General features: G+C 45.6%; 1 protein-coding gene across 3 annotated transcripts; it reads left to right on the top strand.

The window, feature by feature from the left end:
• Positions 1 to 12,622: 12,622 nt before the first annotated feature.
• SMAD4 (SMAD family member 4) lies at positions 12,623 to 31,287 on the top strand. 3 transcript variants are annotated; one of them, XM_073543876.1, is made up of 12 exons: positions 12,623 to 12,779; positions 15,462 to 15,751; positions 17,568 to 17,742; positions 18,952 to 18,981; positions 19,294 to 19,509; positions 21,593 to 21,712; positions 22,237 to 22,350; positions 23,854 to 23,904; positions 26,874 to 27,057; positions 28,579 to 28,747; positions 29,205 to 29,343; positions 29,689 to 31,287. In XM_073543876.1, the coding sequence occupies exons 2-12, from the start codon at positions 15,512 to 15,514 to the stop codon at positions 29,898 to 29,900; spliced, it is 1,650 nt and encodes a 549-aa protein (XP_073399977.1). In that variant the 5' UTR covers positions 12,623 to 12,779; positions 15,462 to 15,511; the 3' UTR covers positions 29,901 to 31,287. The 3 variants fall into 3 exon arrangements, with proteins under 3 accessions (XP_073399977.1, XP_073399975.1, XP_073399976.1); XM_073543874.1 differs by having other exon boundaries at positions 22,234 to 22,350; XM_073543875.1 differs by lacking the exon at positions 12,623 to 12,779 and adding an exon at positions 12,904 to 13,011 and having other exon boundaries at positions 22,234 to 22,350.
• Positions 31,288 to 72,089: the final 40,802 nt, after the last annotated feature.

Below are 72,089 nucleotides of genomic sequence, written 5' to 3'. Positions count from 1 at the left end.
AAATGGTTTATTGCACAAAAATGTACAATTGCTGGAAAAGTGCGTACGATATATTAAAAAGGCAGCACAGTAATGCTATGAGACAGATGTTTCACCTGGAATGAAAATAGAGTTTTCTCACTTGTGACAATCAGATTTTAAAGGGGTTGTACATGACAAATCAGGAGCTGGGTGAAGTAATACTATACTGCACCTCGCCTGCCGTCAACCACCTGGATGAAGCACAGGCCTCTACGTCATCCATTTAGAGCCAGCTGGCATGGAAGGCATCACTTCACAAGCTACTGGATCGCTACGACCTGTGTTGTCAGCAGTGTATCAATTGAAACATGCAATGGAGCACTGCTGGCGTCACCTGACCGCTGCAGCCAGTCACAGGGTGCATCAGTCCAGTGGCTGCTGTAATGGTGAAACAACATTTGTTTAACCCCTTCACCTCAGCTTTTTTCGGTTTTGCGTATTTTGCTCCCCTTCTTCCCAAAGCCATAACCTTTTTACTTTTCTGTCAATATGGCCACGTGAGGGCTTACTTTTTGTGGGACAAGTTGTACTTTTGACCGACACCATTGGTTTCACCATGTCGTTTACTAGAAAACGGGAAAAAAAAATCCAAGTGCGGTGAAATTGCAAAAAAGTGCAATCCCACTCTTGTTTTTTTGCTTGGCTTTTTTGCTAGGTTCACTAAATGCTAAAACTGACCGACCATTGTTATTCTCCAGGTCATTACGAGTTCATAGACACCAAACATGTCTAGGTTCTTTTTTATCTAAGTGGTGATAAAAATTCCAAACTTTGTTAAAAAAAAAAATTGCGCCATTTTCTGATACCCGTAGTGTCTCCATTTTTCGTGATGTTGGGTGAGGGCTTATTTTTTTGCAGGCTGAGCTGATGTTTTAATTGATACAATTTTGGTGCAGATACGATCTTTTGATTGCCTGTTACTGCATTTTAATGCAATGTCGAGGTGTCAAAAGAAATATAATTCTGGCGTTTTTACTTTTTTTTCTCGCTACACCATTTAGCGATCGGGTTAATCTTTTTTTTTTTTTTTTTTTTTATTGATCGGGCGATTCTGAACGTGGCGATACCAAATATGTGTATGTTTGTTTTGTTTTTTTTATTGTTTTATTTTGAATCGTGTGAAAGGGGGGTGATTTGAACTTTTATTTTTTCTTATTTTTTTAATATTTTTAAAAACATTTTTTTTTAAACTTTTGGCATGCTTCAATAGTCTCCATAGGAGACTAGAAGCTGCCATAACCTGATCGGATCTGCTACAGAGAGGTGATGATCAGATCTCCTCTATGTAGTAGAATCACTCACTTGCTGTGAGCGCCGACCACTGGGTGACACTCACAACAAGCTGGCACTGACAACCATAGAGGTCTCCAGGAAACCTCTGATTGTCATGCCAACCCACCAGTGACCCGCGATCACGTGATGAAGGTCACTGGTGGGCGTGTTTCCGGCCCGATGGACGGAAGCGCGAGTTAAATGCCGCTGTCAGTGTTTGACAGCGGCATTTAATGGGTTAATAGCCGCGGGTGGATCGCGATTCCATTTGCTCCTATTCCGTGCACATGTCAGCTGTACAAAACAGCTGATATGTCCCGGGAAAGATGTGGGCTCACCGCCAGAGCCTACATCAAAGGGAGGAAGTCCAACATCGGCGTAAATTTACACTGTCAGAAAGGGGTTAAAAGTTGATCAGAACTTTCTCATTTTTCCAACAAAATTTACAAAACCATTTTTTTTTAGGGACCAACTCACATTTGAAGTGACTTTGAGGGGTCTATATGACAAAAAATACCCAAATCGACGCCATTCTAAAAACTGCACCCCTCAAAGTTTATTAACCCTTTCGGTGCATAACAGGACTTAAAACGATACGGAAAGAAAAAAATTAACATTTTACTTTTTTTTCACAGAAATGTTACTTTAGCCCCATTTTTTTTTATTTTCAACAGGTTATCAGGAGAAAATGGACCCCAAAATTTGTTGTGCAATTTCACCTAAGTACGCCGATACTCCACATGTGGGGGAAAACTACTGTTTGGGCGCACGGCAGGGCTTGAAAGGGAAAGAGTATGATTTAACCTTTGGAGCGCAAAATTGGCTGGAGACGAGGGCGGACGCCATGTTGTGTTTGGAGAGCTCCTGATATGCCTAAACAATAGAAAGCCCCCAACAAATGACCCTTATTTTGGAGACTAGACACCTCAAGGAATTTATTTAGATGTGTGGTAAGCACCTTGAACCCCCAGGTACTTCACAAAATGTTATAATGTTAAGCCGTGAAAATAAAAAAAAAACAAAATTTTTCCTACAAAAATGTTGCTTTAGCCTTAAATTTTTTATTTTCACAAGGGTAACAGAAGAAAATGGACCCCAAATTTCGTTGTGTAATTTCTCTTGAGAACGCAGATACCCCATGAGTGGTGGGAAATTACTGTTTGGAGGCACTGCCACGCTCCAAAAGGAAGGAGTGATGATTTGGAACGCAGGCTTTGATTAAATAGTCTGCCCGCGCCATGAGTTTGGAGAGCACCTGATGTGCCTAAACAGAAGAGACCTCCCACAAGTGACACCATTTTGTAAACTAGAACCCTCAAGAAATTTATCTAGACATGTGGTCTACACCCTTGAACCCACAGGTGCTTCACAGAATTTTACAATGTTGAATCGTGAAAAAGAAAAAAATTGATTTTTCCCACAAAAATATTACTTTAGCCCCAAATTGTTTTATTTTCACAAGGGTGGCAGGAGAAAATAGACCCCAAAATTTGTTGTGCAATTTGTTCTGATTTACGCCGATACCCTGTATCTGGTAGGAAACTACCGTTTGGACACACTGCCGAGCTCTGAAAGGAAGGAGTGATGTTTTGGAATGCAGACTTTGATAGAATTGTTTGAGAGCGCCATGACCTTTGATGTGCCAAAACTGTAGAAACCCCCCACAAGTGACCCTATTTTTAAATCGATCTACTGTTTTCCTGGTATGTAAATTTTAGAATATGGTGGCATACATGAGTTGTGTGAAGTGCATCAAGTCGTACAGAAATTAATTTAGTATTCCATGGATGAGTGGTAGACTCTGAAACAGTCTTTTATACATAGACCAGGTTTGTCGGGGCAGGTGTTGCATTGATAAGTGGTGTCTTTGCGTATCCCCCTTTTGTAACACAGTTGCCACCTTTGCGACCTTCCTCTCTTTGCAGTTTGAGGGACCTAACCGGTGAAATGTTGCCCTGGTACGATACGAGCACCTTCAGTTCCGGAAGTACTGGGGTTAGCTGTTTCCTGACTGCCAAAGATTAGGGCCTTGATCATTACCTCCTGGAACTGTAGGTATGACCTACCGGTCTGGCCTGCACATCGTGATGGCACGTAAGCGTTATAAATTGCCATCTTTACAATGTGCACGGCCAGCTTCTTGTACCACACCTTAGCTTCTCACATGGCACTGTTCGGCTGGAGGTCTTGATCAGACAGATCAACTCCCCCAGTGTTCTTGTACCCCAGTGCACAGTGTGGTTTGGAGACCTGTGATTAGGTATCGCGTACAGTGCACGAGGCCTGATTTTTGCGGACAGTACCGCAGGCTGCGGTACCTTGCGCAGAGAGGGACTTAGAGTGGGAGCTGGTATAAAAGTTATCCATGTAGAGGTGATAACCTTGATCCAGCAGTGGGTGCACCAAATCCCACACAATTTTCCCACTCACTCCCAGGACAGGAGGACATTCAGGGGGTTAAATCCAGGTGTCCTTCCCTTCATAAACGCAAAACCTGTGGGTGTACCCTGAGGTACTCCTGCACTGCTTATACAGTTTAATTCTGTACCTGGCCCTCTTACTGGGCAGGTTTAGCTGGAATTTGAGCCTCTCCTTGAATTGTATTTGGGGGTTGTACACCTCATTAAACTTGATGCTGAAGTGATCAATGACCAGCCGAACTTTGAAAAGTTGGTCAAAGTTGGGGTCATCTCGGGGAGGACATCATGCATCATTGTAATGCAAAAAATTGTGGATGGGCTCAAAACGTGTCTGTGGCATAACCCTGCGGAACAGTGGAGTGTTATACAAATTGTCAACATTCTTTCCAATATCGCTGAAGTTCTGGCTTCGTCACTATCCCCATGTGAAGGACAAGACCCCCAAACTTCATCATTTCTACTGCATCTGCAGGGGTCCAATTAACAAATGATGAAGTGAGATTTTTGGGATAAAAATTGTTGTCTGGCCCACCATCAGATCTACAAAATTGTCAGACAAAATGGCTTTGAAAAGTCGAATTTTTTTGTGAGGCCGGTGGTGTCAAATTGGATTCCTTTTTGAGCCACAAAATCAGGAATCTGTGGATCATAGTTTTTGTGCGGTGAGGTCCATGGGGGGGTCACTAACGGTGGGTGGTGGGTCACATGCTGTCCTAAGGCATCTGCGTTGGGGGTCGTTATCGCTAGAGGAGGTGGAAAATAAAGGTGGGATCCTCTTCCTCATTGTCAGTGTCTGAAGCAAGGAACATGTATGCCTCCTCCCCCGAATACCATGATTGGGACCAGCGGGACATTTTATTTTTCACTTGGGTGGTGTGTGCACTAAATTTTATTTAGACTTTTGTGAGTGTCTGGTTTTGATTTTTTTAAATTAAATTTCGAATGGAAGAAAGGGAAAAAAAAATACTCAGGACAAAAAAAAGTTACAAAATGGACGACAGTAAAACATTAACTGTGTGACGTGGATTGTGATCATATTTTAGTAGAAAATACTGTAGTCTAGGCGCATTAGTGCAGTGTATGGTTACGGTGGGGTACACAGGCCCTAATCTAGCGCTAGAAACTAATCAAATTTATCTATTTTTTTTTTACTTTTTACTATCTGACTAATTCTGATTATATGTTAGTAAAAATAATGTAGTAGACACTGATTACTATGGCATATTTTTACTGTCCCTCCTCTAAAATAAAAAAAACAACTGGATGCCGATCACTGATCAGCTGCAGGACGGACGCACGGAGCGGCAAAAGAAAAAACTGCTATACAGGTGATACACCTCATCTACATACATAACAAAAACCGGAATTTGATCTCCTTGGCCTCTCATCTCATGTCCTTGTATATCTAATATATAAAGCTCAATGTGGGTGTGCACGTACGTATGTATGTATGTATGTCCGGGACTGGAATCCGCACCGTCGCAGCTACAGCCACAAAATTGTGCACAGTCACACGTCTGGACCCCGAGAGCGTCATAGGCTATGTTGTGAGGTGAAATTTTAACCCCGCGCGTTCAAATTCACCAAACAATTTTGACGATTATTCTTATCATTTCTATGGTGTTATCGTCCTTCTGTAAAGCTGGAAATAACACAATTTATTACCGTGCCAACACAGACCACCCTCTGACACAGACTGCAGGGGGAGCCCAGTATCACACAGGATAGGATTAGATACATAGCTCTGCAGTCAGTATCACACAGGATAGGATTAGACACATGGCTCAGCAGTCAGTATCACACAGAATAGTATTAGATACACAGCTCAGCAGTCAGTATCACACAGGATAGGATTAGATACACAGCTCAGCAGTCAGTATCACACAGGATAGGATTAGATACACAGCTCAGCAGTCAGTATCACACAGGATAGGATTAGACACATGGCTCAGAAGACAGTATCACACAGAATAGTGTTAGATACACAGCTCAGCAGTCAGTATCACACAGGATAGGATTAGATACACAGCTCAGCAGTCAGTATCACACAGGATAGGATTAGATACACAGCTCAGCAGTCAGTATCACACAGGATAGGATTAGATACACAGCTCAGCAGTCAGTATCACACAGGATAGGATTAGATACACGGCTCAGCAGTCAGTATCACACAGGATAGGATTAGATACACGGCTCAGCAGTCAGTATCACAGAATAGTATTAGATACACAGCTCAGCAGTCAGTATCACACAGAATAGGATTAGATACATGGCTCAGCAGTCAGTATCACACAGGATAGGATTAGATACACTGCTCAGCAGTCAGTATCACACAGGATAGGATTAGATACATAGCTCTGCAGTCAGTATCACACAGGATAGGATTAGATACATAGCTCTGCAGTCAGTATCACACAGGATAGGATTAGATACACGGCTCAGCACACAGTATCACACAGAATAGTATTAGATACACGGCTCAGCATACAGTATCACACAGGAGAGGATTAGATACACGCTCAGCAGACAGTATCACACAGGAGAGGATTAGATACACAGCTCAGCAGTCAGTATCACACAGGATAGGATTAGATACACGGCTCAGCAGTCAGTATCACACAGAATAGTATTAGATACACAGCTCAGCAGTCAGTATCACACAGAATAGGATTAGATACACGGCTCAGCAGTCAGTATCACACAGGATAGGATTAGATACACTGCTCAGCAGTCAGTATCACAGGATAGGATTAGATACATAGCTCTGCAGTCAGTATCACACAGGATAGGATTAGATACATATCTCTGCAGTCAGTATCACACAGGATAGGATTAGATACACGGCTCAGCACACAGTATCACACGGAATAGTATTAGATACACTGCTCAGCAGTCAGTATCACACAGGATAGGATTAGGTACACGGCTCAGCAGTCAGTATCACACAGGATAGGATTAGATACACTGCTCAGCAGTCAGTATCACACAGGATAGGATTAGATACATAGCTCTGCAGTCAGTATCACACAGGATAGGATTAGATACATATCTCTGCAGTCAGTATCACACAGGATAGGATTAGATACACGGCTCAGCACACAGTATCACACGGAATAGTATTAGATACACTGCTCAGCAGTCAGTATCACACAGGATAGGATTAGGTACACGGCTCAGCAGTCAGTATCACACAGGATAGGATTAGGTACACGGCTCAGCAGTCAGTATCACAGGATAGGATTAGGTACACTGCTCAGCAGTCAGTATCACAGAGAAGAGGATTAGATACACAGCTCAGCAGTCAGTATCACAGAGGAGAGGATTAGATACACAGCTCAGCAGTCAGTATCACAGAGGAGAGGATTAGATACACAGCTCAGCAGTCAGTATCACACAGGATAGGATTACATACACAGCTCAGCAGTCAGTATCACACAGGATAGGATTAGATACACACCTCAGCAGTCAGTAACACACAGGATAGGATTAGATACACGGCTCAGCAGTCAGTATCACAGGATAGGGTTAGATACACGGCTCAGCAGTCAATGTCACACAGGATAGGATTAGATACACGGCTCAGCAGTCAGTATCACACAGGATAGGATTAGATACATGGCTCAGCAGTCAGTATCACACAGGATAGGATTAGATACATATGTTGTTTATCAAAAGGCTCTTAAATGAGTTGAAAATAAAATACTATCAATACTTGGGTAATCATTTAGTTAATTTGTGTTGCAAATCTGTAGTGTTGAATATATGATGTGAAATGTTTTTATGTGCAATATATTCATTAGAATTTGTTATAACTAACCACAGTTACTATGCCCGGGCAACGCCGGGCTCTTCAGCTAGTACACGATATAAATGTCGCCATCTCTTCTTAGTAAATGCCTGATGAAGGGGCCTTCTGAGTCCTGAAAGCTTGCAAATATAATTTCTCTGGTTAGCCAATAAAGGTATCACTACTTGAATACTTCTCTCAATTTTTTTGGGGACATAAGTATTTACATCTATATAGTGTATGGAAACTTCTGGTTTCAACTGTATATATACTGCACCGGTCGGGAAGTCCTTCCCTTCTACGACGTATATATACTGCACCGGTCTGGAAGTCCTTCCCTTCTATGATGTATACCATTCTTTTCAGACTATAAGACGCACTTTTTCCTCCCAAAATGTGGAGGAAAATGGGGGGGGTGCATCTTATAGTCCGGAGTGTACCAGCTCTGGCTGTGATGGGGAGGTGGGGGAGCGGTTTCGGTGGAGCAGCGGGTCACAGAGGCAGGAGCCGGCGGCTGCGGTGAACTCCTGTGCCCACTGCTGAAGAGAAATGAATATTCACTGCATTCCACCCCCATGGGCATGGAGGGCAATGAATCATAGAATTGTAGAGTTGGAAGGGACCTCCTGGGCCATCTGGTCCAACCCCCTGCTCAAAGCAGGATTCCCTAAATCATCCCAGTCAGATGTCTGTCCAGCCTCTGAAGACTTCCATTGAAGGAGAACTCACCACTTCTCGTGGCAGCCTGTTCCACTCATTGATCACTCTAACTGTCAAAAAGTTTTTTCTAATATCTAATCTGTGTCTCCTCCCATTCAGTTTCATCCCATTGCTTCTAGTCTTTCCTTGTGCAAATGAGAATAAAGTTGATCCTTCTACAATGTGACAGCCCTTTAGATATTTGTAGACAGCTATTAAGTCTCCTCTCAGTCTTCTCTTTTGCAAACTAAACATTCCCAAATCCTGCAACCTTTCCTCATAAGACAGGGTTTGCAGACCGGTCACCATTCTGGTCGCTCTTTTCTGAACTTGCTCCAGTTTGTTGATGTCTTTTTTAAAATGTGGTGCCCAAAACTGGACACAAAATTCCAGATGTGGTCTGACCAAAGAGGAGTAGAGGGAAATAATGACTTCACGTGATCTAGACTGTATGCTTCTGTTAATACATCCTAGAATTGCATTTGCCTTTTTTGCTGCTGCATCACACTGTTGACTCATATTCAGTCTGTGATCTATTAGTATACCCAAGTATTTTTCACATGTGCTGTCACTTAGCCCTATTCCTCCCATTCTGTATATGCTTTTTTCATTTTTATTGCCCAGATGTAGTACTTTGCATTTCTCCCTGTTAAAAACCATTCTGTTAGTTGCTGCCCATTTCTCCAGTTTATTTAAATCTTTTTGAATCTTCTCTCTCTCTTCTCTAGTATTAGCTATCCCTCCTAGCTTTGTGTCATCAGCAAATTTAATCAGTTTACCCTCAATTCCTTCATCTAAATTGTTGATAAAGATGTTGAACAATACAGGGCCCAGGACAGAGCCCTGTGGTACCCCACTTGAAACATTCTTCCAACTGGATGTGCAGCCATTTACGACCACTCTTTGGGTCCGATCACTAAGCCAGTTATGAATCCACCTAACAGTTGCCTTGTCCATTCCATACTTAGTCATTTTTTCAATAAGGATTGAATGAGATACTTTGTCAAATGCTTTGCTGAAGTCAAGATATACTATATCTACAGCATTTCCTTGATCCACCCAATCAGTGATACCGTCAATATTCATTTCTTTTTGGCATCCTGGTATGATTGTCCCCCTCCCATTCCTGGTATGAGTGGCCCCATCCCGTTCCTGGTATTATTGGTCCCATCCTTATTCTGGTATGATCGTCCCAAACCCAGTCCGGGTATGCATGGCCCCATCAGAAAAGATTAAAAAAAACCCAAACCATTACACTTGCCTTCCTCCGCTCCCTCGCAGCGTCCTGCTCTGTTGCCAGCAGCTGTTTATTGCTTGTAAGCGGTGCATGGCAGTGATGTCATGTGCTGCTCACAAGCAGAGCACAGCTGCCGGAATACTCACCGGGACTGTTCATCGTAGAGAGCAGCGAGCATTCATTGTTCTTCAGAATCGCATCATACCAGAATAAGGATGGGGTCATGCATATTTGGACAAGATGGGGACCCTGCATACCAATAGAGATGAGGGGGCCATGCATACCAGGATAAGGATGAGGGAATGCATACCAGGATAGGGGATAATAAATAAAGAATTAATCACATTTTTTGCTTCAGTTTTTTTTCCCCTAATTTCCTCCTCTAAAACCTAGGTGGGTCTAAGGCTGTGTGGAATTCCTGCGGAAATTTCTAGGGGAATTCCGGAATTCCATTCCGCAGGAAATATGCAAGAAATCTGCATTTTAAATTCCCGCGGAAAAACTAGCGATTTGCAAGCGTAATTAGCTTGCAGAATGCTAGCGTTTTCCAAGCGATCTGGAGCATCGCTTGGAAAACTGGTTGATAGGTTGGTCACACTCGTCAAACATAGTGTTTGACCAGTGTGACCAATTGTTTACTATTGAGGCCGCCTATGCGGCATCAGTAGTAAAAAGATATACCGTAGTTTAAAATAATAAAAAAAAATTGTGTTTTTCTCACCTTCCAGCGTCCCTCGCAGCATTCCCGATAATCTCGATGCTCCCGGCAAGTCCCGTTCCCAGTGATGCCTTGCGACAATGACCTTTGATGATGTCACGGTCTCGTGAGACCGCTACAGTATAACGAGACCGCGACGTCATCAAAGGTCATTGTCGCAAGGCATCACTGGGAACGGGAGTTGGCGGAAGCATCGCTGAGGCCTGCTGACACTGCGAGGGACACCGGAAGGTGAGAATAACATGATTTTTCATTGTAATTCTTTTTTTTAACAGGGATATGGTACCCACAGCCCGGAGGACAGTCTCCTCTCCTCCACCCCCTGGGTACCATCTGCAAATGTTCTGCTTACTTTTCGCATGGTGGGCATAGCCACATGCAAAGCAAGCGGACCAATGCATTCCTATGTGTGCGTATTTTCCCGCGATTCCGCACAAAGAATGAACATGCTGCGTATTTTTCCGCAATGCAATTCCGCCGCGAAAAAATCCGCAGCATTAGCACAGCATGTGCGGAATGCCATAGGATCACATTGGATGCTTTTTTTTGCGTTTTTGTGGCAAAATTGCGCGTTTAAAAACTCTGCAAAAATGCAAAAAAAAACGCTACCTGTGAACTCAGCCTTATAGTCTGAAAAATACAGTATATACTGCATCGGTTGGGAAATCCTTCCTTTCTGTGATGTATAGGTACGTTGAATGATGTGAAGGGGTTAACAGAAAATGGAATAAGAATTACCGCAGGGTGAGGAGCATCGTTTCCTCAGCAGAGAGCGTCGGCCTCAGCACCGAATCTTCAAAGGTCAAATCGCAGAATTTCCATCAAATTGTCAAAGGCGGTGACGGTGAGACGGCAAAACGCCACGAAACCCCCGGGAGATCTACAAATACACAAGAGCAATAAGAAGGAAGTGCCACGATGGGGACGATCGGAGGGCAGAGCCCGACCGGCGCAGGTCAGGGTAGAAGCTGCTGAAGTGTCGCCCCTCAGCGCGCTCCCGGGGGTGGCGGGGGACACGGGGTAAGCAGGGGACACGGAGGTGGCGGGGGAAATGGAGGCGGCAGGGAACATGAGGGCGGCGGGGGAAACTGAGGCGGCGGGGAACATGAGGGCGGCGGGGGACACGGAGGTGGTGGGGGAAACTGAGGCGGCGGGGGAAACTGAGGCGGCGGGGGAAACTGAGGCGGCGGGGGAAACTGAGGCGGCGGGGGAAACTGAGGCGGCGGGGGACACTGAGGCGGCGGGGACACTGGGTCGGCGGGGGACACAGGCGGCGGGGGACACTGGGTCAGCGGGGGACACGGAGGCGGCGGGGGAAACTGAGGCAGCGGGGGACACGGAGGAGGCGGCTCCTCAGACGGGATTGTGGCTGGTGGTTAAAAAAGGAAAAAATCCAGCATGAAACAAAGGGACAATAAAGACATAAAAAGGGAAAAAGGAAAAACTCCTCACCCTGCTCATGGTGTGACGCCTCAGCATAAGAAAGGAGGTGCAGGGCAGCGCGGCGCTGGGTCTGGTGACGGGCGTCAACACCATTGCTGCAGGTTGTGCTTGATGTCTGTGTCGGGACAAACAGGAAATGGTGTGAGGGTTTTTTTTCTGGGCATAATGCAAATTTCAATCGTCTTTATTGAAATGCAATACGCTCAAGAGAGACAAAAACGCAATGGAAAACGCAACCCCTCCGGATGTGTGCACGCTGCGGATTCTGCTGCAGTGTACAGTACCGCAGTGGAATCCGCACAAAGAATTGACATGCTGCAGGTTTTTAAACCACAGCAAATCCGCGCGGGACATTCCGCACCGTCTGCACTGTGGTTTTCATTTTTCATTGATTTTAAGGCTATGTGCACACGTAGTTTTTTGGTGGTGCGGATTTTGTTGGAAAATCCGCAGGTAAATCCACAGGACAAAAGTCCAGCAGTTTATCTGCGGTTTCACACCTCATAATGATAAAGGTGTGTGCACACGCTGCAGTTTTTGCCCTGCAGAACCGCAGCAGTTCCGCTGACATGGTACAGTACAATGTAACCCTACGGGTTTTCAAAAACGCTGTGCTCACGCTGCAGTTTTTTCCGTGCGGTTTTGCTGCGGTTTACAAACTGCACCATGTCAATTGTTTGGGCGGATTCCGCAGCGGATTCACACCTTTAACATAGTAGAGGTGCGAAACCGCAGGCTAATCCGCAGGAAAACCGCAGGTCACTTTACCTGCGGATCCACGCGGAAAAAAACGCAGGTGAATCTGCAGCGTGTGCACATAGCCTAATCCGCAGGTCTGTTGACCTGCAGATTTACCTGCGGATTTTACAAAATCCGCACGGCCAACTCCGCACCCCATTCCGCAGCGTGTGCACACACCCAGTTCGCGCAGATTTTCCCACTCATCTCCCCGCAGGACACTCCCGTCAATCACTGCTCCGGTTACCATGGCGCACGCGTCGCCCCGCCCCTTTCGCCTAATCCACGCTTTTCTGTTTTCCTCTAGCCACGCCCCCTGCTTCCCGCTAGGTCCTGGCTCCTCCCACCCTTCTGCTCGGTGTCCCGGATGTAGCCGCTGCTGCGCACGCTCAGCCCGGGAGGGTTTGTTGTCTGCGGCCTCCGCAGCTAGGAGAGTCCCGGGAGGTGAGCGGGGATTCCGGCCTCTGTGTCCGTACTGGGGGCGGTTGTGGGAATCCGGGCTGGAGGGGTCCGTTGCGCCGCACCGCTGCAGGGGGTGACGCGGGCTGAGGGGAGGGGTCTGCGCTGGGCCTAAGCGGCCGGACCGAGCGACGGACGGAGAGCCGGGGGCACCGTCACATCGTGCGGACACTGAGCCATGAGCTCAGATCGGGGACCACCAACATCGTGTGATAAAGTAAAGCCGGAACTTTCTGCAGCCCCCGGGGGTCCGCGCAGGGGTCCGGCCGTCCCGGGGTCCGCGCAGGGGTCCGGCCGTCCCGGGCTCCTCGCAGGGGTCCGGCCGTCCCGGGGTCCGCGCAGGGGTCCGGCCGTCCCGGGGTCCGCGCAGGGGTCCACGCAGGGGTCCACGCAGGGGTCCGGCCGTCCCGGGGTCCTCGCAGGGGTCCGGCCGTCCCGGGGTCCGCGCAGGGGTCCACGCAGGGGTCCGGCCGTCCCGGGCTCCTCGCAGGGGTCCGGCCGTCCCGGGGTCCGCGCAGGGGTCCACGCAGGGGTCCGGCCGTCCCGGGCTCCTCGCAGGGGTCCGGCCGTCCCGGGCTCCTCGCAGGGGTCCGGCCGTCCCGGGGTCCGCGCAGGGGTCCAGCCGTCCCGGGGTCCGCGCAGGGGTCCACGCAGGGGTCCGGCCGTCCCGGGGTCCTCGCAGGGGTCCGGCCGTCCCGGGGTCCGCGCAGGGGTCCGGCCGTCCCGGGGTCCACGCAGGGGTCCGGCCGTCCCGGGCTCCACGCAGGGGTCCGGCCGTCCCGGGCTCCTCGCAGGGGTCCGGCCGTCCCGGGCTCCTCGCAGGGGTCCGGCCGTCCCGGGCTCCTCGCAGGGGTCCGGCCGTCCCGGGGTCCGCGCAGGGGTCCACGCAGGGGTCCGGCCGTCCCGGGCTCCTCGCAGGGGTCCGGCTGTCCGACATGGTCACACCCTGGTCTAAACTGAGCGCTCTCCTGGGGGGCTGGCACAGACCCATCTGCCTGTGCAACGTGGGAGGAGGTTTCTGAAATTGGTGGGATGTGTCCGGATTCAGAGCGGCGCTCACATGGGGGGGGAAGAAGGCCACTCGGACTGCGGAGGTGGCCGGTAACCTAGGAAACCAGCTGCCAACTATAGGTTTAAGTGACCCCCTGTTCTTGGGACCAGAGAGGATTTTTGGAAAGAGGGAAATGTCTAGGTTTTGTTTGTACAAACAATTTGCAAATTTAACCAAATAAGAACTTGAGACACCCCCCCATAATGACTGATAGGCGAGACTCCAGATGTCTGACATTTTAGGGTCAAACCTTTGGGACCCCCATGTCTTCCACCTCTCACTGTCCTGTAATAGGTGGCGCTATGGTTCCCGTCCACCTCCCCCTTGAAGAGGATGTTTGTCCTCGCTGATGTGCTCGGTTATTTCGACAGCTGAGCTGTGACGTCGGATCGATGGCAGATTCCTCTTCCCACAGGATTAGACCCATTAAGGTGTCAGGTTCTCTCCTGTACAATATGGCTGCGCATCTGTCCTCCTTCCGTACATTAGAGACCTCTAATGAGCCGTCTGTCGCCCCCCCCGCATCCCCCTTACGTGCCACTAGGGCCTGGCTGACGAAGGGTTAATATCCGCAGCGAGACATCAGTTCAGTCTCCTGTGCTGCTGTTCTTGGCCGGACAAAATCGAATTTTCCACGCGTGTTTGTTTATGGCTTGAACTGTTGGATGATGGGAGGGCACAAGTTGGGCACACGTGAGTGAGGGTCTGCCCTCCCGAGCCGGGTGCCTGCGGGTGAGGGTCTGCCCTCCCGAGCCGGGCGCCCGCGGTCTTGGGTCTGCACTCTGAAGCTGGGCACCTGCGGGCTTGGGTCTGCACTCTGAAGCAGGGTGCCCGCGGGAGAGGGTCTGCACTCTGAAGCTGGGCGCCCGCGGGCTTGGGTCTGCACTCTGAAGCTGGGCGCCCGCGGGCGAGGGTCTGCACTCTGAAGCTGGGCGCCTGCGGGCGAGAGTCTGCGCTCACTGTGTACCTTCATCTATAGCCATTGCTCGTCTTTAACCCTTTAAGCTCTGGCAATTTTTCATTTTTTTTTTTTAAATTTCATTTTTTTTCCTCCCATTAATTCAAGAGTCACAATGTCACCTTTCTGTGGACAGCAGCGCGAGCTCTTATTGTTATGCTGGATGACTTTAGTATTTTGATGGACCCCATTAATTTTACCATGTGATATCCTAGAAAATGGAAAGAAATTCCAAATGCAGTGAATTGGTGAAAAAAAAAAAAATCTAAATCCCGCCATTAGTTTTTTTGGGTTTTGCTTTTTTGCTGACGCCATTAATTAGTGCAAACAGCGCGTGCATCGCCTCATCCAGCGTCAGACTGTGCGGATCGTAGCAAAAAGCTGCTGAATGGACAAGGCAGGTGGACCGGCATGCTGGGGTGTACTTTCTTATCGCCACAGATGCTGGAAGATCAGGGGGTGATATGTTATACAGTATGTCCTTTTATTAGTAGGGCCAGGTCCAGGCGCTGCTCCTGGTGACGGCCGAGTACTTGGGTTCTCTGGATTGCGGGGTCCGCAGCGATCAGACACGTGACAGCGGGTTCATGGTAACTCTGGACACCCCCCGGTCTCCGTCTGTAGACTTCACTGACTTGTGATTTTCCGCTGTTTCCAGGCTCAGCAGCTGAAACCTTGAACTAAGACGCTTGATCTGCGGTGACAACAATGTCCATCACCAACACCCCCACCAGCAACGACGCCTGCCTGAGCATTGTCCACAGCCTGATGTGCCACCGCCAGGGAGGCGAGAGCGAGACTTTTGCCAAGCGAGCCATCGAGAGTTTAGTAAAGAAGCTGAAGGAGAAGAAGGATGAATTGGATTCTCTGATCACCGCCATCACCACCAACGGGGCCCATCCCAGCAAATGTGTCACCATCCAGAGGACCTTAGATGGACGGCTGCAGGTGGGCACTTGCTCTTTGCGTTAGGTGGGCTCTTTGTGTCTAGGAGGCTTTTGGTTTAGTGGGTAACAGCAAACTACATGGGCGCCTTCTGGGCTAAGTATCACCCGGAGGGTCCGGCACATTCACACCGTGACATTATAATGGGCTGTGAAACATGTTGCCAAGATGTCTGGAGTGTGTGATCCCTTCCCACTGCCGCCAGGTTTTTACTTTTTGCACTTTAATACTTTCCTCCCTTTCTACCAAGAGCCATGACTTTTTTTTCCCATCTACGTCGCCGTACAAGGACGGCTTTTTTGCAGGACAAGTTGTTGTATTGAGTTACACTATTGATTTCACCGTATATTGTAATGAAAACGTGGAGGAGGGCGGGGCACTGTCTTTGTATGGTAAAAATGGCGACACCATTTTTATTTTTTTTAGACAAAGTTCTTAATTTTTCTAATCACATATTACGGTATATACAGGTAGGTCCAGAAGTTTCATCATTTTAGCTTTTTATCACAACATATTCAAGTTCCAGTTCTATAGTTAATATGGGCTTAAAGGTGCCAAGACTCGGCTTTAATTTGAGAGGATTCACATCCTAATAAGAGGAAGGGTTTAGGACTTACAGCCTAAGTGTCTCTCTTTCAAGGGGCCAAAAGTAATTGGACAATTATCTCAAAGCTCTTTAATGGGCTGCATGGGCATTTCCCTTGTTACTCCATCATCAATAAAGCAGGTAAAAGGTCTGGAGCTGATTCCAGGTGTGGCATTTACAGTATGGAACCTGATGCTGTGAACCCACAACATGCGGTCACAGGAGCACTCAAAGGAAGAGAAACGGTCCATCATTAGGCTGGAGAAAAAGAAGAAATCCATCAGAGGGATATTAGAAATGTTAGTGGTGGTCAAATCAACAGTTTGATATATTCTGCAAAAAAAAACCTCAGAACGGTGAGTGAACCTGTGCAGGCGGCACCCCCGAGACTAAAAGCTGAATGCTGCCAGGGGTAGATAAAATTCATTTCCCCTTCCAGCGTTCAGATAAGTGCAGATGCCGGGCGGGCTAGTGACGCTATTAACCTGCAGATTAACCCTATATTTGCACCTTTAAATCCAAAATATTGGCCTGCAGAGCTGGAATCACGGAGATTCCGCCACTGTCCAAGTATTTTTGTACCTAACTGTATGAGATTAGGAAAATTCAGAACTTTCTAAAAAAAAAAACCTGTCACCATTTTCTGAGACCCATAACTTTTTTCCCACTGATGGAGGTTTCCGAGGTCCTGCCATTTTAGGTGGTGAGTTGATGTTTAGCATACGTTGGATCTTGTACTCCATCGTTTTTTATTGTATTTCCTGGAGGATCTTCGGCGACTAACAGCCTGTGACGCCGTAAAGTGTACGCAGCTTCTGCGCTGACTGTGGCCCGTACACGCCTTTAGTTGCAGACTTCTGTCCTGTGACGTCTGCGCTTTCTAGTAAAAGATCTTCGGCTCCTTCTGACAGCTCATTACTGTTCCTGACTCCAATAATTGATGACCCTTTATTATTTTCATTTTTTTGTATAGAAGAAACTGTGGCTCCTTTCACCCCCAAACAGCGCCACCCCTGTCTGCTGGCTGTGTCTGATATTGCAGTAATCAAGTGAATGCAGTGGAATTGTAATAAAAGATGCAGCCCATGGGTGGCGCTCTTTATGGGCAATAGTCATGTATTTCCTGACCATTGCGTCCGTGTGTGTGTGACCCACCCGAGATGTTCTATGTGGTTCACTGCGGTCTTGGTGACTTGCATTTCTGCCCTGAACGCCGTCCATGGTCTCTTACAGGTGGCCGGCAGGAAAGGTTTCCCCCACGTCATCTATGCCCGTCTATGGCGATGGCCGGATCTTCATAAGAATGAGCTGAAACATGTGAAATATTGTCAGTACGCATTTGATCTGAAGTGCGACAGTGTCTGTGTCAATCCCTATCACTACGAGCGCGTCGTGTCCCCCGGGATCGGTAAGAGACCTGAGCCTTGTCATCCGTCTAGAAGTAATGGCCAGCGGAGCCATAAGGAGCAGAACTGCAGGGGGCGCAGGGTGGTCTCTACAGGGGTACACACTATTGTATGTGCAGACACCACTTACAGTGGTACATGAGCAGGTAGCACTATCTGTGACTACGTTATTTGCAGGGATAGGCCGTAATGTCTCATATCATTTATAGGTAAAAAAGACTGATTGATAAGGATGTGCCTGTGTCATTTTACTTTACAGTGATAGGCAGTACTGTCTGTGCCTCTGTCGTTTACAAAGATAGGCAGTACTATCTGTGCCTGTGTAATTCCCATTACAGGGAATGAGGTACTATCTGTGCCTGTGTCATTTTACTTTACAGGGATAGGGAGGAAATATTATTTATAATGATAGTACCTATTCCCTGTGTCTCTGCCTGCATCCTTTTCATGAAGAAACCAGAAGGCAGCACTTTGTGAACGACAAGGAGCTCTGACTAATGGTTCACATGGCTAGGCAGTACAGTGCTACCTGTTCCTTGGTCATTTTCAGGCCTAGATAGGGAGGCAGCATTATATACAGTGATGGAGAAGGACTTGGTGCTATTTGTGCCATGACACTTTTCATGAAGAAACCAGCAGGCAGCACTATGTATGGAGATCTTCCTGTCTGTGACTAATTTACAGGGAGGGCCAGGAGGCAGTCATTTTGTATAAACCACATTATGTAGAGGTGATATCGATGAGCTGTGATTACCCCAAACCTTGGTTGGTGTCCATGTTGCTGGGGTACATACGTTAGGGGGGGGGGGGGAGAGGGGGGTCTTACAATATAGGTCTCTATGACCTCCATGCTTTTTACAATATACCAGATGGAGGATTTTTGGTAAGAAACTGTAGTAGAACTGTTTGTTAGAAACAAAACTCGTCCTATTTGGAGGAGACAGAATGCTGATTTGCATGATTCAAAGATCACCATACCTACTGTGAAGCATGGGGGTGGCAACATAATGCATTGGGGCTGTCTCTCTGCAAAAGGGATCAGGACGACCGGTCCGTGCACATGAAAGAATGAATGGGGCCATCTATCGCGAGACCCAGAGTCTCACCTCGGACCTCCAGATGAGGGCGCCGTCTCCTACACACACTTCTGTATAATTAGATTACTTGCATCTCTCCTTCATTATTACTGACACTGCTCCTTTTTCTTTCAGACTTGTCGGGGTTAACAATTCAGAGTACCGGTAAGTCTTTTCCTATGAGATGAGTCAGGCCGATGAAGGTGGGAGCTCAGCTCCGGCACATGATGCGGCCTCCTCCATATTGTCCGAGGCCTCTTCTGTGGGTCAGGAGTAGTTTGTATCTGTGCAATATTCCCGAAGGTCGAGGCCGCCTCTCAGCACGTCTCGGACAATTATAGATTCCCAGCTATGCGTCCTCCATCTTTCTTATAGCGAGGAGGAGGGAGCCGGTGACGTTATTTCCTTCAGTTACTGCGCGTTCCGGACGCTGTAATGATGGTTATGTGTAACGTCCGGCCTGTCATCTTGTCACAGCTCCATCTAGCTTACTGGTGAAGGACGAGTACGGCCATGACTACGTGGAAGCTCAGCAGAACATCTCCTCTGATGCACATTCACTACAGACCATCCAGCACCCGCCGAGCAACCGGTCGTCCAGCGAGAGCTACAGCAACTCTTCACTGCTGGCCTCCAGCGAGCCCAGCACCCCCAATGCCTCCAGCTTCTCCAGCATCCCCGTCCCATCCACAAGTAAGTGTCTGCAGCTTCTGAATCCTACCTCCCAGCACCCAGTCTGCAAGACTCTGTCACTCCAGCTCTTTTCCCTGCCCAGGGCAGCCGCCTCCTGCTTGGCTGAGAGCCTCTATGCCGTGTGACTGAAGTTAAGCAGAAGGCGGCGGGTCTGGGCAGGGAATTGAGTCGGAGTGACAGAGGCTTCAGATTTACACCCTAATTTGTATGTAAATGCAGTTTGTGACACTTTCTAAAGATTTTTTTTTTTTTTCAAATCGCCTATTATCTTTATTTAAAAAAAAAATCCCTCCATCTTTTCGTTTTCGCTTTGGTCACCGTCACATAATCGTCGATACTTTCTGTTCCGTAGAGTTCACTTCTCAGCCGTCTCATTTAACATCACAAGCTTGATTTACAATAACATGTACAAACGTCCTGATGAACCAGTATCACAAGGGCGAAACGCGTTGGTCGTAGTAAACTGATAGCTATGTGGGGTCTTTTTTGTATTATCCCTATATCTCCCTTCTCGGATGGGGAATTTGGTAGTAATTGGGGATCATTGGTACTTTTCCTTTCCCTTTTTTTTTCTTCCTACCTTTTGTAGGTTACATACCGTATTTTTCGCTTTATAAGATGCACCTGATTATAAGACGCACCCCCAAATTTGGTGACGAAAAAGCAAATTTTTTTTTTATGTTAAATGGAGGTGTGTCTTATAATGTCAGTGTCCGTCTTTCAAATCATATATATGTCCGTCATCCTGGTATCTATACATCCCCCATCCTGGTACATGGCCCCCTTGTGCTGGCACATAGCCCCCCCCACACACATCAAATCCTGGATATGTCCCCCTCCCGGTCACTATATGCCCCCTTGCTGATGCTGACACGCACATGGCCCCCCAGTCCCTATATTGCCCGCTGCTGGCATGCACGCGGCCCCCCCCCCCCCCGTCCCTATATTGCCCGCTGCTGGCATGCACACGCCCCCCCCCGTCACTCTATTCCCCCCTGTATAGGATACATCGTTGACCGAGATTATCCTCCTTCCGCCTTATCCTACTTTCCGCTCTACACAAAGCAGTGGTTACTGTCTGGGACCCTTTGGGCCACTTGCCTGGATATATATTTTTAAATATAATAAAGATTATCTTTTTTTTCATGGTTTATGTAAGACTGCCTGAGGCGGTGTCCATGGATCGGATTTGTTTCTCCGTCACGTCCCGCAGATGATCAATTTTAAAGAATTTGGAAACAAGTCATCACCTTGATCTTTGCCATGTTCCTCTATTCCTGCCCGGCCATTATTCTGGTGATGTCAGGGAATGCCGCTTCCATTGGTCTCTGATGTTAGGTGGCACATGTCAGATTCCCATGATGTCAGGACCCGAGGTTCCCTGCAGGACGTTGCCCCTTCACTTCTTTGTCTTTAGTGCATCCCCAGGTAATAGCCGCACATGCACCCAACCATCCACACAATGGAAAACCTGACTCTTCCGCTCTGGACGCCTCAAGGTATTGCTTTCAGGTCTCTTTCTGATGTTCATCTGACCATTGTAGGTGATTTGAAAACTTCAGCAATTTACTGCTTTGGTATCCCTTAGACCGTGGCACACAGAGACTCTGGCAGCAACACAACCAGAGATTGAGCTATCTAGCTGCCACATCACAGAGCGAATAGGGTCACATTGAGACTCCCAAGGTGCAGTGACCGTGACAAGCAAGTAGCCAAAAAATAAAAATGATTGCAACTTGTTTGTCATGGCAATTTAAACTGATATTGCGCTGCTTTGTCCCAGCTGCATAGTGTGATTTTTGGTTATCAGCTTTGTATTGGATGTGCAGCTTGTAATAAGCCGCCAATTCCTTTTACATGTTTTCTACCCCTTACATCTTCCCTCTCTACTTCAGTTCGTGTATGAGAGCCTGACGCCGGCTGTCATCTTTGACGACACCTGTCTCGGTAGACCCCTTTCCCGTCACTTTTCTTCTGAACGTTCTCTGTGTGTCGATCCTGGCTCATTACCGCCGTACAGGGCAAACATTGATGTGAGGAAGCTATGGGCAGTATTGACTCTAGATGTTCTCTCTCCACCCAGGTCAGCCTACTAGTCTATTGGCGGCATCGCATGGTGAAGGGTTGCTGCAGATCGCCTCCGTGCCACCTCAGGGGACGCAACAGAATGGTTTCAACGCCCAGCCGGCCACATATCATCACAGTAAGTGGCGGAAAAGTGTTGTACCCACTAGTGATGAGCACAAGTGCTCGGGTACGCACCGAGTATTGCGTGTGCTCAAGTGACATGTTCGAGTCCCCGCGGCTGCATGTTTCGCTGCTGTTAGCCACAAAACATGCATAGCCAGTGTTTCTCAGGCAATCCCCCACATGTTTTATGGCTATCTAACCAGCCATGGGGACTCGAACATGTGACTCGAGCACCCGCGATACTCGGTGCGTACCCGAGCACCCTAGACAAACTCTAGTCATGAGCACTTGCGCTCATCGCTAGTACCGATGTGATCATGTATAAAGCCCCACTGGATTCTGAAAACCGGCTGCGTCCATTGTGTAGCATTCATTGCCATCATCCACAATGGCTCCTTCTGCTTTTTACCACCCAGTATCTGGTGCCATAAACACTGCAGAGATCTCCTGTTAATGCGACCCATGTTATTCCATGACTGCTATCACCCTGCACTAGGGGGCGCCATCGTAACCAGATTTTGTGTGATGTTTTAGTAGACAGTACCACAACCTGGACTGGAAGTAGAACCGCACCTTACACCCCCAATATGTCTCACCACCAGAACGGACATCTTCAGCATCATCCACCCATGCCTCATCCTGGACATTACTGTAAGTTTTTTACCTTCCAATGTTCCTTTTCTCCCATGGTTTGGAGTCATACGCTTTTATTTATTTATTTATTTTTTTATGAGATTCACTCTTAATTTTGTCATTTCCAACCTCTGAGTCGATTTGCTGCCTACATAAGGCCCTCAGCCTCCTCGGTCTTGTGTTATGTTCACACATTGTCCTTGAGTTATATCATGGATTTTGCAGAATTTTCTTCAACTTGACTTTGCAAAAATAGTAATATGGGTGCTACAATGTGTGAATGTAACCCTACAGCTCTGAAAATGGGGGCTCTGTACCTTGTCATTGAGAGTCTCAAAAGTCTATATAAAACACTGTATAGTTAGTTGGAAATCTGCATTAGAGATCTATCAGAAAATGACCCATGCCTTATTATTAGACTCAAACTTCCTGTTCTTCACAGTAGGCTTGCCAGTAGTCTCCTCACTAGCCAAGAATTCAGTGACAACACAGGATCCACCATTCACAATAGGTGGTGTCACAGCTCACCTCCTGTACAATGACTGATAGCACCACTGTAGATTACATAGGGTCCACCATTCACAATAGGTTATGTCACAGCTCACCTCCTCCCCCTCTTGTATAACAGGTGTTTGTTGCTCACCCATTGTACTGGGCCTTGGGTACAGATGATGCGAGGTCTAGTGAGAGCGAAAACCACGTTTGCATTGAGTTACTTGAATTGCACAATGAAGGAAAAGAGGATGGCATTCACGGTTACCAAAAGTAGAAATCTTTATTTACGGATAAAAATGCATAGGCTCGGGAGCAATGCAGAGAGTGCGGACAGTGGCCATTTTGCGCTCCTGCGTTTCAACGGGTCCTAAATTAGGACCCGTTGAAGCACAGGAATGCTTATGCATTTTTATCCGTGAATAAAGACTTCTACTTTTGGGAACCGTGAGTGCCATCCTCTTTTCCCTCATTGTGCAATTGGACTATGTGTATTTTCTTAGGATTGAGCACCCGTTCCTTGGGGTTTATATTTTGTGTTTGAGGGGTCTGTTTAGATTTCTCTAAGAGACTACGGTGGTGCAACGGTGCTGAATCTGTTTCTTTTCTCTTTGGACTTTGTTGAGTTATTTGAACCTAGGACAGGGGTGGGGAACCTCAGGCCCGCGGCCCTTTAATTTACATGAGGACGTACTTTGTGGGCACAGTTGGAAACAAGATTGTGCGGCCCCCGAAGGATAAATTTCCAAATGGAGGTTCCCCACCCCCTGAGTTAAAAGATAAAATGTGCTAATAGCAAAAAAAAAAATTCTAATTTGTTGACTAATGGTCGCCGCTATGTGCGGCCCCATTCCTCATACGGCCGCGGTCACCCGGACCCTGATCCGCAGGTTCCTTGCCTGCTGGTGGTTTCATCATTACCTACATTGTCATAAAAGGGAGATTCGCCACTCGCAAAATGTTTCTCAGCTGTCAATGCTTTTAAATAAAATCCTGGCTCCCTGACATGGATCCTGTTTTGTTCTGTAGGGCCTGTGCACAATGAGCTCGCGTTCCAGCCCCCGATCTCCAATCACCCAGGTATGTGGTTATGTGTTAGAATAAAACCAGATCTCCACTGTGTAATTATTGAGCCATATACAGTGGGTACAGAAAGTGTTCAGACCCCTTTACATTTTTCCCTCTGTTTCATTGCAGCCATTTGGTAAATTCAAAAAAGTTCATTTTTTTTTCTCATGTACACTCTGTACCCCATCTTGATGGAAAAAAGCAGAAATGTAGACATTTGCAAATTTATTAAAAAAGAAAAACTGAAATATCACATGTTCATAAGTATTCAGACCCTTTGCTCAGTGTTGAGTAGAAGCACCTTTTGAGCTAGTACAGCCATGAGTCTTCTTGGGAATGATACAACAAGTTTTTCACACCTGGATTTGGGGATCCTCTGCCATTCTTCCTTGCAGATCCTCTCCAGTTCTGTCAGGTTGGATGGTGAACGTTGGTGGACAGCCATTTTCAGGTCTCTCCAGAGATGCTCAATTGGGTTTAGGTCAGGGCTCTGGCTGGGCTGGTCAAGAATGGTCACAGAGTTGTTCTGAAGCCACTCCTTTGTTATTTTAGCTGTGTGCTCAGGGTCATTGTCTTGTTGGAAGGTGAACCTTCAGCCAAGTCTGAGGTCCAGAGCACTGTGGAAGAGGTTTTCATCTAGGATATCTCTGTACTTGGCCACATTCATGTTTCCTTCAATTTCAACCAGTCGTTCTGTCCCTGCAGCTGAAAAAACACCACCATAGCATGATGCTGCCACCATGTTTCACTGTTGGGATTGTATTGGGCAGGTGATGAGCAGTGCCTGGTTTTCGCCACACATACAGCTTAGAATTTTCACCAAAAAAATCTATCTTCGTCTCATCAGACCAGAGAATCTTATTTCTCATAGTCTGGGAGTCCTTCATATGTTTTTTAGCAAACTCTATGCTGGCTTTCATATGTCTGGCACTGAGGAGAGGCTTCCTTCGGGCCACTCTACCATAAAGGCCCGACTGGTGGAGGGCTGCAGTGATAGTTGACTTTATGGAACTTTCTCCCATCTCCCTACTGCATCTGTGGTGCTCAGCCGCAGTGATCTTGGGGTTCTTCTTTACCTCACTCACCAAGGCTCTTCTCCCACGATTGCTCAGTTTGGCTGGACGGTCAGGTCTAGGAAGACTTCTGGTGGTCCAAAACTTCTTCCATTTAAGGATTATGGAGGCCACTGTGCTCTTAGAATCCCTGAATACTGCAGAAAATCTTTTGTAACCTTGGCCATATCTGTGCCTTGCCACAATTCTGTCTCTGAGCTCCTTGGCCAATTCCTTTGACCTCATGATACTCATTTGGTCTGACATGCACTGTGAGCTGTGAGGTCTTATATAGACAGGTGTGTGCCTTTACAAATCAAGTCCTAATAGTTTAATTAAACACAGCTGGATTCCAATTAAGGAGTAGAACCATCTCAAGGAGGATCACAAGGAAATGGACAGCATGTGACTTAAGGCCCTGTCTCAATAAGCGATCTCGGTAGCGAGATCGCTGCTGAGTCACAACTTTTGTGACGTAACAGCGATCTCACCAGCGAGATCGCTGTGTGTGACAGCGATCAGCGAGCGCCCCCCCTGCCGGTATCGCTGATCGCTGGAAGAAATCTCTGGACATTTCTTTGGTCGCTGGTCTCCCGCTGGCCATCATGCATCGCTGCGTGTGACAGGCAGGACACCAGCGATCAGGTGTAAAAAATAATAAAAAAAATAAAAAATATAGTTATTCTCACCTTCCGATGTCCCGCGCAGTCTTCTGGCCTCTCTCCACGCTCCGGTCCCAGTAATCCTTTGCACGAATGACCGCGAGACTTTGTTATCCCTCGAGATCGTGACATCTCGCGGTCATTCGTGCAAAGGATCACTGGGACCGGAGCGTGGAGAGAGGCAGGATGGCTGAACGGGATGTCGGAAGGTGAGAATAACTATATTTTTAATTTTGATTCTATTTTTTACAGGGATGGCCAGCGATGCCGGGCGCTCGGCATCGCTGTGCTGATCGCTGGTGAAGCTGTCTGTGTGATAGCTCACCAGCGATCACATAGCGACTTACTAGCGATCCTGACACCTTGATATCGGTGTCGGGATCGCTGGTAAGTCGCTTAGTGTGACGGGGCCTTTACATATGAGTGTCTGAGCAAAGGGTCTGAATCCTTATGACCATATGATATTTCAGTTTTTCTTTTTTAATAAATTTGCAAAAATTTCTACATTTCTGTTTTTTCAGTCAAGATGGGGTGCAGAGTGTACATTAAAGAGAAAAAAATGGACTTTTTTGAGTTTACCAAATGGCTGCAATGAAACAGTGAAAAATTTAAAGGGGTCTGAATACTTTCTGTACCCTCTGTATTATAGGGAATTTACACAGATATTGTCAGTCCTATAAGGATCAATCACATGAGCCTCAAATAATGCCAACAAGTGATTAGTGATCAGTTCATATAGACATCGGACCCCCAGCAGGCATGTGAATACATGTAAAGGTGGGCTGACTGTCGTTCAGTGGAGGATAATACCATATGTAACAAACAAGCAATAAACACTTTGTTGGCACAAAGATTAAGTCACTTGAATCTCGGTAAGAAGAGGTAGCGTTTTGCCGCTATAATTGTGGCTTCATCAGGGGTGAGAGTATAACTTGGCTTGTCTTAGCCTATAAATAGGGAAATAATTACCCAAGATTTGTTGCAGTTGCAAGTAGTGAAGATGGGAGTCTCGCATGTCTAACTTTTTGCTTTTTACATGATTTTAATTTTTCCGTTTTTGGCTTCTCTGTTTGTTCTTTAATAAAGATTTAACAATACTTGGTGAATCCCTGAATTCAGAAACTTCTTTTTCTCATTTGTGCTGTTCACTGCTCTGCCATAGGCTAATCCCAATATTTATGTGCATTTGAGTGGTGCCGTCTTTCATATTTTTGATGATTTTTTTGGAGGGGGCAGCTCTTGCAGTTTTCTGCTTTATCTCCCGCAGCTCCAGAGTATTGGTGCTCTATTGCTTATTTTGAAATGGACGTCCAGGTGGGAGAAACCTTCAAGGTCCCATCCAATTGCCCCATCGTCACAGTGGACGGCTATGTGGACCCCTCGGGGGGTGATCGCTTCTGCTTGGGGCAACTGTCCAATGTTCACAGGACAGAAGCCATCGAGAGAGCACGGTAAGTCTGTCTCATATGGGAATATATAAGATGGCGCTGGAGTATTTTACCTGCACGTTGGGACCACCTTGCTCCATTATTTTATTTTTTTTCCTCTCCCCTGTTTCAACTTATTTTAGTCCCTTCCCCACATCCACCATAGACGTGCGGCAGATGTCAGCTGCACATGTATGGAGTGGGCTTATAAGCTCGGCCCACTCCTCACAGGATGGATGCTGGCTGTGTTAAACAGCCTGCACCTGCCTCTACCAGCAGCAACCAGAGCTAGTTTCAGTCGCTGCCAGTCTGACAGTGGCATGTACATGGTGCAATCCAAATGGGGGATCTGTGAGGGGCAGCTACCCCAACGATGGGATTATGGGGTGCCGATTCAATTGCCTTGACACCTGGGGCCTACAGAAGGGCCCTGTCGTTCCCATCTCTGTACTCCTATGTAGTCCAGTCTATGACCGGGCTTCTTAGGAGATAATTACTCTCACTATATACAGCAATACTGGGCTGCTGCAGCATGTAGGACAAGATATTAAACTAACAATAATAAAAAAATACAGTTTTTAAACATATAAAAAAAAGGTTGAATCAACCCCTCTTTTCAAATACAAAAATAGAGAAATGAAAAAATAAACCTATTTGGTATTGTGATGTCTGTAAAAGCAAAATCTAAAATTATTTCTCAATTTATATTAGTCAGAAGATATTTGGACTCTTGAGTAAAATTCCTTTCTCGCTCATTTTATTTTGGGGGGGGGGGGGGGGGGAGACACGAAAATCCAATAGGGGTACGCTTCTGCCACCCGGAGGCTGACACTAAGAATTACAGCTATAAGAAAAGTCGTCTCCTGTTCAGCAGGATGCATCCAAGTATGGACACTCAAGCTAATCAGTTAGTGAGAAAATCACAATAAATTTACTAATACACCCAAAAAGGCAACAAAACAGGGGTGCTGTGTCCACCTACTGCAAAGACAAAGGTGCACGGAAGAGACCCACTGTAAGGAGAGTACTGAAGAGGTAAGAAAAGGCAGAAGAAAACTGGGACAAGCACCGTGGAGTAAAGACCCAGGAGCTTGTGCAGGATGCAGGGAGAAGATCCACTCGCCTGTCCTGAAGAAACCCGGTCCATTCATGGTCCATATCCATAAGAGGTGATCTTTGGCTCTGTCAATCCTACATGCAACATGACGGGCTCTGGGAGCAAGGCGGGCAGGAGAAAAAGGGCAAAGACCACCCGCACCAGTGCATTAGTGCTGTGCAGACGAGAGGATCCAGACTGACCCCTGGCGGCACCAGTGTACACCCATGGTCCCCTGTGTTCCCCAATGAAGCACCTGAGAAAATCTATTTTAAATTATAGAATATAAAATTGGACAACGCCCCAAAAAGAAAAACTGTAATGCCAGAATTGCTGTTTTTTAGTCAAAGCTTAGTGGGAAGTCGGAATGAAAGTTTCTGAGACCCCCACTGTTCTGCCGCGTTTATGACGTTGCTTCTTTACCCCTCGTTCCCTCTCTTTCCTCCCAGGTTGCACATAGGGAAAGGCGTCCAGCTGGAGTGTAAAGGAGAAGGCGATGTCTGGGTGCGATGCCTCAGCGACCACGCCGTGTTCGTGCAGAGCTACTACCTGGACAGAGAGGCAGGACGAGCACCCGGGGACGCCGTGCACAAGATCTACCCCAGTGCTTACATTAAGGTACTGACCACCAGCCTTTAAGGAGTTAAGTAAATCCTCCCTGCTGTGGAGTAATATCCCTCACCGGTCATGCCCATTACACTGCTCGGCGCGTTCACACATCAGACATTCACCGTCCGAACTCTCCAGCCTCATCTGTGCCTACACGGATGTTTAGGGTCTCGGAGACCTGTGACCAGTTTGCCCGTACTCGACTGAGAGTGTCGATTGTGTGAAATCGGTCTTGGGTCTAATTCATACACTTGGATGAAAATGGCATTGTTCAATTTACCTTGGAAAAAAAAAAAAAAGAAGAAAAATGGCAAAAATAAAGACATTGATAATTGAGATAATGGTTTTCATAGCTCAGCAAAAAAATGTTCTGGCCTCTGTGCAAAAATCTCCTAATCCTCTAGATGTGACCCAAACACTTAATGGTCACTAACGACGGCCGCACTTTTCTGTCTTCTTGCCCAAGGTGTTTGATTTACGCCAATGCCACAGACAAATGCAGCAGCAGGCGGCCACGGCGCAGGCGGCAGCTGCAGCTCAAGCGGCAGCTGTGGCGGGGAATATTCCTGGTCCGGGGTCCGTGGGCGGCATCGCACCAGCGATCAGTAAGTGTCAGCGCCCAGCACTGCTTGTAACAGTTCATGATGTGTGAACTTTTTTTTTTTTTTATTTTTTTCACTTTTTTTTTTTACACTTTTACCCATTTTTTAGTTTTTATCCTTTTTTTATACTTTACCCTTTTTAAAAAAAACTTTACCTTTTTTTTTTACACTATTTGTTTTTACTTTTTTTTACACTTTTTTACACTTACTTTTTTTACTATTTTTTTTACCTTTTTTTTTTACACTTTAACACTTTTTTACCTTTTTTTTTCTTTTACTTTTTACACTTTTTTTTTTTTTTTTTTACACTATTTTGTATAATTTTTTTTTACTTGCGTTATTTTCTAGGCCTATCTGCTGCTGCCGGGATTGGAGTAGATGATCTGCGTAGACTTTGCATCCTGCGGATGAGCTTTGTGAAGGGCTGGGGTCCAGACTACCCTAGGCAGAGTATAAAGGAGACCCCCTGCTGGATTGAGATCCACCTCCACCGCGCCCTCCAGCTCCTGGACGAGGTCCTGCACACCATGCCCATCGCAGACCCGCAGCCACTGGACTGATGAGCAGGGGGACGCCGGATGACGGACTGAGCGCAGTCATTACTTGTAATCATGAATATATATAAATAGATCTATAAATATATGCACATAGCCTTTTCCCTGCTTAATCCACGTCAGTGTGGAAATCAACATTTATGGCTCCTTCCCCTCCTTTTTTTTTTTTTCCTTTTTTCTTTCTATATGTATTTTTTGCTGTGGAATCTACTCTAGTTTTGGGATCTGCAATGGAAGAGGTGATCAGTACCTAGCGGAGGACTGGACAGCAGGAGCAGCCTTCAGGCCAGGACTGGGAAAGTACTTTTTAACCCTTTAGGTGCTGGGCATCCGGAGCAGCAGGCACGCGCTGTCGGATGTCGAAGTCTGATTACAACGGTAACGGCGGACTGGATTCCCAGATGCGATCTGATTGATCTCTGCCCGGCTCCATGTAACTGTATGTTCTGGCTTCGCTACACTAAATGCTGCTCCTCTTTTTCAGGTAATGGCAGAAATGAAATAGGAAAATCATATTAGTAAAAGTTTTGCAAACACTTTTTTTTTTCCTATAGTTTTTGATCCCTGAGCGGTCATATACATTTAATAAACCGCGGAACATATGGATTTAAAGGGACAGTGACCCTTAGCTGCAGTTTACCTGTTATCAGCCACAGAGAGGTCGTCCCTGACCATACGTTCCCGTCTGATCACTACTGTATCTCGCATATATCCTGTCTCCCCCAGAACATTATGCATCTATAGGTGAATGTTTTCTCCCTTTTCTGCATTAGTGTTCCCGATCCTTTACGGTCTGTGTGAAATACAGATTTGGAAAGTAAAGGCCCCCTTTCATATATCCTCGCCACTATCCCAAATACACTACCGGACCGGTGTACATGGCCTTAGGGTGAGAAGGATTAATTACCCCCATTGTATTAATAGGATTCCTATTATTTAGAGGAGGAGACGTAACGGCCGCTCTGACTTTATTCTTTACCATCAGGACATTGCGCTCATTGTAAATTTCCCAAACTCACAATTCTTGACACTTTTTTTTTTTTTAATTTTGTAAATCCGCTTTGCTGGTTTTCCCGTGTCCCATTGTATATACTTTACCTTTCTTTTATAACCCGTACTTGTGTTGCACATGGACGTTCTCTTTCATGCTGGCGGCCTGGTGCAGGTCCTTGTATATATATATGAGATGGTCCTGATGGTGCGACGCTTTCATCACAGGGACACCAATGCTTTTTATCTAGATAGCTGCATCCGCCGCCGCCGTCATCAATGCCTTACCTGCTTATAATTTTTCTATCCGGCAGCTGGTTTAGTGTCTCCATTTGTTGTAAAGTAGAAAGTGACTTGTGTTCTAACAAATTACTAATTCTCAATAAACATCGGTTTATTACGAGCGGCTGACTTATCGACATGCCCACTACTTTATCATTGGTGGCAGACGGTTTTCATGGAAATCCTGGAAACCTGATCTGTTGGTGGTCCTTGAGGACTGGAGTTGGGGAACCCTGTCATAGGTGAGCGGAAGGAGCGCGTATTCTGGTGAAGACCATAAAGGGTTAATGAACTTGAATGTGGTTTTGAGCACTTTGAGGGGTGCAGTTTTTAGAATGGTGTCATTTTTGGATATTATAGGTTCTGAACTAAGTGCCAAAATTATAAACTTACAAGGTCAAAAAATTAAGTATTTTATCAAGGAACCTTATATACACATCATTTCAGATAAAAATTACCTTTTATTATGCCTATTAAACACAAGACGTTACCAAGCATAAAAAACCAACCGTGCTGGCTACCATAACCCTAAATGTGAACCCTGTTAACAAGCTCCTGCCTACCAGTGGAGGTTGGCACCCTACACGTAAACGAGATTGGCGCCCCTGCCCCTCGGCGGCTGACCCTAATGCTCCTATATATCCCTAAACTGGTGCAATGTGTGGTCACTCATTTAACCAAGAAAACGAGCATATAGAGGATGCCAATAAAAAGGGTATTATTGGGTAGGCAACAAGACAAGTGTGCAAAAGAAGGTGACAATAAAGTGACAAGTGCAAAAAACAAGTCCCTAACTATGCTGTTCCCTGTTACTGTATGCGTTCCTAACAGCGGAGGTTGGCACCCTACTAGTCAGCGGAATGGCGCCCCCACTCCACGGTGGCTGTCCCTTGGAATCCCTAATTATCACTAAATTGTGATCACAAGGGTAGGCAAATGATAAAGGCAACAAACAACAAAAAAAACCAATAGTTTGAATGGTATATATATATATATATATATATATATATAACAATGTTCTATGCTCCAAGCATGTTGATAACAGCAAGCGTACTTATGGTTAGTGGATGATCTGCTTTGCTGTGGATGGGGGGCAGAGATCCGCCCCTGATTTGTGGATGCGGGGCAGAGAGCCGCCCCTGCTTTGCTCTGGAGGGGGGCAGAGATCCGCCCCTGCTTTGCGGATGGGGGGCAGAGACCCGCCCCTGCTTTGCTGTGGATGGGGGGCAGAGACCCGCCCCTGCTTTGCTGTGGATGGGGGGCAGAGACCCGCCCCTGCTTTGCTGTGGATGGGGGGCAGAGACCCGCCCCTGCTTTGCTGTGGATGGGGGGCAGAGACCCGCCCCTGCTTTGCTGTGGATGGGGGGCAGAGACCCGCCCCTGCTTTGCTGTGGATGGGGGGCAGAGACCCGCCCCTGCTTTGCTGTGGATGGGGGGCAGAGACCCGCCCCTGCTTTGCTGTGGATGGGGGGCAGAGACCCGCCCCTGCTTTGCTGTGGATGGGGGGCAGAGACCCGCCCCTGCTTTGCTGTGGATGGGGGGCAGAGACCCGCCCCTGCTTTGCTGTGGATGGGGGGCAGAGACCCGCCCCTGCTTTGCTGTGGAGGGGGGCAGAGACCCGCCCCTGCTTTACTGTGGAGGTGGGCAGAGACCCGCCCCTGCTTTACTGTGAAGGGGGGGCAGAGGTCCGCCCCTGCTTTGCTGTGGAGGGGGGGCAGAGACTCACCCCTGCTTTGCTGTGAAGGGGGGCAGAGACCCACCCGCCCCCACTTCTGTCTCATCTGCTATAGTCGGATGATGGGGGACCATTTGGGGGCTTCAGCAGTGAATTCCTCTGAGTTCTTGGGACAAGATGATGAGGATTGTGCCCTCTGCCGCCTTTTGGTGCCATTCATCAGCCTCGGGCGCTGCTATATGGAGTGTAACGGCGGCTGCGGCTTTTACAGTTTGTGTAGAGAAGTGATATAAAAGTCGTAGAGTAAAAATCATATTTTGGGATAATGTAGATTTGCAGCTCTCCCTCTCCCACCCGTTTACTCCTCGGCAGCTCTAAGTGGGAAGATGAGTACAGAAGGGCAGCGAGCTAAATGATTTCTCTTTAAGGAGGCACTTTCATGGCGGTCGGCCCGCGTCCCGGTGTAATTCTGTACCAGGCTGACCCCGCACCTCTGAATCTTGCTTTTCCCTCCATTATAACGCACCGTTAATAATGCCGCCCTCCGCCGCCTCCCGCTATGTGAGCTGTAAACCTTTACATCGTCTCCGCTGATGCTGCTGAGAGGAAATCTTTATTTTCTAGTGGAACAGAACAGTCGGCCCGTCCATTCTATAGTAGATTATGTAGAGTAGAAGGTCATGTGACTTATGTGCCCACCACAGCAATGACTCCTAATAATGGGGGTGCGTCGTTCTCAGCTCAGGGCTTCACCACCGTGCACACACCTATTATGTCCCAATGGGGCGGCAACAGATAGGTCACTTCCCCTCTTCTTAGACGAGGACTTTTTTCATTTTTGCCCCTTTTTCTCAACTTTTGTTCCGAGACCCAGAACTTGATTTTTCATTCCACATTTCCATATGCGGCTTGTCTTGCGGGATGATTTTGTTGATACCATATTGAGGTACAGATAATATTTTGATTGCTTTTTATTAAATTTTTTTGGTGGTGAAAGGCGGCAACAAAAAAAAGGCCATTTTGGAATTTTGCTTTTTCTTCCTTGGTGTTATACATATGCTTAAAATAATGTATTATTTTGATCTATTTTTTTTCTTTTTGCACACATCCTGCTTTTTAGTTTTTTACATTTTTTTAATTTAACTTTAATGGGGAAAAGGGGGTGATTTTAAGTTATGTATTTTTTATATATTTTTTTTTTGCAATATCAGTTTAGGATTTAGCTTCATTAAATTTTACTTTTTGTTAATTGTTTAGAAAAGAAATAATGGGGGAGATTTTTTTTTCTTCCTGATTCCGATGAGATGTGCAAATTTTTTTGCTATTTTCTTAATCCAGAAAGAAATTGTGACGCCTGCTACAAATATTCGGAGATGGGCCTGGCTCGCATGGTGCAGGCTACCACATCCTACCACCATATCCTGCAATATAATAAAAATGTCAGTAACTTCGCCTACAGCTGCTTATTGAAGTCTATGGAGAGGAAGAAGAAAAGTAGAGTGACGCAACACAGTCTAAGCTGCTGCTTTCTTTTCTAGAAAGTGTTTATCTCACCACCAGTGCTGGATTCACAGCTACACTTGTTAATGTTTTATTTAAATTATCAACAAATTTTGCATAATTCATTACTGTCAGTGAATATAAAAGCCTTTTAAATCGATATGAGAAAAAAACATGCTTCTGTTCAAACCATTAATCTTGGTCAAGACAAGACGGACTGCCGTCTCATTGAGGGATCAGATTACAGCTTCCTATTGAGAGAGAAAAGGTTTGAGGAGGAAGAAGCAGCGGAGTGAAAGAGACTTAGTTCTGTTGCTTTCTAGTATGTATATAACTCCAGTACTGGATTTACAGCTACACTGCTCAGTACTGCTGAATAATTTCCTCCATACAGCTGCTTCTTAACGTCCTACATAGAGAAGACAGCAGGAATCCCTCAAGTCTTGGTGCTGTGTATCTGAGACCCACCCACTAGCTCAGAGTCAATTGAAAATTTGACATGGAGCCCAGAGAAAACTGGAGTGACAGGTTTCAAATCTACCGTAGCTCTTCAGCCTCATTTTCATATCAATTCACACACTGATTTCTCAGTATTGTAAGAAAGGACTGGCCATGTAATGGTTTTACTGAACTTGTCTTGGAAAGCTACATGTGCATGTAAACAGTTTTGGGGTGTGAAATCCTGCTGACGGATTCCCTTTAAGCTCTGTTTTCCGCCGTTAACCATTTAAATGGAATGACGCAATTTTTCGTTTTGTTTTTATACAATACTATGAAATTTTTTTCACCGTTTAAAAAAAATAAACCTGCGCACGTTTGGTATCTTTGTACACGGACTGATCTGGAGAATCATACTGTCAGATAATTTTCACCATACAATGGATTTCGTTAAAAAAGCTACCTGCCCCCACAATAATGGCAGATTGCCTTTTTTCACCATTTCATCCATCCGGTCTTCCAGCCTCATGTTATTATGACATATGAGCAGTCATTACAACAAATGATAACGCTGCTCCGCCGCCTTCATCAGCTTAATTTATGTCCGGAGCCCCCATCTATCATACCTAGGGTGACAAATAGCGCGGAGTGAGGAGGGCGCATCGATTATAATTTTTATTACCCAGGATCATCACTTCTCTTCTATGTATGAGTGTCCCTGATCAAGTAAACTAGGCAGCGGCAGCGATTTAACAGTGATGGTGGGGACACGGGGTGATGGTGGGGGGCACAGATACAAACTGGACTTGTAACATGGAATTTAGAAAATGGATATCAGCGTAGTCTTTCGTCGGAGAACTAAATGGTCAGTCTTGTAAAGCAAATATAAGAAACTTTGTAAAATATATAGATCTCCACTTATGAGCCACTTTTCCCCATCCCCCTCCGTCCATTTAGGCCTCGTTCACACGTACCGTTTTTTTTCACGGCGGTATTTTCCGTGCGTTTTTGCCGCGAAAACGCGAAAAATAAGCATCCCATGCATTCCTATGGGATTCCGCAATGCTGTGCTAATGCTGAATCGCTTCGTGGTAAAAAGCGCAGCATGCTCATTAATTTCGCGGAATCGCGCTGATCCCGCACCCATAGGAATTCATTGTTCTGCTTACTTCCCGCACGTGGCTGTGCACACCATGCGAAAAGTAAGCAGAACATTTGCGGATGGTACCCACGGTCCGGAGGAGAGGAGACTGTCCTACGGGCTTTGGGTACCATATCCCTGTAAAAAATAGAAATTAAAATAAAAAATATTGTTATTCTCACCTTCCGACGTCCCGTGCTGCCTTCCCACGCTCCTGGTCCCAGTAAGCCTTTGTGAGCGATGACGTCCGTTCTCGTGGGATCGCAAAGTCTCGCAGTCATTCGCGCGACGTCATCGCGAATAACCGCGAGACATCACGATCCCGCAAGTACGGACATCAACGCGGTAATTGTCGCAAAGGATTACTGGGACCGGGAGCGTGGAGAGAGGCGGGAAGGCTGCGCGGGACGTCGGAAGGTGAGAATAACAATATTTTTTATTTTATTTTTTACATTCTGTCTTTTAATATTGAGGCTGCATAGGCGGCCTCAATAGTAAAAAGTTAGTCACACTTGTAAACTCTATGTTTGACGAGTGTGACCAACCTGTCAATCAGTTCTCCAAGCGATGCTACAGATCGCTTGGAAAACGCTAGCATTCTGCAAGCTAAATACGCTTGCAAAATGCTAGTTTTTCCGCGGGAAAATCGCGGGAATTTAAAATGCGATTTTCCCGCGGAAAGGAATTCTGGAATTCTTGCGGTAATTTCTGTGAGAGTTCCGCTACGTGTGAACCCAGCCTTATTCTGAAAAACTCAAAATTCATCAAGAGCCAAATAAAACAAGATTGTCACATTACAGCTGCCTATTGAAATATATGAACAGAGAATTGAGAATGAGTAGCAAAGTGAGAAATAAGCACATACACACTCAGATCTCTTTTGCTTTCTAGTAAGTGTTTAACCCATACCAGAGCAGATTTCACAGTTACGCTGCTCAGTAAGGCTGTATAATGTCCTCACTGCTGCTTCTGAGCATGTGTTACATAGAGACAGGAGAGCAGGAATCCCTCCCTCATGTCTGTGTGTGCTGTATATTTGAAACAATGCCAAGGAGTCTCTACCCAGCACCTCAGAGGCAACTGAAGACTAGAGACGTGAAAAATGCAAAATACATTGTGTGAAGAGTATTGGAGCTGTAACAGGACACTGGCTCCGCAGGGGGCCCAGCCTGTTCTATCTCTGAGAATACACACCCCCACCAGCTAGCTAGTATCACCTATAAGAAGACCCCTGTAGATACCATGCGGTCTAAGGCTAGTTTCACATTTGCGTTTACGGCTGCAGCGTCGGGCTGCGCACGGCTGCCCCTAAGCCCTGCCACGCCTCCGCCGGTAGCTCCTCCTATGGACGCATGACGCTGCATGCGTCCTGCGTCCCCTATCTTTAGCAATGGGGACGCAGGCCGTGCGCAGGTATGCGTTTGGCGGCGCATGCATCCTTTTGACGCTGCGCCGACCAGCGCCAAACGCAACAGGTTGCAATTTGGTCACAAGGACGCATGCGCCGCCAAACGCATACCTGCCCACGGCCTGCGTCCCCAGTGCTAAAGATAAGGGACGCAGGATGCATGCAGCGTCATGCGTCCGTAGGCGGAGCTTAGCGGCGGCCGTAAACGCTAATGTGAAACCGGCCTAACTGCTGTGTTGAGTCAGCTATGAATTCATAAGGAGAATATGGACTTATCCTATGTTCTAGTCACACACCGGTTACTTTTTCGAGATCTCAGGAATGAACCGAACGCCTTCCAGGGTCTTGATATGTTCTAGCACCACAGACTGAGGGGATACGTAGAATAGCAAGTAGGAGCCAGGTAGCAAAGCTGTGCTTGGACTCACTGTGTAGCAGGGGCCTGTCCGGATCCGAGGAGATATGATCCATATTAGGTGTTGGAGTTTTTAGCTGCTAGAGGCAAGGGGAGAGCATTTAGGTTCAACCCAAAGGGCAGGAGGGTAGTGACCCAAAGGGGATAAAGGCTAGTGTAAGGCCATGTGGTCTCTCTTGCTCTGTTGTGCTTGCGGTTCACTTTGAAAGTGGGGGGGGGCATGACAAGTAACGTGCTGTGAAGGAACTAAAATAATAATCATTTTTATATAGCGCTAACATTCCGCAGCGCTTTACACTCATTGTCATCACTGTCCCCAACGGGGCTCACAATCTAAATTCCTTATCAGTATGTCTTTGGAATGTGGGAGGAAACCCACGCAAACACGGGGAGAACATACAAACTCCTTGCAGATGTCCTTGGTGGGATTCGAACCCAGGACTCCAAGGCTGCAGTGCTAACCACTGAGTCACCATACAGTGCGATCCATTGAGCCACCGTGCTGCCCCGAACTAGAAACCAGCTGGCAGCTCACACATGGTTGAACATCAAATCAGTAATTGACATGATTCATCTGCTTATATCTTTTGTCCTACCACTATTTGTATTTGCAAATGTGACCATTGTATATGTATAACCATTGTGTATATAGTGTATTGTCTAGTGTGCCCTAAAGGGTGCCGCCACACTAAACGATGCACCAGCGATCCCGACAACGATACGACCTGGTCAGAATCGCTGGTGTGTCGCTACATGATCGCTGGTGAGCTATCAAACAGGCAGATCTCACCAGCGATCAGGACCAGCGATGACGCTGGTATCCAATGTAAATATCGAGCCACTTAGTTACCCGCTGTGTACCTTAGATACCAGCGTTCTCGCGCGAGCACGCTGGTATCTAAGGTACACAGCGGGTAACTAAGCAACGCGCCCGCTTAGTTACCCGATATTTACATTGTATACCAGCTCCCAGCGTCTGCTTACAGCGCAGCGATGCGCGCTGGCCAGCAGGAGACCAACGATCAAAAAATGGCCCAGGACATTCCTGCACGATCAGCGATACCCGGCGGGGGGCCGTTCGCTGATGCGTGTCATACACAGCGAGATCGCTGTTGCGTCACAAAAACAGCAATCTCACTAGCGTTCTCGCTGTGTGTGACTGGGTCTTAAGGCAATAAAATATATAATTTAACCTTGGGCAACTCTTTTATCCTGATCCACGAATTCACACATCTGTACTCTCGGTTAAACTTTCCATGCTATCATGGCTGGTTTCCGGCCTGCTATAATCCCGTTGATGGAGAGAGATATCTACCGAAGAACTGGTGGCAGTCTACCAGGCTGGCAGCTGTCTGTTTCACTGGTACTAATGAAAGGGGCCTCTCAGCCTGTCAGGGTTGTGAGCGAGTGTGGTGCTACGTCAGTGACTGCGTGGACCATATCCTTTCACTTCTCGTGCCTCCCTGGTCACGTGTCAATATGGGATGTTTGTGTAAAACTGTACCAAGCTGACCCTGCGTGTCCACTGGGGGTGCAGAACGTCATCTTGGTGAAAGTGGTGAGACCGTATTAGGAGGAAGGAGGAACACTGCCAGAGCCCTGCAAAATGACCTCCAGCAGGCCACAAATGTGCGTGTGTCTGCACAAACGGTTAGAAACTGATTCCATGAGGATGGTCTGAGTGCCCGACGTCCACAGATGGGGGTTGTGCTCATAGCCCAACACTGCGGCCCTCCAAGGAAATGCCACCCCTCATCATTACTGACCCACTGCCAAACCGGTCATGCTGAAGGATGTTGCAGGCAGCAGATTGCTCTCCACGGCGTCTCCAGACTCTTGTCACGTCTGTCACGTGCTCAGTGTGAACCTGCTTTCATCTGTGAAGAACACAGGGCGCCAGCGGCGAATTTGCCAATCCTGGTGTTCTGTGACAAAAGCCAAGCGTCCTGCACAGTGCTGGTCTGTGAGCACAACCCCCATCTGTGGATGTCGGGCCCTCAGACCATCCTCATGGAGATAGTTTCTAACCGTTTGTGCAGACACATGCACATTTGTGGCCTGCTGGAGGTCATTTTGCAGGGCTCTGGCAGTGCTCCTCCTGTTCCTCCTTGCACAAAGGCTGAGGTAGCAGTGGTGCTGCTGGGTTGTTGCCCTCCTACGGCCCCCTCCACGTCTCCTGGTGTACTGGCCTGTTTCCTCGTAGCGTCTCCAGCCCCTGGACACTATGCTGAAAGACACAACAAACCTTGCCACAGCTCGCGTTGATGTGCCATCCTGGATGAGCTGCACTACCTGAGCCACTTGTGTGGGTTGTAGAGTCTGTCTCATGCTACCACGAGTGTGAAAGCACAACCAACATTGAAAAGTGACCAAAACATCAGCCAGAAAGCATTTTTTAATGAGATGTTGTCTGTGGTCCCCACCTGCAGAACCACTCCTTTACTGAGGGTGTCTTGGTAATTGCCAATAATTTCCATCTGTTGTCTATTCCGTTTGCACAACAGCATGTGAAAGTGATTGTCAATCAGTGTTGCTTCCTAATGGGACAGTTTGATTTCACAGAAGTTTGATTTACTTGGAGTTATATTCTGTTGTTTAAGGCCGGAGTCACACTGGCGAGGAATACGGGCGCGTGAGAGGCGCAAAAAACACGCATTACACACGGACAAATGATTTTCAATGGGGTCACTCGCACCAGGCGTTTTTTTCTCTTCCGTATCCTACGCTCCGTGCCAATCGCAGCATGCTGCGATTGTCAGCGTACTACGCCCGTAGTACGCCAATGCAAGTCAATGGGTGCGCAAAAAATACGGATTACACATGGAACACGTGTGACCTGCGAGCAATACGCAGGTCTTTAGGCTGGTGACAGGAAATGGGCCAATCCATCATCAGGAAGCGTAGACCTGCAAATGAGCTCAAAAACCGCTCCAGCCTTCCACGGAGTACAGCAGCAGCATGGCGTCCACATATATTAACGTTGAGATGCTCATTGTCCTGGTGCAGGAGCGTCCCGAAATATGGGACCCACGCGATGCAAATTATGCGAACCGGACAAGAAAGGAGGCGTCATGGAGGCGCATCTGTCGCCAGATGTACCATGAATTTGGGGACAGACCACGTGATGAGCAGCATAAAATTCGTAAGTGCAACCATAAAAACATCATTAACCTTAGCGTACGCTTCAAAATGATTCTACAATCAGCACCCCCCTTCCTGTGCATGTAATTTTATTAGCCTCATGAGGCCGTTACATTTGGATGTGACACGTGGCTTCACACAGCCATAATTAGGGGTTAGGCCACAAGCTCCTCATCCTCCTAGCCAATAAAATTATTAAGTGTGGCTAATGAGACCCTGTGTATCGGCCCAATTACATATGCCACCATGGGTAGAACGCACACCCCAGAAGGCCCCATGCCTAGACTACTGTTAGAAAATGTGACCTCTCAAATATGTGATTTTGACAATATTTCCTGTCACATTGCAATGGAAGATGTGATGAAACGCTGGCGAAGCATCCGGGACCAGTTCCGCCGGGAACGCCAGCAGCGGTCCAGGAGTGGGGATGCTGGCCATGTCAAGAGAAAATATATCTACTATGACCGGCTGAACTTCCTCGCCCCAATTCTGGATCTGAGACCATAAGTAGATACCTCACACCACATGACACAAATACATTACACAAATACTTTACAGGGCCAAAAATATTGATGTATTTTTGCCTCTGTTCTATTTCATAACAGAACTCAATCCAACCTTACGGATCGAGGAACGGCCTCAGAGGCAGAGCCCATTATAGATCCTGTAGGGGATGAGGTGGCTGGCCCATCTTCTCCCCCTACAAGAAGGATGGCTGAAGATGAGGCATCACAAGACCACACAATGGCTGCCCTACACACCACACCACCAGGACGGTCTGCTGCTGCCACCTCACCCATCCTGGAAGAGCCGGGCAACTTGAGCAGCAGCCCAACTGCCCAGATCAGGGCCTCCCCACAGGCTGCTGTAGTATCAGCGAACAAGAAGAAGGTGCCAGGTCACTCTTCAAGAGAGTAGGACCAATGTGGACACAGGGGTCCTAAATTATTTGTCCAGAGTAACAACAGATGATGGTGAGGAGGCCTATGCACGTAGCCTCACCCTTTATCTCCGTGCCCTTACCCGTGAGGTCAGGCTCCGTATTAGGGGATGTATTCAGATCCTGCTTGATGCAAGCACCCCCCCCAATACCCCATATGAGGTTTTTGAATTTCTGGAGAGGTGGCAGCTCTCACCACGAAATTTAATGCGCATGAGACCATCTACACAGATGCTTGCTCAAACAGGGTCTGAACGGCCCCTAATACGTGGGCCAACACCTCAACCCCTTCCTCCCCCTACCCAACCGTCTATACCGCAGCACCAAATGTCTTCCTCAAGCCAACCCCACCAATATGGCCACTTGTACCCACCCAGTGTTGGAGGCTGGTCCCAACCTGGTTGGGGACGATCTGGCTATCTTGGTGGGTATGAGCCACGGGCCTACCAGAGCCAACAAGAAGCCCCTCACCATCATCAGTACTCTGGCCAGTATCCCCAACAGTCCCAGGAGGCTGGATAATTCCAGCATCATGGGCACCAGTATGGCCCCACACAGGGCGATGTTGGCCACAATGTCCAGCAGCACCCACAGGCTGTTGATCCACGTTCCCCTTCCCCAACATATGAGGATTTATGATTTTGATGGTTGGAGATGTCCAGTCAGATGTAACTGGTGCTCCTAATCTAAATGTATAAACAGGTGTTCTCCTTCACCAACATTTAGAACATAATTTAACACTCACATTTTTAAATAATGTTTTCCAAACATATGAAACAATCCATCATGACAGGCAACGCTACCTCACGCCTTTCACACAGATATTACATGTGTGTAGAAAAGAGAATCTTTAAATGCGCTATACTGTTACCTGAAAGGATGAAAATACACTACTCACTTGCTAACGCCTAGGAAAGGCGTGCTTGCCTTAGTTAAGTAGTCACCTTTTTTGTTAGCAATGTCTAGGACAAAATTTCTAGGTGACAAGCATTCAGAATAACCCGCTCTCTCTATGTCTTAACAAGTGAGTTTTGTATTTTCATCCTTTCCAGTATAGCATGCTTAAATATTCTCTGTTCTACAGACAGGTAATATCTGTGTGAAAGATGTGAGGTAGCCTTGCCTGTCATGGTGGAATCATTCTATGATTGGATAACATTATGAGGAAATGTGAGTGTTATCTTGTTGCCTTTATTTTGGTGATGGAGCTCACCTTTTGTTGCCAAATCTAGTTTAACCCCTTAGCGACAGAGCCAGTTTGCAGCTTAATGACCAGGCCAATTTTTACAATTCTGACCACTGTCCCTTTATGAGGTTATAACTCTGGAACGCTTTAATGGATCCTGCTGATTCTGAGATTGTTTTTTCGTGACATATTGTACTTCATGTTAGTGGTAAAATTTCTTCGATAAGTCTTGTGTTTATTTATGAAAAAAACAGAAATATGGCAAAAAATGTTAAAATTTTGCAATTTTAAAACTTTAAATTTTTATGCCCTTAAATCAGAGAGATGTGTCACATAAATTTCTTAATAAATAACATTTCCCACATGTCTACTTTACATCAGCACAATTTTGGATGCAAATTTTTTTTTTGTTAGGAAGTTATAAGGGTTAAAAGTTGACCAGCGATTTCTCATTTTTACAACAAAATTTACAAAGCCATTTTTTTTAGGGACCACATAATATTTAAAGTCATTTTGAGGGGTGTACATGACAGAAAATACCCAAAAGTGGCACCATTCTAAAAACTAGACCCCTCAAGGTGCTCGAAACCACATTCAAGAAGTTTATTAACCCTTTAAGTGCTTCACAGGAACGAAAGCAATGTGGATGGAAAAAATTAACATTTAACTTTTTTTTGGAAAAAAATTACTTCAGAACCAATTTTTTTTATTTTCACAAGTGTTAAAAGAGAAAATCAACCACAAAATTTGTTGTACAATTTCTCCTGAATACGCCGATACCCCATATGTGGGGGTAAACCCCTTTTTCAGCACACGGCAGAGCTCGCAAGGGATGGAGCACCGTTTGACTTTTTCAACGCAGAATTGGCTGGAATTAAGATCGGATGCCATGTTGCGTTCGGAGAGCCCTTAATGTGCCTAAACAGTGGAAAACTCCAACAAGTGACCCCATTTTGGAAACTAGACCCATTAAGGAACTTATCTAGATGTGTGGTGAGCACTTTCAACCTTCAAGTGCTTCACAGAAGTTTATAACGTAGAGCCGTGAAAATAAATCCATTTTTTTTTCCACAAAAATGATCTTTTCATCCCCAAATTTTTATTTTTACAAGGGTAACAGGAGAAATCATACCCCCACAGTTATTATGCGATTTGTCCTGAGTACGCTGATACCCCATATGTGGGGAGGAACCACTGTTTGGGCGCATGGGAGAGCTTGGAAGGGAAGGAGTGCCATTTTGGAATGCAGACTTTGATGGAATGGTCTGCGGGCATCATGTTGCGTTTGCAGAGCCCCTGATGGGCCTAAACAGTGGAAACCCCCCACAAGTGACCCCATTTTGGAAATTAGACCCCCTAAGGAACTTATCTAGATGTGTGGTGAGCACTTTGAACCTTCAAGTGCTTCACAGAAGTTTATAACGTAGAGCCGTGAAAATAAGAAATCCATTTTTTTTCCACAAAAATGATCTTTTCGCGCCCAAATTTTTATTTTTACAAGGGTAACAGGAGAAATTATACCCCCACAGTTATTATGCAATTTGTCCTGAGTACACTGATACCCCATATGTGGGGGGGAACCACTGTTTGGGCGCATGGGAGAGCTCGGAAGGGAAGGAGTGCCATTTTGGAATGCAGACTTTGATGGAATGGTCTGCGGGCATCATGTTGCGTTTGCAGAGCCCCTGATGGGCCTAAACAGTGGAAACCCCCCACAAGTGACCCCATTTTGGAAATTAGACCCCCTAAGGAACTTATCTAGATGTGTGGTGAGCACTTTGAACCCCCAAGCGCGTCACAGAAGTTTATAAACGCAGAGCCGTGAAAATAAAAAGTCTTTTTTATTTCCACAAAAGTGATTTTTTAGACCCCAATTTTTAGACCCCCAAAGTTGGTAAATAGTGGAAACCCCTCAATTCTTGCTCCAACCCTAACCCCAACACACCCCTAACCCTAATCCCAACCCTAATCCCTAATCCTAACCCTAATCCTAGTTCGCCCTAACCCTAGCCCAACCCTAACCCTTAACCCTAGCCCAACCCTAACCCTTAACCCTAGCCCAACCCTAACCCTTAACCCTAGCCCAACCCTAACCCTAGCCCAACCCTAACCCTTAACCCTAACCCTAGCCTAACCCTAGCCTAACCCTAACCCTAGCCTAACCCTAACCCTAGCCTAACCCTAGCCTAACCCTAGCCTAACCCTAACCCTAGCCTAACCCTAGCCTAACCCTAGCCTAACCCTAGCCTAACCCTAACCCTAGCCTAACCCTAACCCTAACCCTAGCCTAACCCTAACCCTAGCCTAACCCTAGCCTAACCCTAACCCTAGCCTAACCCTAACCCTAACCCTTATGGAAAACTGAAAAAAAAAATATTTTTTTTATTTCATTATGTGTGCCAGAATAAGGGGGTGATAAAAGGGGGGGTTATGTACTATTTTTATTATTTTGATCACTATGATCGTTTATCATAGTGATCAAAATAATGAATGGAATCTGCCAGCCGGAGCCAGCAGATTCCCGGCGGGCGCACTGCGGGAGGGGACGGAGGACAAGGGAGAGGTACCGGGAGGGGACCGGGGGGATCGGGGACCCTATTTCTCTATCCTCTGATGTGCGATCACATCAGAGGAAAGAGAAATTAAATGTAAAATCGCGGCTTTTTTTTTTTTTTTTGCGGTCGCCGTTATAGGGTTAATAACGGCGATCGCAAAAGCGGGGGTCGGTAAAAACCGACCGATTCATGTTCTCTGGGGTCTCGGCTACCCCTGGCAGCCGAGACCCTGGAGAAAATCCGACACTGGGGGGCGCTATTCACTTAAATCACAGCGCCGTGAATTACCGCCCTTAATTACAGTACCCTTAATTACCGCCGTTAAAAGGCGTATCGGCGGTCGTTAAGGGGTTAATCTAGGCATGCAGCAATGTTGTTATTGCATAATGTTTGTGGCTGTTTTGTGCTGTAATGTTAATTTTACAACAAGTTAAAGAAGGCACAAAGGGTCATTTTGGCCATTGCCAAATTTGTGTTATGGCAAAATTATGTTTGCCTTTAAGCAAAACAAAAAAAAAAAAGGCAAAACTAAAAATTTGTCTACTCTAGTTAACGTCTCTGTGTGATTTCTCACAATCCCTCACAACATACTAACAGACACCAACCAATGCAATGAAACACTCACAGAATCATAAAGGCTTGAGTAATATATATTTAGACACAATTAAAGCAACAAATTATAACCTTAGATCCAGCATGCTCTTGCCAAGAAGTTGCCCCCTCAGGTGAGATAAAGTAATTAGTGAATATATCACGCACTTTGAGGCCAGAGAGCGGTCTACGTTGAGGGTTGCTAGGTGGTCTCACCCTGCGCACATTGTCCGGCCTACGCACAGCACCATCAGAGGAGGAACAATCATGTATCCTGGTGAAGTTATGAAGAACAACACAGGCTTTCACAACTTCATTCACATTTTGCTCACTCAGCTGAATGGCAGACTGGAGTACCCGCCATTTGGCACAAAGAATCCCAAAGGAACACTCCACCAGTCGCCGAGCACGTGATAGGCGCAAGTTAAAAATTCTGCGCCTGTGGTCAAGGTTGCGCCGGGGATATGGCCTCATGACATTGCGTGATAACTGAAAGGCCTCATCTGCCACAAGGACATAAGGGACTGATTGTTCGGGGGAGCCTGGTAGCTGGCGTGGTGGTGGGAGTTCCAACTGGTTGGTGCGAAGCCGCCGACCCATTATGGAAGTATTGAAGACTCTAGAGTCTCCCGTCCTTCCATAGGCCCCAATGTCAACAATTATAAACTTGTATTGAGGGTCTACCAGAGACAACAATACAACAGAAAAGTATTGTTTATAATTGAAGAATTGGGAGCCTGAGTTCGGCGGCTTACGCACCCCGATATGTTTGCCATCCAGGGCCCCAATACAATTTGGAAACTGGCAGTCCTCCTCAAAGTCCCTTGATATCCTTAACCAGTCTTCCATCCTGGGCTCGGGCATGACCACTTGATGGAGTCTTGTCCAGATTTCTGCACATGTAGACCTCACTATGCCTGAAATGGTTGACTTTCCTATGAGAAACTCATGGTGGAGGGCGGCATAAGACAGGCCAGTGGACAGGAAGCTGTAGAACAACAGAAATAGTAAAGTTTAGAATGGCTAAAGTAAAAAAAAATCAGTTACATGCCGACCAAACTTGGTAGGAAATGAGAGAGAAGAACACACACATATTTGGTGGCACAATGACTAAGTGATATGCAGGACATATTAGATGTAACATTCTGGTGTGTCAGGTGAAGCATATTTGGAGTAAGATGAGGGCATTAAACTTTGTCCAAGAAGGCCAAAAAACATAATTTAGCACACACATTAGGAACATAGAGAATGTGGTTGTGTAGTACATACCGTATTGTGAGTAGAAGTCGCTCCTCTGCAGATATGGCTTTGCGCATCATTGTGTCCTGAAAGGTTATCTCAGGGCGCACTGTCTCCAAGAGGCGATCAAATGTGGAAATGCTCATACGACAGTACTGGTAAAATTTCTCCGGATGCTCCCGCAGAGACGAATAGAGGCGGTGAAAATGACCTCTTGTGAGTCGTTGCCTCAAAAGTGGATGTACCCACATGCGTCTCCTCCTCCGCGGATCCACTGTCACAGGATATGGTTGCCCAAAGCGCCGTGACAAAAGCCAGGTAAAGAGAACCTGCTCAGTTGTATTGAATCTCAGACCCTCTGCCATGCTGCACAAAGAACACCAACACACCTCGTGAAAGCAAGGTGACAAATGGACAGAATGTAGGCAGCCACCTGTTTCTGATTGTATAAATAGGGTGCAGGCTAATGATTTAAATTGTTTGCAGGCCTCAAAACCGTTAAATGTCCATTCTGCAAGGCTGCGAGAAAATCTCGCCATACGGATTGCATACGGAGACACACATGCGCAAAATACGCGACCTCACCTTGCTTACGGATGACCTACGGACCACTATTTAGAGGTCATTCATCCGTATTACACATGTAAAATACGGAGCGTATTTTGCGCAGGTTAGTGTGACTCCAGCCTAAGTGTTCCCTTTATTTTTTTGAGCAGTGTATTATATAGAGTCATTACACACAGAGTGATCTATTTCACGTGTTTATTTCTGTTAATGTTGATGATTATGGCTTACAGCCAATGAAAACTCAAAAGTCATTATCTCAGGAAATTAGAATACTTTATAACACCAGCTTGAAAAAATGATTTTAAAATCTGAAATGTTGGCCTACTGAAATGTATGTTCAGTAAATGCAGTCAATACTTGGTCGGGGCTCCTTTGCCTCAATTACTGCATCAATGCGGCGTGACATGGAGGTGATCAGCCTGTGGCACTGCTGAGGGGTTATGGAAGCCCAGGTTGCTTTGATAGCAGCCTTCAGCTCGTCTGCATTGTTGGGTCTGGTGTCTCATCTTCCTCTTGACAATACTCCATAGATTCTCTATGGGGTTAAGGTCAGGTGAGTTTGCTGCCAATCGAGCACAGTGATACTTTTGTTTTTAAACCAGTTATTGGTACTTTTGGCAGTGTGGACAGGGGCCAAGTCCTGCTGGAGAATGACATTTCCATCTCCAAAAAGCTTGTCTGCAGAGGGAAACATGAAGTGCTCTAAAATTTTCTGGTAGACGGCTGCGCTGACTTTGGTCTTGATAAAACACAGTGGATCTACACCAGCAGATGACATGGCTCCTCTAACCATCACCGATTGTGAGGAGCACCTGTAACACTTCTATTTACAGTAGAGTCTAGTATCCACCATTCATAATATTTCATGTCACAGCTCACCTCCTCCTCCTCCTCTACAATGACTGATAACACCTCTATGTACAGTAGATAACACAGGATCCACCATGCCCAATAGGTGATGTCACAGCTCACCTCCTCCTCCTGTACAATCACTGATAACAAAAAAAATTTGGTTTGTGTCAACATTTTCTAAAATGCATCGCATTTTTATTTTTGTTGCTGCTGGAACTGATTACGGCTTGTTTTTTTTTTGCGTGAGATGATGGGGGTTTTTTTACACTATTTTTGGGGTACGTGCGACATTTTGATTGCTCTTTATTGCATTTTTGTTGAAGGATTTGCAGTGATCATGAAAACACCATTTCTCATGGTCTGATCCCCCATTTTAGTGGTCACTGTAGAAGATTATTTTTTATATTTTATTAGTTCAGACAATTAATGTAAAATTACGGGTCTCCACTGAATTCCTGCAAAAGATGAAAACTAGATGAGGATGGAGCGTACCCGGCTAATGATGGGGAAACACAGCCATTAGGATATTTACCCACTGACCAAGAATTCGGGGGGGTTCTCCAGTTTTCCAGGAGTCTCTTGGACATTCCATTCCAGCAGACTCCGGCAGGTTCTCATCCCCCAGAGTGACCAACATCAAATGTAGACAAAAATCATAAAACATTTTTATAGAATCAAAAAAAGCAAATGTAACATCCCCCACACTTTCCCTGAGTAAAGTATTATGAGGTTCTGCAGCAGCTGAGGTGCATTATGAGGTTCTGCAGCAGCTGAGGTGTGTGTTATGAAGTTCTCCAGCAGCTGAGGTGTATTATGAGGTTCTGCAGCAGCTGAGGTGTGTTATGAAGTTCTGCAGCAGCTGAGGTGTGTATTATGAAGTTCTGAAGCAACTGAGGTGTGTATTATGAGATTCTGCAACAGCTGAGGTGTGTGTTATGAAGGTCTGCAACAGCTGAGGTGTGTGTTATGAAGTTCTGCAGCAGCTGAGGTGTGTGTTATGAGGTTCTCCAGCAGCTGAGGTGTGTATTATGAGGTTCTGCAGCAGCTGAGGTGTGTATTATGAGATTCTGCAGCAGCTGAGGTGTGTATTATGAGATTCTGCAGCAGCTGAGGTATGTATTATGAGGTTCTGCAGCAGCTGAGGTGTGTATTATGAGATTCTGCAGCAGCTGAGGTGTGTATTATGAGATTCTGCAGCAGCTGAGGTGAGTGTTATGAGGTTCTCCAGCAGCTGAGGTGTGTATTATGAGGTTCTGCAGCAGCTGAGGTGTGTATTATGAGATTCTGCAGCAGCTGAGGTGTGTGTTATGAGGTTCTCCAGCAGCTGAGGTGTGTGTTATGAGGTTCTGCAGCAGCTGAGGTGTGTATTATGAGATTCTGCACCAGCTGAGGTGTGTGTTATGAGGTTCTCCAGCAGCTGAGGTGTGTGCTATGAGGTTCTGCAACAGCTGAGGTGTGTATTATGAAGTTCTGCAACAGCTGAGGTGTGTATTATGAAGTTCTGCAGCAGCTGAGGTGTGTATTATGAAGTTCTGAAGCAGCTGAGGTGTGTGTTATGAGGTAGTGCAGTGGCTAAGGTGCGTATAATGATGCTCTATTATTGTAATGCTCTACTTGATACCCCACAGTGAGCATTGTGGGCAGCTTTCCTGTCCTAGGTACTGCGATGTAATGTGATTGTATTCTCACAATTGTCCACCAGATGGCAGTCACGCAGCACGGATGATAATAACAGATTTTGCATTGAGTTAAATGTAGAAATTAGATTGAATGTAATTGAGATGCAGGTTCAGGGCTCGGCACATGCAAATCTTCAGTGAGCAAATGAGTTTGGACGCATTTAAGCTATAGAGATGCTACCAGTCTTTATTACAGCCTGAAGCACTTGGGAACATATTCAATTCACAAGGGAGAGAAGAATAAGATTTTAGTTGCACTGTTTGGCCGCCGTGTCAGCCCCGAAGCCTCAGCGAGGTTCCTATTTCATTTGAGCGGACGCTGCGATCAGTGCAGACACATGTTACACGGCCTGCGCTCTTATACGGGGTCAGGCAATCTTCTGTCAATTGTGCAGGAGACGGCGAGGTCAGGAATCAATCACATTGTGAGTAGGAAGCGATTATCCCTCCTCCACAATGCACAGTGTAATGGCGTCCAGCGGCTGCACGGCCAGAAAATACCAAACCACCGCCACATCGGTATAGATACGTGTCCAGATGGATATTACACATTGACTAATTTTTTTATTTAAAAAGCAAAAAATCATCTTAATGGCGACTTTAACACTAACATCATATAACAATCTACATATACGATTATATTCTCAGTTACATGCTGTATTCTACTCCAGAGCTGCACTCACTATCCTGCTGGTGCAGTCACTGTGTACATACATTACATTACTGATCCTGAGTTACATCCTGTATTATACTCCAGAGCTGCACTCACTATTCTGCTGGTGCAGTCACTCTGTACATACATTACATTACTGATCCTGAGTTACATCCTGTATTATACTCCAGAGCTACACTCACTATTCTGCTGGTGCAGTCACTCTGTACATACATTACATTACTGATCCTGAGTTACATCCTGTATTATACTACAGAGCTGCACTCACTATTCTGCTGGTGCAGTCACTCTGTACATACATTACATTACTTATCCTGAGTTACCTCATGTATTATACCTCAGAGCTGCACTCACTATTCTGCTGGTGCAGTCACTCTGTACATACATTACATTACTGATCCTGAGTTACATCCTGTATTATACTCCAGAGCTGCACTCACTATTCTGCTGGTGCAGTCACTGTGTACATACATTACATTACTGATCCTGAGTTACATCATGTATTATACTCCAGAGCTGCACTCACTATTCTGCTGGTGCAGTCACTGTGTACATACATTACATTACTGATCCTGAGTTACATCCTGTATTATACTCCAGAGCTGCACTCACTATTCTGCTGGTGCAGTCACTCTGTACATACATTACATTACTGATCCTGAGTTACATCCTGTATTATACCCCAGAGCTGCACTCACTATTCTGCTGGTGCAGTCACTCTGTGCATACATTACATTACTGATCCTGAGTTACATCCTGTATTATACCCCAGAGCTGCACTCACTATTCTGCTGGTGCAGTCACTGTGTACATACATTACTGATCCTGAGTTACATCCTGTATTATACTCCAGAGCTGCACTCACTATTCTGCTGGTGCAGTCACTCTGTACATACATTACATTACTGATCCTGAGTTACATCCTGTATTATACTCCAGAGCTGCACTCACTATTCTGCTGGTGCAGTCACTGTGTACATACATTACATTACTGATCCTGAGTTACATCCTGTATTATACTCCAGAGCTGCACTCACTATTCTGCTGGTGCAGTCACTGTGTACATACATTACATTACTGATCCTGAGTTACCTCCTGTATTATACCTCAGAGCTGCACTCACTATTCTGCTGGTGCAGTCACTCTGTACATACATTACATTACTGATCCTGAGTTACATCCTGTATTATACTCCAGAGCTACACTCACTATTCTGCTGGTGCAGTCACTCTGTACATACATTACATTACTGATCCTGAGTTACATCCTGTATTATACTCCAGAGCTGCACTCACTATTCTGCTGGTGCAGTCACTGTGTACATACATTACATTACTGATCCTGAGTTACATCCTGTATTATACTCCAGAGCTGCACTCACTATTCTGCTGGTGCAGTCACTCTGTACATACATTACATTACTGATCCTGAGTTACATCCTGTATTATACTCCAGAGCTGCACTCACTATTCTGCTGGTGCAGTCACTGTGTACATACATTACATTACTGATCCTGAGTTACATCCTGTATTATACTCCAGAGCTGCACTCACTATTCTGCTGGTGCAGTCACTCTGTACATACATTACATTACTGATCCTGAGTTACATCCTGTATTATACCCCAGAGCTGCACTCACTATTCTGCTGGTGCAGTCACTGTGTACATACATTACATTACTGATCCTGAGTTACATCCTGTATTATACCCCAGAGCTGCACTCACTATTCTGCTGGTGCAGTCACTGTGTACATACATTACATTACTGATCCTGAGTTACATCCTGTATTATACTCCAGAGCTGCACTCACTATTCTGCTGGTGCAGTCACTGTGTACATACATTACATTACTGATCCTGAGTTACATCCTGTATTATACTCCAGAGCTGCACTCACTATTCTGCTGGTGCAGTCACTCTGTACATACATTACATTACTGATCCTGAGTTACATCCTGTATTATACCCCAGAGCTGCACTCACTATTCTGCTGGTGCAGTCACTCTGTGCATACATTACATTACTGATCCTGAGTTACATCCTGTATTATACCCCAGAGCTGCACTCACTATTCAGCTGGTGCAGTCACTGTGTACATACATTACATTACTGATACTGAGTTACATCCTGTATTATACTCCAGAGCTGCACTCACTATTCTGCTGGTGCAGTCACTCTGTACATACATTACATTACTGATCCTGAGTTACATCCTGTATTATACTCCAGAGCTGCACTCACTATTCTGCTGGTGCAGTCACTGTGTACATACATTACATTACTGATCCTGAGTTACATCCTGTATTATACCCCAGAGCTGCACTCACTATTCTGCTGGTGCAGTCACTGTGTACATACATTACATTACTGATCCTGAGTTACAACCTGTATTATACTCCAGAGCTGCACTCACTATTCTGCTGGTGCAGTCACTCTGTACATACATTACATTACTGATCCTGAGTTACATCCTGTATTATACCCCAGAGCTGCACTCACTATTCTGCTGGTGCAGTCACTCTGTGCATACATTACATTACTGATCCTGAGTTACATCCTGTATTATACCCCAGAGCTGCACTCACTATTCTGCTGGTGCAGTCACTGTGTACATACATTACTGATCCTGAGTTACATCCTGTATTATACTCCAGAGCTGCACTCACTATTCTGCTGGTGCAGTCACTCTGTACATACATTACATTACTGATCCTGAGTTACCTCCTGTATTATACCTCAGAGCTGCACTCACTATTCTGCTGGTGCAGTCACTCTGTACATACATTACATTACTGATCCTGAGTTACATCCTGTATTATACTCCAGAGCTACACTCACTATTCTGCTGGTGCAGTCACTCTGTACATACATTACATTACTGATCCTGAGTTACATCCTGTATTATACTCCAGAGCTGCACTCACTATGCTGCTGGTGCAGTCACTGTGTACATACATTACATTACTGATCCTGAGTTACATCCTGTATTATACTCCAGAGCTGCACTCACTATTCTGCTGGTGCAGTCACTCTGTACATACATTACATTACTGATCCTGAGTTACATCCTGTATTATACTCCAGAGCTGCACTCACTATTCTGCTGGTGCAGTCACTGTGTACATACATTACATTACTGATCCTGAGTTACATCCTGTATTATACTCCAGAGCTGCACTCACTATTCTGCTGGTGCAGTCACTCTGTACATACATTACATTACTGATCCTGAGTTACATCCTGTATTATACCCCAGAGCTGCACTCACTATTCTGCTGGTGCAGTCACTCTGTGCATACATTACATTACTGATCCTGAGTTACATCCTGTATTATACCCCAGAGCTGCACTCACTATTCTGCTGGTGCAGTCACTGTGTACATACATTACATTACTGATCCTGAGTTACATCCTGTATTATACTCCAGAGCTGCACTCACTATTCTGCTGGTGCAGTCACTCTGTACATACATTACATTACTGATCCTGAGTTACATCCTGTATTATACTCCAGAGCTGCACTCACTATTCTGCTGGTGCAGTCACTGTGTACATACATTACATTACTGATCCTGAGTTACATCCTGTATTATACCCCAGAGCTGCACTCACTATTCTGCTGGTGCAGTCACTGTGTACATACATTACATTACTGATCCTGAGTTACATCCTGTATTATACTCCAGAGCTGCACTCACTATTCTGCTGGTGCAGTCACTGTGTACATACATTACATTACTGATCCTGAGTTACATCCTGTATTATACTCCAGAGCTGCACTCACTATTCTGCTGGTGCAGTCACTCTGTACATACATTACATTACTGATCCTGAGTTACATCCTGTATTATACCCCAGAGCTGCACTCACTATTCTGCTGGTGCAGTCACTCTGTGCATACATTACATTACTGATCCTGAGTTACATCCTGTATTATACCCTAGAGCTGCACTCACTATTCTGCTGGTGCAGTCACTGTGTACATACATTACTGATCCTGAGTTACATCCTGTATTATACTCCAGAGCTGCACTCACTATTCTGCTGGTGCAGTCACTCTGTACATACATTACATTACTGATCCTGAGTTACATCCTGTATTATACTCCAGAGCTGCACTCACTATTCTGCTGGTGCAGTCACTGTGTACATACATTACATTACTGATCCTGAGTTACATCCTGTATTATACTCCAGAGCTGCACTCACTATTCTGCTGGTGCAGTCACTGTGTACATACATTACATTACTGATCCTGAGTTACCTCCTGTATTATACCTCAGAGCTGCACTCACTATTCTGCTGGTGCAGTCACTCTGTACATACATTACATTACTGATCCTGAGTTACATCCTGTATTATACTCCAGAGCTACACTCACTATTCTGCTGGTGCAGTCACTCTGTACATACATTACATTACTGATCCTGAGTTACATCCTGTATTATACTCCAGAGCTGCACTCACTATTCTGCTGGTGCAGTCACTGTGTACATACATTACATTACTGATCCTGAGTTACATCCTGTATTATACTCCAGAGCTGCACTCACTATTCTGCTGGTGCAGTCACTCTGTACATACATTACATTACTGATCCTGAGTTACATCCTGTATTATACTCCAGAGCTGCACTCACTATTCTGCTGGTGCAGTCACTGTGTACATACATTACATTACTGATCCTGAGTTACATCCTGTATTATACTCCAGAGCTGCACTCACTATTCTGCTGGTGCAGTCACTCTGTACATACATTACATTACTGATCCTGAGTTACATCCTGTATTATACCCCAGAGCTGCACTCACTATTCTGCTGGTGCAGTCACTGTGTACATACATTACATTACTGATCCTGAGTTACATCCTGTATTATACCCCAGAGCTGCACTCACTATTCTGCTGGTGCAGTCACTGTGTACATACATTACATTACTGATCCAGAGTTACATCCTGTATTATACTCCAGAGCTGCACTCACTATTCTGCTGGTGCAGTCACTGTGTACATACATTACATTACTGATCCTGAGTTACATCCTGTATTATACTCCAGAGCTGCACTCACTATTCTGCTGGTGCAGTCACTCTGTACATACATTACATTACTGATCCTGAGTTACATCCTGTATTATACCCCAGAGCTGCACTCACTATTCTGCTGGTGCAGTCACTCTGTGCATACATTACATTACTGATCCTGAGTTACATCCTGTATTATACCCCAGAGCTGCACTCACTATTCTGCTGGTGCAGTCACTGTGTACATACATTACATTACTGATCCTGAGTTACATCCTGTATTATACTCCAGAGCTGCACTCACTATTCTGCTGGTGCAGTCACTCTGTACATACATTACATTACTGATCCTGAGTTACATCCTGTATTATACTCCAGAGCTGCACTCACTATTCTGCTGGTGCAGTCACTGTGTACATACATTACATTACTGATCCTGAGTTACATCCTGTATTATACCCCAGAGCTGCACTCACTATTCTGCTGGTGCAGTCACTGTGTACATACATTACATTACTGATCCTGAGTTACATCCTGTATTATACTCCAGAGCTGCACTCACTATTCTGCTGGTGCAGTCACTGTGTACATACATTACATTACTGATCCTGAGTTACATCCTGTATTATACTCCAGAGCTGCACTCACTATTCTGCTGGTGCAGTCACTCTGTACATACATTACATTACTGATCCTGAGTTACATCCTGTATTATACCCCAGAGCTGCACTCACTATTCTGCTGGTGCAGTCACTCTGTGCATACATTACATTACTGATCCTGAGTTACATCCTGTATTATACCCCAGAGCTGCACTCACTATTCTGCTGGTGCAGTCACTGTGTACATACATTACTGATCCTGAGTTACATCCTGTATTATACTCCAGAGCTGCACTCACTATTCTGCTGGTGCAGTCACTCTGTACATACATTACATTACTGATCCTGAGTTACATCCTGTATTATACTCCAGAGCTGCACTCACTATTCTGCTGGTGCAGTCACTGTGTACATACATTACATTACTGATCCTGAGTTACATCCTGTATTATACTCCAGAGCTGCACTCACTATTCTGCTGGTGCAGTCACTGTGTACATACATTACATTACTGATCCTGAGTTACCTCCTGTATTATACCTCAGAGCTGCACTCACTATTCTGCTGGTGCAGTCACTCTGTACATACATTACATTACTGATCCTGAGTTACATCCTGTATTTTACCCCAGAGCTACACTCACTATTCTGCTGGTGCAGTCACTCTGTACATACATTACATTACTGATCCTGAGTTACATCCTGTATTATACTCCAGAGCTGCACTCACTATTCTGCTGGTGCAGTCACTGTGTACATACATTACATTACTGATCCTGAGTTACATCCTGTATTATACTCCAGAGCTGCACTCACTATTCTGCTGGTGCAGTCACTCTGTACATACATTACATTACTGATCCTGAGTTACATCCTGTATTATACTCCAGAGCTGCACTCACTATTCTGCTGGTGCAGTCACTGTGTACATACATTACATTACTGATCCTGAGTTACATCCTGTATTATACTCCAGAGCTGCACTCACTATTCTGCTGGTGCAGTCACTCTGTACATACATTACATTACTGATCCTGAGTTACATCCTGTATTATACCCCAGAGCTGCACTCACTATTCTGCTGGTGCAGTCACTGTGTACATACATTACATTACTGATCCTGAGTTAAATCCTGTATTATACCCCAGAGCTGCACTCACTATTCTGCTGGTGCAGTCACTGTGTACATACATTACATTACTGATCCTGAGTTACATCCTGTATTATACTCCAGAGCTGCACTCACTATTCTGCTGGTGCAGTCACTGTGTACATACATTACATTACTGATCCTGAGTTACATCCTGTATTATACTCCAGAGCTGCACTCACTATTCTGCTGGTGCAGTCACTCTGTACATACATTACATTACTGATCCTGAGTTACATCCTGTATTATACCCCAGAGCTGCACTCACTATTCTGCTGGTGCAGTCACTCTGTGCATACATTACATTACTGATCCTGAGTTACATCCTGTATTATACCCCAGAGCTGCACTCACTATTCAGCTGGTGCAGTCACTGTGTACATACATTACATTACTGATACTGAGTTACATCCTGTATTATACTCCAGAGCTGCACTCACTATTCTGCTGGTGCAGTCACTCTGTACATACATTACATTACTGATCCTGAGTTACATCCTGTATTATACTCCAGAGCTGCACTCACTATTCTGCTGGTGCAGTCACTGTGTACATACATTACATTACTGATCCTGAGTTACATCCTGTATTATACCCCAGAGCTGCACTCACTATTCTGCTGGTGCAGTCACTGTGTACATACATTACATTACTGATCCTGAGTTACAACCTGTATTATACTCCAGAGCTGCACTCACTATTCTGCTGGTGCAGTCACTCTGTACATACATTACATTACTGATCCTGAGTTACATCCTGTATTATACCCCAGAGCTGCACTCACTATTCTGCTGGTGCAGTCACTCTGTGCATACATTACATTACTGATCCTGAGTTACATCCTGTATTATACCCCAGAGCTGCACTCACTATTCTGCTGGTGCAGTCACTGTGTACATACATTACTGATCCTGAGTTACATCCTGTATTATACTCCAGAGCTGCACTCACTATTCTGCTGGTGCAGTCACTCTGTACATACATTACATTACTGATCCTGAGTTACCTCCTGTATTATACCTCAGAGCTGCACTCACTATTCTGCTGGTGCAGTCACTCTGTACATACATTACATTACTGATCCTGAGTTACATCCTGTATTATACTCCAGAGCTACACTCACTATTCTGCTGGTGCAGTCACTCTGTACATACATTACATTACTGATCCTGAGTTACATCCTGTATTATACTCCAGAGCTGCACTCACTATGCTGCTGGTGCAGTCACTGTGTACATACATTACATTACTGATCCTGAGTTACATCCTGTATTATACTCCAGAGCTGCACTCACTATTCTGCTGGTGCAGTCACTCTGTACATACATTACATTACTGATCCTGAGTTACATCCTGTATTATACTCCAGAGCTGCACTCACTATTCTGCTGGTGCAGTCACTGTGTACATACATTACATTACTGATCCTGAGTTACATCCTGTATTATACTCCAGAGCTGCACTCACTATTCTGCTGGTGCAGTCACTCTGTACATACATTACATTACTGATCCTGAGTTACATCCTGTATTATACCCCAGAGCTGCACTCACTATTCTGCTGGTGCAGTCACTCTGTGCATACATTACATTACTGATCCTGAGTTACATCCTGTATTATACCCCAGAGCTGCACTCACTATTCTGCTGGTGCAGTCATTGTGTACATACATTACATTACTGATCCTGAGTTACATCCTGTATTATACTCCAGAGCTGCACTCACTATTCTGCTGGTGCAGTCACTCTGTACATACATTACATTACTGATCCTGAGTTACATCCTGTATTATACCCCAGAGCTGCACTCACTATTCTGCTGGTGCAGTCACTCTGTGCATACATTACATTACTGATCCTGAGTTACATCCTGTATTATACCCCAGAGCTGCACTCACTATTCAGCTGGTGCAGTCACTGTGTACATACATTACATTACTGATACTGAGTTACATCCTGTATTATACTCCAGAGCTGCACTCACTATTCTGCTGGTGCAGTCACTCTGTACATACATTACATTACTGATCCTGAGTTACATCCTGTATTATACTCCAGAGCTGCACTTACTATTCTGCTGGTGCAGTCACTGTGTACATACATTACATTACTGATCCTGAGTTACATCCTGTATTATACCCCAGAGCTGCACTCACTATTCTGCTGGTGCAGTCACTGTGTACATACATTACATTACTGATCCTGAGTTACATCCTGTATTATACTCCAGAGCTGCACTCACTATTCTGCTGGTGCAGTCACTCTGTACATACATTACATTACTGATCCTGAGTTACATCCTGTATTATACCCCAGAGCTGCACTCACTATTCTGCTGGTGCAGTCACTCTGTGCATACATTACATTACTGATCCTGAGTTACATCCTGTATTATACCCCAGAGCTGCACTCACTATTCTGCTGGTGCAGTCACTGTGTACATACATTACTGATACTGAGTTACATCCTGTATTATACCCCAGAGCTGCACTCACTATTCTGCTGGTGCAGTCACTGTGTACATACATTACATTACTGATCCTGAGTTACATCCTGTATTATACTCCAGAGCTGCACTCACTATTCTGCTGGTGCAGTCACTGTGTACATACATTACATTACTGATCCTGAGTTACATCCTGTATTATACTCCAGAGCTGCACTCACTATTCTGCTGGTGCAGTCACTCTGTACATACATTACATTACTGATCCTGAGTTACATCCTGTATTATACCCCAGAGCTGCACTCACTATTCTGCTGGTGCAGTCACTCTGTGCATACATTACATTACTGATCCTGAGTTACATCCTGTATTATACCCCAGAGCTGCACTCACTATTCTGCTGGTGCAGTCACTGTGTACATACATTACTGATCCTGAGTTACATCCTGTATTATACTCCAGAGCTGCACTCACTATTCTGCTGGTGCAGTCACTCTGTACATACATTACATTACTGATCCTGAGTTACATCCTGTATTATACTCCAGAGCTGCACTCACTATTCTGCTGGTGCAGTCACTGTGTACATACATTACATTACTGATCCTGAGTTACATCCTGTATTATACTCCAGAGCTGCACTCACTATTCTGCTGATGCAGTCACTGTGTACATACATTACATTACTGATCCTGAGTTACCTCCTGTATTATACCTCAGAGCTGCACTCACTATTCTGCTGGTGCAGTCACTCTGTACATACATTACATTACTGATCCTGAGTTACATCCTGTATTATACTCCAGAGCTACACTCACTATTCTGCTGGTGCAGTCACTCTGTACATACATTACATTACTGATCCTGAGTTACATCCTGTATTATACTCCAGAGCTGCACTCACTATTCTGCTGGTGCAGTCACTGTGTACATACTTTACATTACTGATCCTGAGTTACATCCTGTATTATACTCCAGAGCTGCACTCACTATTCTGCTGGTGCAGTCACTCTGTACATACATTACATTACTGATCCTGAGTTACATCCTGTATTATACTCCAGAGCTGCACTCACTATTCTGCTGGTGCAGTCACTGTGTACATACATTACATTACTGATCCTGAGTTACATCCTGTATTATACTCCAGAGCTGCACTCACTATTCTGCTGGTGCAGTCACTCTGTACATACATTACATTACTGATCCTGAGTTACATCCTGTATTATACCCCAGAGCTGCACTCACTATTCTGCTGGTGCAGTCACTGTGTACATACATTACATTACTGATCCTGAGTTACATCCTGTATTATACCCCAGAGCTGCACTCACTATTCTGCTGGTGCAGTCACTGTGTACATACATTACATTACTGATCCTGAGTTACATCCTGTATTATACTCCAGAGCTGCACTCACTATTCTGCTGGTGCAGTCACTGTGTACATACATTACATTACTGATCCTGAGTTACATCCTGTATTATACTCCAGAGCTGCACTCACTATTCTGCTGGTGCAGTCACTCTGTACATACATTACATTACTGATCCTGAGTTACATCCTGTATTATACCCCAGAGCTGCACTCACTATTCTGCTGGTGCAGTCACTCTGTGCATACATTACATTACTGATCCTGAGTTACATCCTGTATTATACCCCAGAGCTGCACTCACTATTCTGCTGGTGCAGTCACTGTGTACATACATTACATTACTGATCCTGAGTTACATCCTGTATTATACTCCAGAGCTGCACTCACTATTCTGCTGGTGCAGTCACTCTGTACATACATTACATTACTGATCCTGAGTTACATCCTGTATTATACTCCAGAGCTGCACTCACTATTCTGCTGGTGCAGTCACTGTGTACATACATTACATTACTGATCCTGAGTTACATCCTGTATTATACCCCAGAGCTGCACTCACTATTCTGCTGGTGCAGTCACTGTGTACATACATTACATTACTGATCCTGAGTTACATCCTGTATTATACTCCAGAGCTGCACTCACTATTCTGCTGGTGCAGTCACTGTGTACATACATTACATTACTGATCCTGAGTTACATCCTGTATTATACTCCAGAGCTGCACTCACTATTTTGCTGGTGCAGTCACTCTGTACATACATTACATTACTGATCCTGAGTTACATCCTGTATTATACCCCAGAGCTGCACTCACTATTCTGCTGGTGCAGTCACTCTGTGCATACATTACATTACTGATCCTGAGTTACATCCTGTATTATACCCCAGAGCTGCACTCACTATTCTGCTGGTGCAGTCACTGTGTACATACATTACTGATCCTGAGTTACATCCTGTATTATACTCCAGAGCTGCACTCACTATTCTGCTGGTGCAGTCACTCTGTACATACATTACATTACTGATCCTGAGTTACATCCTGTATTATACTCCAGAGCTGCACTCACTATTCTGCTGGTGCAGTCACTGTGTACATACATTACATTACTGATCCTGAGTTACATCCTGTATTATACTCCAGAGCTGCACTCACTATTCTGCTGGTGCAGTCACTGTGTACATACATTACATTACTGATCCTGAGTTACCTCCTGTATTATACCTCAGAGCTGCACTCACTATTCTGCTGGTGCAGTCACTCTGTACATACATTACATTACTGATCCTGAGTTACATCCTGTATTATACTCCAGAGCTACACTCACTATTCTGCTGGTGCAGTCACTCTGTACATACATTACATTACTGATCCTGAGTTACATCCTGTATTATACTCCAGAGCTGCACTCACTATTCTGCTGGTGCAGTCACTGTGTACATACATTACATTACTGATCCTGAGTTACATCCTGTATTATACTCCAGAGCTGCACTCACTATTCTGCTGGTGCAGTCACTCTGTACATACATTACATTACTGATCCTGAGTTACATCCTGTATTATACTCCAGAGCTGCACTCACTATTCTGCTGGTGCAGTCACTGTGTACATACATTACATTACTGATCCTGAGTTACATCCTGTATTATACTCCAGAGCTGCACTCACTATTCTGCTGGTGCAGTCACTCTGTACATACATTACATTACTGATCCTGAGTTACATCCTGTATTATACCCCAGAGCTGCACTCACTATTCTGCTGGTGCAGTCACTGTGTACATACATTACATTACTGATCCTGAGTTACATCCTGTATTATACCCCAGAGCTGCACTCACTATTCTGCTGGTGCAGTCACTGTGTACATACATTACATTACTGATCCTGAGTTACATCCTGTATTATACTCCAGAGCTGCACTCACTATTCTGCTGGTGCAGTCACTGTGTACATACATTACATTACTGATCCTGAGTTACATCCTGTATTATACTCCAGAGCTGCACTCACTATTCTGCTGGTGCAGTCACTCTGTACATACATTACATTACTGATCCTGAGTTACATCCTGTATTATACCCCAGAGCTGCACTCACTATTCTGCTGGTGCAGTCACTCTGTGCATACATTACATTACTGATCCTGAGTTACATCCTGTATTATACCCCAGAGCTGCACTCACTATTCAGCTGGTGCAGTCACTGTGTACATACATTACATTACTGATACTGAGTTACATCCTGTATTATACTCCAGAGCTGCACTCACTATTCTGCTGGTGCAGTCACTCTGTACATACATTACATTACTGATCCTGAGTTACATCCTGTATTATACTCCAGAGCTGCACTCACTATTCTGCTGGTGCAGTCACTGTGTACATACATTACATTACTGATCCTGAGTTACATCCTGTATTATACCCCAGAGCTGCACTCACTATTCTGCTGGTGCAGTCACTGTGTACATACATTACATTACTGATCCTGAGTTACAACCTGTATTATACTCCAGAGCTGCACTCACTATTCTGCTGGTGCAGTCACTCTGTACATACATTACATTACTGATCCTGAGTTACATCCTGTATTATACCCCAGAGCTGCACTCACTATTCTGCTGGTGCAGTCACTCTGTGCATACATTACATTACTGATCCTGAGTTACATCCTGTATTATACCCCAGAGCTGCACTCACTATTCTGCTGGTGCAGTCACTGTGTACATACATTACTGATCCTGAGTTACATCCTGTATTATACTCCAGAGCTGCACTCACTATTCTGCTGGTGCAGTCACTCTGTACATACATTACATTACTGATCCTGAGTTACCTCCTGTATTATACCTCAGAGCTGCACTCACTATTCTGCTGGTGCAGTCACTCTGTACATACATTACATTACTGATCCTGAGTTACATCCTGTATTATACTCCAGAGCTACACTCACTATTCTGCTGGTGCAGTCACTCTGTACATACATTACATTACTGATCCTGAGTTACATCCTGTATTATACTCCAGAGCTGCACTCACTATGCTGCTGGTGCAGTCACTGTGTACATACATTACATTACTGATCCTGAGTTACATCCTGTATTATACTCCAGAGCTGCACTCACTATTCTGCTGGTGCAGTCACTCTGTACATACATTACAATACTGATCCTGAGTTACATCCTGTATTATACTCCAGAGCTGCACTCACTATTCTGCTGGTGCAGTCACTGTGTACATACATTACATTACTGATCCTGAGTTACATCCTGTATTATACTCCAGAGCTGCACTCACTATTCTGCTGGTGCAGTCACTCTGTACATACATTACATTACTGATCCTGAGTTACATCCTGTATTATACCCCAGAGCTGCACTCACTATTCTGCTGGTGCAGTCACTCTGTGCATACATTACATTACTGATCCTGAGTTACATCCTGTATTATACCCCAGAGCTGCACTCACTATTCTGCTGGTGCAGTCACTGTGTACATACATTACATTACTGATCCTGAGTTACATCCTGTATTATACTCCAGAGCTGCACTCACTATTCTGCTGGTGCAGTCACTCTGTACATACATTACATTACTGATCCTGAGTTACATCCTGTATTATACCCCAGAGCTGCACTCACTATTCTGCTGGTGCAGTCACTCTGTGCATACATTACATTACTGATCCTGAGTTACATCCTGTATTATACCCCAGAGCTGCACTCACTATTCAGCTGGTGCAGTCACTGTGTACATACATTACATTACTGATCCTGAGTTACATCCTGTATTATACCCCAGAGCTGCACTCACTATTCTGCTGGTGCAGTCACTGTGTACATACATTACATTACTGATCCTGAGTTACATCCTGTATTATACTCCAGAGCTGCACTCACTATTCTGCTGGTGCAGTCACTCTGTACATACATTACATTACTTATCCTGAGTTACCTCCTGTATTATACCTCAGAGCTGCACTCACTATTCTGCTGGTGCAGTCACTCTGTACATACATTACATTACTGATCCTGAGTTACATCCTGTATTATACTCCAGAGCTACACTCACTATTCTGCTGGTGCAGTCACTCTGTACATACATTACATTACTGATCCTGAGTTACATCCTGTATTATACTCCAGAGCTGCACTCACTATGCTGCTGGTGCAGTCACTGTGTACATACATTACATTACTGATCCTGAGTTACATCCTGTATTATACTCCAGAGCTGCACTCACTATTCTGCTGGTGCAGTCACTATGTACATACATTACATTACTGATCCTGAGTTACATCCTGTATTATACTCCAGAGCTGCACTCACTATTCTGCTGGTGCAGTCACTGTGTACATACATTACATTACTGATCCTGAGTTACATCCTGTATTATACTCCAGAGCTGCACTCACTATTCTGCTGGTGCAGTCACTCTGTACATACATTACATTACTGATCCTGAGTTACATCCTGTATTATACCCCAGAGCTGCACTCACTATTCTGCTGGTGCAGTCACTCTGTGCATACATTACATTACTGATCCTGAGTTACATCCTGTATTATACCCCAGAGCTGCACTCACTATTCTGCTGGTGCAGTCACTGTGTACATACATTACATTACTGATCCTGAGTTACATCCTGTATTATACTCCAGAGCTGCACTCACTATTCTGCTGGTGCAGTCACTCTGTACATACATTACATTACTGATCCTGAGTTACATCCTGTATTATACTCCAGAGCTGCACTCACTATTATCCTGGTGCAGTCACTGTGTACATACATTACATTACTGATCCTGAGTTACATCCTGTATTATACTCCAGAACTGCACTCACTATTCTGCTGGTGCAGTCACTGTACATACATTACATTACTGATCCTGAGTTACATCCTGTATTATACCCCAGAGCTGCACTCACTATTCTGCTGGTGCAGTCACTCTGTGCATACATTACATTACTGATCCTGAGTTACATCCTGTATTATACCCCAGAGCTGCACTCACTATTCTGCTGGTGCAGTCACTGTGTACATACATTACATTACTGATCCTGAGTTACATCGTGTATTATACTCCAGAGCTGCACTCACTATTCTGCTGGTGCAGTCACTCTGTACATACATTACATTACTGATCCTGAGTTACATCCTGTATTATACTCCAGAGCTGCACTCACTATTCTGCTGGTGTAGTCACTGTGTACATACATTACATTACTGATCCTGAGTTACATCCTGTATTATACTCCAGAGCTGCACTCACTATTCTGCTGGTGCAGTCACTGTGTACATACATTATATTACTGATCCTGAGTTACATCCTGTATTATACTCCAGAGCTACACTCACTATTCTGCTGGTGCAGTCACTCTGTACATACATTACATTACTGATCCTGAGTTACATCCTGTATTATACTCCAGAGCTGCACTCACTATGCTGCTGGTGCAGTCACTGTGTACATACATTACATTACTGATCCTGAGTTACATCCTGTATTATACTCCAGAGCTGCACTCACTATTCTGCTGGTGCAGTCACTCTGTACATACATTACATTACTGATCCTGAGTTACATCCTGTATTATACTCCAGAGCTGCACTCACTATTCTGCTGGTGCAGTCACTGTGTACATACATTACATTACTGATCCTGAGTTACATCCTGTATTATACTCCAGAGCTGCACTCACTATTCTGCTGGTGCAGTCACTGTGTACATAAATTACTGATCCTGAGTTACATCCTGTATTATACTCCAGAGCTGCACTCACTATTCTGCTGGTGCAGTCACTGTACATACAGGTGCTTCTAACTAAATTAGGATATCATCAAAAAGTTAATTTATTTCAGTTCTTCAATACAAAAAGTGAAACTCATATACTGTATTATATAGAGTCATTACACACTGATCTATTTCACGGGTTTATTTCTGTTAATGTTGATGATTATGGCTTACAGCCAATGAAAACCCAAAAGTCAATATCTCAGTAAATTAGAATAATTAACAAAAATCACCTGCAAAGTCTCTCTAAGGCCCCGTCACACATAGCAACTCACCAGCGATCCCGACAATGATATCAACTTGTGAGGATCGCTGGTGTGTCGCTACACGATTGCTGGTAAGCTGTCACACAGGCAGACTCACCAGCGATCAGCACCAGCGACGCCGAGCGCGCGTCACTTAGAAGCCCTGCGTTTACCTTAGGCCTCTTTCACACTTCAGTTTTTTGCATCAGTCAAAATCCGCCAAAAGGACGGATGGCGGATCCGTTTTAGTACTGATGACAACGGATGGAGAGAGAGAGAGAGAGAGAGAGAGAGAGAGAGAGAGAGAGAGAGAGAGATTTTTTTTTTTGTCCGGCACCCAGAAAGAATTTCGGGTTAAATCAGTGTCTGGAGGATCCGCCAGAGAAAAAAACGTTGCAAGCTCCGTTTTGAAATCTTTGAGGATGGTGACGGACAGCAACTTTTGGCGGATCCGCAAAAAAAACGGATGCAACGGACGGCAATCCGTCACAATCCGCCATTAATGGAAGTCAATGGGGAAAAAACGGATCCTCAAAAGAAAATTGCGGATCCGTTTTTTTCAAAACCTGGCGGATTGTGACTGATTGTAAAAAACTGAAGTGTGAAAGAGGCCTTAGTTACCAGCTCGCTGATCGCTGGTCTCCCGCCTGTCACACACAGTGATGCGTGCTGGCCAGCGGGGGACCAGCGATCAAAGAAATGTCCAGGGCTTTCGTACAGCGATCAGCGATACCGGCAGGGGGGCCGGTCGCTGATAGGTGTCATACACAGCGATCTTGCTGGTGAGATCGCTATGTGTGACGGGGGCTTAAGGCTATGTGCACACGCTGCAGATTTGCCTGTGGAGTTTTCTGCCCAGATTCTTCCTGTCTTGGTTGAAAATCCGCGCAGATTTGATGCGTTTATGATGCGGATTTTCATGCATTTTTGTAAGCTAAATAAAGATATATTATTTTGCAAAAAAAAAAAAAGGATTGTGATGTCATTTGTTGTCCAACCTCTTCTTTTATATTCTCCATTGAAGACTATAATATCATCATATACCATGTGCAAATATAATGTTTACACACAAAACAAAGATAGATCCATCCTTCTTCTCTACCAGATTTCTGAAACTTAACATGGACAAAACAGAATTCATCATCTTTCCCCCATCTCACGTGACCCCCCCAACGAACCTATCCATTACAGTAAATGACAGCCCACTCTCCCCAGTCCCACAAGCTCGCTGCCTCGGAGTAATCCTTGATGCTGATCTCTCCTTCAAACCACATATCCAAGCCCTTTCCATTTCCTGCCGACTTCAACTCAAAAATATTTCACGAATCCGTTCATTCCTCACCCAAGAATCTGCAAAAACCCTAGTCCATGCCCTCATCATCTCTCGCCTTGACTACTGCAACCTCCTGCTCAGTGGCCTCCCCTCGAACACTCTCGCACCCCTCCAATCTATTCTAAACTCCGCTGCCCGACTAATCCACCTGTCCCCCCGCTATTCCCCAGCTTCTCCCCTCTGTCAATCCCTTCACTGGCTCCCCATTGCCCAGAGACTCCAGTACAAAACCCTAACCATGACATACAAAGTCATCCACAACCTGTCTCCTCCATACATCTGTGACCTTGTCTCCCGGTACTTCCCTGCACGCAACCTCCGATCCTCACAAGATCTCCTTCTCTACTCCCCTCTTATCTCCTCTTCCCACAATCGCATACAAGATTTCTCTCGTGCATCACCCCTACTCTGGAACTCTCTACCACAACACATCAGACTCTCACCTACCATCGAAACCTTCAAAAAGAGCCTGAAGACCCACCTCTTCCGACAAGCCTACAACCTGCAGTAACCACCGATTGACCAAACCGCTGCATGACCAGCTCTACCCTCGCCTACTGTATTATCACCCATCCCTTGTAGATTCTGAGCCTTCGCGGGCAGGGTCCTCTCTCCTCCTGTACCAGTTATGACTTGTATTGTTCAACATTATTGTACTTGTTTTTATGTATACCCCTCCCTACATGTAAAGCGCCATGGAATAAATGGCGCTATAACAATAAATAATAATAATAATAATAATAGATGACAGATAAATAATAGATAATACCAAGCCCGATGTTTAGTAATGAACATAATAAAATGGTACATAAAGAGTTGAATAAAGACACACACACACGAACTGCGTTAGGCCGGGGTCACACTTGCGAGAAACTCGCACGAGTCTCGCCCCTCAATACCCGGCACTGCCGCCGGCACTCAGACCGGAGCGCTCAGCTGTATAGAAATACATGCAGCCGCACACTCCGGTCTCAAGTGGTGGCGGCAGTGCCCGGTATTGAGGGGCGAGACTCGTGCGAGTTTCTCACAGAGTGCTGTATCCAAGAATATTAGTGGAAAGTTGAGTGGAAGGAAAAAGTGTGGTAGAAAAAGGTGCACAAGCAACCGGGATAACCACAGCCTTGTTTAGAAAAGTTTGGGGGAGATTCACAAGGAGTGGACTGCTGCTGGAGTCATTGCTTCAAGAGCCTCCAGGGCTTGGCCAGTCAGTGTGAGGTAAAATGGGTTGGGGGGCAACAGAAGAGGTCTTACAGCCAGAACGCTGATGAGGAACAGACCGCAAATGCTGAGAGGAGAGCGACAGGCCGCGGTGTAAAGAGAAAGGGCGGCATACCACCGGCGGAGCATCGCAGCTCTGACATCCAGAGAGGCGCACGTCGGGCAGTGCATTGCAGCGCAGCCCTTCAGGTGACGGTGGCCGCTCAAAGAGACATACCGAGAGGAATCCTGCAGAAAGCGCTATTCTTTTGCTCCACAGATCTATGGACTAGGGGCTCAGTGGGCAAAAACCACCCGCTGCCGCCAGAAGTAGGACCGTGTGCTGGGCGAGGACGCCAGCAGACACCACACCGACCACCGCCAGCATCCTGCTACCCACGGGACATTCAGCAAGTGACAGGCTGCAGAGACACAATAAGTGAAACTGTTACCCAGAGACTGTTAGTTAACTAACCCGTTTATTCAGTTTAGTTTTGTACCCTTTATCCTTGCTATCTCCCTGCGCGGAGTTCCCTACTGTTCATTTAAATATATTCGTTAAATATAGTTAACCCCTGCTCTACAGCATTTGTGTTACTGCATCCCAGCACCTGCTTATTACATGTGGCATAGTCGGCAGGATGCAGTCCGGGGATACAGATGCTGCAGACCAGTCCACTATGGTTGTCCCCCAGTTCCAATTTGGCATTGGGGGCAATGCTTAGCATTCTCCCGAAGTTCATGGGAGGTAACATGATGTTATGAGACTGGACTGAACAGGTCAGGAGCATGCTGCGAGTGCACCCTATGGCCCCTGCGTTACAGGCGGAGATAACGTTAACAGCACTAGACAGGGAAGCCCGGTGTTCTGTGATGTTCCACCCTTCGTATGAGCGGGATACGTTTGAAAAAGTGGTCCAGGCTTTGTAAGAGATGCACGAGGAACCCACTAACATTGGAGAGTTGTGCATGCATTTGGTCGCGTCCAGCGAGAAGGGGAGACTGTTACGAAATATATAAATGCTTTGCAGGAGGTACTTGCATATATTACAAAAAGGGAAGATGTGGGAATCATGGGAGTGGGGCATCCTTATAGGATTTTGAGGGATCAATTTGTGTCGGGACTTAGGGATGCACCGTTAAAACAAGCATTGCGAGAACGCTTTCACACTAGCCCACGCCTGACCTTCTTAGAGGTGGCGGCAGAGGCTCGTGTAAGAGAGCAGGAGCAGGGGGCGACGGCCCTGGCAGGGATGATCCGCAGCTATGAAGTACCTACTCCACCTGCAGTAGTGCCGGTGTGGGCCCGAGAGATACGGAAGGAGATACAAGAGATGAGGAGAGAATGGAGCAGTCTAAGGAGAGACCCTGTTCCGGCTCAAGAGCCACAGAGGGAAGATTCCTCAATCTGAGATGTTACAGAATCTCGCCTTTCTACCAGGCCTCATCAGGGAGTGAGACCACGTGGTGCTGAAGGGAAACTGACGTGTTTCAATTGTGGGAAGACTAGACATTACGCTTGAGGCTGTGCGAGCCAGAGATGGCCCCTACCGAGGCAGCCTTTAAAGTAGAAGTCTCACGGTTGAGGGAGTCCGGAGCCAGAAAGAGAAAAAGGGGGAAAGAAGTCCCGAAAATATAGTTTCTGCGAGCCCTACAGTCTGGTCACAAGTGAGTACTCTGCCGGAAGCCTATGGATCACCCCCAGGACAAGTGGGGTTTACTCAGTACCGGGCCGGTGTCTTAAAGGTGAAGT

The sequence above is a fragment of the Dendrobates tinctorius genome, unplaced genomic scaffold (genome assembly GCF_039654945.1).
Source record: "Dendrobates tinctorius isolate UK_male_01 unplaced genomic scaffold, ASM3965494v1 ptg000135l, whole genome shotgun sequence".
NCBI classification, from domain to species: domain Eukaryota; kingdom Metazoa; phylum Chordata; class Amphibia; order Anura; family Dendrobatidae; genus Dendrobates; species Dendrobates tinctorius.
This window is presented reverse-complemented; position numbering and strand designations above follow the sequence as displayed.

Bases quoted from the DNA above. Each gene is read 5' to 3' on its own strand.
- SMAD4 (XM_073543874.1), top strand. From the start codon at position 15,512: ATGTCCATCACCAACACCCCCACCAGCAACGACGCCTGCCTGAGCATT. The intron at 15,752-17,567 runs GTGGGCACTTGC...GGTCTCTTACAG, and splicing joins CCTTAGATGGACGGCTGCAG to GTGGCCGGCAGGAAAGGTTT. The intron at 21,713-22,233 runs GTAAGTGGCGGA...GTGATGTTTTAG, and splicing joins GCCGGCCACATATCATCACA to TAGACAGTACCACAACCTGG.